The 69,927-nt window shown below is 39.9% G+C and overlaps 8 protein-coding genes across 12 annotated transcripts in view; 4 read left to right on the top strand and 4 right to left on the bottom strand.

The window, feature by feature from the left end:
• LOC102295614 (BAH and coiled-coil domain-containing protein 1) overlaps window positions 1-6,682 on the bottom strand; it is a 62,134-nt gene extending 55,452 nt beyond the window's left edge. The window contains 2 exon segments of the mRNA XM_042226372.1: window positions 3,099-3,422; window positions 6,389-6,682. Coding sequence (XP_042082306.1) covers window positions 3,099-3,270 — 172 coding nt within the window. The 5' untranslated portion in view covers window positions 3,271-3,422; window positions 6,389-6,682.
• Window positions 6,683-28,874: 22,192 nt separating this feature from the next.
• Window positions 28,875-33,601, bottom strand: LOC102307572 (protein FAM104A). The gene is made up of 3 exons (XM_005936159.3): window positions 33,019-33,601; window positions 32,462-32,579; window positions 28,875-30,939 (listed from the first exon to the last, which is right to left on the bottom strand). The coding sequence occupies exons 1-3, from the start codon at window positions 33,033-33,035 to the stop codon at window positions 30,727-30,729; spliced, it is 348 nt and encodes a 115-aa protein (XP_005936221.1). The 5' UTR covers window positions 33,036-33,601; the 3' UTR covers window positions 28,875-30,726.
• Window positions 33,602-34,369: 768 nt separating this feature from the next.
• hid1a (HID1 domain containing a) lies at window positions 34,370-44,018 on the top strand. Of its 2 annotated transcripts, none has more exons than XM_042226376.1 (19): window positions 34,370-34,539; window positions 35,283-35,432; window positions 36,314-36,484; window positions 37,176-37,319; window positions 37,989-38,095; window positions 38,226-38,342; window positions 39,312-39,519; window positions 39,608-39,664; window positions 39,759-39,899; window positions 39,992-40,082; window positions 40,174-40,325; window positions 40,427-40,505; window positions 40,615-40,779; window positions 40,930-41,157; window positions 42,481-42,632; window positions 42,713-42,799; window positions 42,891-42,982; window positions 43,091-43,249; window positions 43,342-44,018. In XM_042226376.1, the coding sequence occupies exons 1-19, from the start codon at window positions 34,474-34,476 to the stop codon at window positions 43,403-43,405; spliced, it is 2,430 nt and encodes an 809-aa protein (XP_042082310.1). In that variant the 5' UTR covers window positions 34,370-34,473; the 3' UTR covers window positions 43,406-44,018. The 2 variants fall into 2 exon arrangements, with proteins under 2 accessions (XP_042082310.1, XP_005936213.1); XM_005936151.3 differs by having other exon boundaries at window positions 34,371-34,539; window positions 37,176-37,292.
• Window positions 44,019-44,107: 89 nt separating this feature from the next.
• Window positions 44,108-47,344, bottom strand: otop2 (otopetrin 2). Of its 2 annotated transcripts, none has more exons than XM_005936153.3 (7): window positions 47,113-47,344; window positions 46,116-46,516; window positions 45,882-46,018; window positions 45,739-45,797; window positions 45,533-45,657; window positions 44,669-45,450; window positions 44,108-44,571 (listed from the first exon to the last, which is right to left on the bottom strand). In XM_005936153.3, the coding sequence occupies exons 2-7, from the start codon at window positions 46,510-46,512 to the stop codon at window positions 44,401-44,403; spliced, it is 1,671 nt and encodes a 556-aa protein (XP_005936215.1). In that variant the 5' UTR covers window positions 46,513-46,516; window positions 47,113-47,344; the 3' UTR covers window positions 44,108-44,400. The 2 variants fall into 2 exon arrangements, with proteins under 2 accessions (XP_005936215.1, XP_042082311.1); XM_042226377.1 differs by having other exon boundaries at window positions 45,924-46,018.
• Window positions 46,900-49,988, top strand: amn (amnion associated transmembrane protein). The gene is made up of 2 exons (XM_014338036.2): window positions 46,900-46,909; window positions 47,805-49,988. The coding sequence occupies exons 1-2, from the start codon at window positions 46,900-46,902 to the stop codon at window positions 49,409-49,411; spliced, it is 1,617 nt and encodes a 538-aa protein (XP_014193522.2). The 3' UTR covers window positions 49,412-49,988.
• A 1,379-nt stretch (window positions 49,989-51,367) lies between these two features.
• ush1ga (Usher syndrome 1Ga (autosomal recessive)) lies at window positions 51,368-61,476 on the bottom strand. 3 transcript variants are annotated; one of them, XM_005936156.3, is made up of 5 exons: window positions 60,989-61,476; window positions 57,638-58,091; window positions 55,597-56,393; window positions 54,995-55,046; window positions 51,368-54,868 (listed from the first exon to the last, which is right to left on the bottom strand). In XM_005936156.3, the coding sequence occupies exons 1-4, from the start codon at window positions 61,150-61,152 to the stop codon at window positions 55,043-55,045; spliced, it is 1,419 nt and encodes a 472-aa protein (XP_005936218.1). In that variant the 5' UTR covers window positions 61,153-61,476; the 3' UTR covers window positions 51,368-54,868; window positions 54,995-55,042. The 3 variants fall into 3 exon arrangements, with proteins under 3 accessions (XP_005936218.1, XP_005936217.1, XP_005936220.1); XM_005936155.3 differs by having other exon boundaries at window positions 51,368-55,046; XM_005936158.2 differs by lacking the exons at window positions 51,368-54,868; window positions 54,995-55,046 and having other exon boundaries at window positions 55,593-56,393.
• Window positions 61,477-63,546: 2,070 nt separating this feature from the next.
• Window positions 63,547-66,920, top strand: LOC102294994 (proton channel OTOP2). The gene is made up of 6 exons (XM_005936199.3): window positions 63,547-64,419; window positions 64,511-64,647; window positions 64,741-64,799; window positions 65,339-65,481; window positions 65,569-66,410; window positions 66,493-66,920. Exons 1-6 carry the CDS (start codon window positions 63,984-63,986, stop codon window positions 66,661-66,663), a joined length of 1,788 nt encoding a protein of 595 aa, XP_005936261.2. The 5' UTR covers window positions 63,547-63,983; the 3' UTR covers window positions 66,664-66,920.
• A 1,617-nt stretch (window positions 66,921-68,537) lies between these two features.
• The window catches only part of zgc:112148 (uncharacterized protein LOC550424 homolog), a 3,364-nt gene continuing 1,974 nt past the window's right edge, over window positions 68,538-69,927 (top strand). Inside the window, exons 1-4 of the mRNA XM_005936150.3 lie at window positions 68,538-68,633; window positions 68,783-68,850; window positions 68,943-69,087; window positions 69,572-69,661. Of these exons, the coding sequence (XP_005936212.1) occupies window positions 68,622-68,633; window positions 68,783-68,850; window positions 68,943-69,087; window positions 69,572-69,661 (315 nt within the window). The 5' untranslated portion in view covers window positions 68,538-68,621. The remainder of the gene's footprint in view (window positions 68,634-68,782; window positions 68,851-68,942; window positions 69,088-69,571; window positions 69,662-69,927) is intronic.

Raw genomic sequence — 69,927 nt, 5'->3', positions numbered from 1 at the left:
CTACTGGCTCTAAGTAACATGGTTCAGTGGACAAGAGGGTAGAAGTGTGCATGTGGCATGCCGAAAACCCCCCCAAAAACAAAGGAATTTTTTCCCAGAAAAAAAATTCAAAATTCCAAAAGCCTGTTAGGAACAATGCAAGAGGAGAATGCTGCAACTGCCATCGCTCTTTTTTAGCAGCAATGGGTGAAGGGAGCGCTCGCAATAAATACCTCCGCAACGTCAGAGGAACCCTTTCAAGGAGCCACATCAGAAACCCGCCTTTGAATGCATTTTTACATCAACCCTGAAATATTCATGCTCTTTGTAAAGTATTCATGTGAACCAGTGTGCAAGTTAGTCCCCAGGGGTAAAGTGAAGAGAAACTGAACACACTCCGCAAACAACACGCTCAGTTGTGCTAATGTTGCCAGCATACAGGACACTTGAAGGGACACTAATGACCTGCCCTGTCAAGATGAACAAACTGGAACCAGTTTGGTTCGACACCCTACAAGCATTTAACCAATCTTACATAGTAAGATTTGATTTAATGTTTTGGGGAAACTGGAAAAAAAATCTATATGAAAATAATTAAATTGCAAAATAATGTTGTTCTTTCTAAAAAAGAATTCAGAATAAGTACAAATCTTTTTTTCTTTTTCCTTTTACAACACGAGTTTACATCTAAATTGTGTTTTAATGAACTTTCTATCCAGGTGCTGGTATTAAAAGCTAGTTCTGCCACCAAATATTTCTTTTTTTTTAAATGTCTAAAAAAATGCAACATGCGGTCTTGACAGAAATAATCCAATATTTTTACAAGCTGCTATTATATATATATATATATATATATATAAAATTATGCTTCATGTCTCATCCACATATCTGCATCATTGCATGCCTGACATTTACAAATATTATTGAAACAATGAATCAAATGCTGGACGTCAGCAGAGCACAATAACAAAGTCATCCTAGTGGAGGCTAGAGAAGATTTGGAAATTATGTCAAATTATTTTTATGTTAATTCAATCAAACACTTGAAATGTAAAGAATAAAATCATTTTGCAGATCACGAGGATATTAGATCGCGCCGCTGTCACGCCCATGCGCTACTGACAAGACTGAGGAGAACAATAAACCACCTGTGTTGCTCATTGAACAGTGATGACATTTGGAAGGTTAGGCCTTCGTGTGTGTAGCACAATACTACGAAAGGTACACCAAATATGGTTGGGGGGCAGGCGGTGGAGGGGTGCACCTGTGCTCTGTAGCCAGCACTGAGCCTTCGTGCTCTCAAGCAAAACATCTGTAAGAATGAATGGTAAGAAAATAAAAAAATAAAAATGAAAGACATATGGATGCAGGCACTGTGTGTGTGTGTGTGTGTGTGTGTGTGTGTGTGTGTGTGTGTGTCACTACTGCCAAAAGCACACATGAATGATGAGAGATGAATTGTGAACGGCACCCATGAATTCTCCTGAATGACTAATTATGCCTCATGTTTAGTAGGATTTTTGCAAATGAATGCAGAATTTGGTTAGGATCTGGTTAACTTACTACAACCCTGCCCTGCTGTAGCAGAACACTTTATTAGAAAATCCCAAACACAAATAAACAAACAAGTATAGGAAATAACAATTCAGATTTTTTTTTTTTAATTAATAATAATTATCGTCAGGGATGACATGCATGCTGAATTTTCACCACCGACACTGAGCGGGTTGTTACACTTTTAGCGGCTTGGGCATATAAAATAACTTTAAAGGGTTTAAATATTTAAATATGCCTTTTTGCTTGCCAGTAACCCAAGACTGCTCAGCTGCATCATAAACATGTGTTTTTAGGGGTTGCATTTACATATTTTCAAAGAAGATTCTTTCAAAAGTGGAGCTGTTTGATGCAATCAATACGCCTCTGTTTTGACTTATCTTATTTAAATCTCTTTTGTTTTACATGGGTGGACAAACTAAAAAGGGCCAACACGCATTTTGTGATCCAGTCCATTAAAACAGATGTGCAATATAATTATATTATCCTTTTTTTCCTGTCTGAACTGAATTCTTGCCATTATATATTTAATTAAATCCAGAATAATGTGTGAAGAGAATTTAAAAAAAAAAACTGAATGTGGGCACAAAAAGTGATCACAAATCAAGTAAATGTGTAAAGAGGAGCACTTTCAAGGTTTTGTGGGGTGGAGGGACTGTGCATCATTTTCTTTTATTGTCCTTTAAAAAAAAACAAAAACAAAAACAAACATATGAGCTGTTGGAGTTAATTCTGCAGGGTTGTAAATTTTGGACTCTTCTGTGCAGACACAAATGTGCATACTTCCGTTTGTAAAACATTCACATTTGGGTTCACATGAAACCCAAGTCACTTGCTAAACCTGATGCATTCACTGTGAACACATTTGCACCCCGACACTTCAAAGCCCAATATAGAAGGAGGATTAGTATTGCTTTCCTTCCTATAACCTTCATACGCCATAACCCATGCAGACCTGCTCATCCATCCATCCATCCATTCCGTGCTTATGGCTCTGGGTATGGCCAAGGGTTTTGGTTAAGCGATGGCATCATTGTGACACTTTACAATTTAACGTGAAGTGACAAAATCTCATTTTAAATTCAGCTCGCGAGCCAGCAGGAAATCAGTGTCGTTGTGCTCTGTCCAGCTTCCTACGTGCAAACTAAAACAGCTCTTAAACACATGGCATTTACCCATCTTATCAAGTGACTATTTGTTTAACAAAGATGTCGTCATTACCTTTGAGATAAATGTTGATTCAGCTTAATCACAATTTCTGGTTTAAGGCCTTGTGTAAATCAAATCTCTCTTGATTTATTAGCTTATATTTGCATAGCGGATTCCTGTAAACAGTCACACCTGAGCAGCCCATAATTTATAACAGAAACCCCCCTCTATTATTCTCTTTTGTGCAAAAATAATCAGCTTGGTACGACTCCATATACATGCCCGACACCGTCTTGTATTCGGGCTGATAAATGCACAGCTGGCTTTATGGCACAACAACATGAGAAAGAAAAAAAAGAAAAAGAAAAACAGTATTGCTGTGTGGGAGACACACACACATTATACGTTTGACTAACCTGAGTGGGGGGCCATTGGTATGTGTGAGGGGTAGTATTTCCCCGGCGGGAAGTGGCCGGCATGCTGCACAGAGCTGTGGCCCGAGGGAGCGATCCGAGAGGCGGCTCGGTGCACCAAGGCGCCCCGCTCAGAAAGGAGGTGCGCCGGAGCAGCGAAATCCCGTCCTTCCATTCCGAAGAATGTTTAGTAATCCGAAATCCGGATAGGGCAGGTCAGGAAAATCAAATGCAACCCATATAATAATCCTTTCCCTCGTATCTATGTGTTGCATTCAGTCGATCGCAGGCTTCTCCAGCCAAAAACGTAGCCCCCGATCATCTTTTCTGTCAGTGGAGAAATTCAGAGACATGTTCAGTAAATGGAAAAAATGGAAAGCTCATTTAAGATAAGCCTAACACGATGCAAAACATTACTGCAGTCTAGTACTATAAAATAAATGGGAGAAAACACATCATTAGTACCGCTTCATTTATTTCTGCTCAAATATCCTTCCTGTCACACTAAGGATATATATTTAAAATATTGCTAATAAAAAAATAAACCTTACGACTTAAAACTGACTACAGAAAATAAGACATGGCAGATACAAACGACCACCGAGGCGCCCGAAAGCCCACTGAGCCGGGTTCAGCTCCGGCTCTATTGATCAGCCTGGGATACAGGCCTAAATATGGAGGGGAGTACTTCAGATTTCACAGACACGTCGAGCAGGGTGACACATTTTAGGTTTCTATATGTTCAGTGTTGTATGCAAAGCATTACAATGCTCAGATTACGTCGAGCCTAAACATTTTATTCAACATCCACGTCAGCAGTCACCAGATGTCACCATCTCTAAAAGCACAATGACATGCAATATAATGATTTAGATCAACTGTGATTTCTGCGGCAATCTGACAATCCCCCCTACTCCCGCTTTGTAGTTTTGATAGGGAGAGGAAACGTGTCGTCCTGTTTCGGAGGGTTAAAAATGATGGAAGCCTACTCAGCCTATCTCAAGGTGAACAACGCTGCCTGCCTTCTCTAGCTCGTCCTATTGTCTCGGGTTGATGCATGGCGTTTTTTGTGCCTCTGTAATCTCCATCCACCTCTCATTACGCATGGCACCGTTTTGCTCTATAACGATATTAAGTGGCATAAATCGCGAATATATCATGCAGCATTTTCAAGCTACAAAAATCCCAGTTCTTAATAAATATGACAATAAAATAAACTATTTGAAGAGGAAGTCTGAGCTGTCAGTTCGCAGAGTTTCGACACAAATCGTAAGAATTGTATTGAAAATATTAATAGTAATAATAATAAATAATAATATACTTAGAATACAGCCTTATAACAGAGATGCATCAGCTCCTGAAAGGCATGTGTGCGTCCCCCCCCCTCTCTTTCTACCTCTCTCCCTGAGTGTGTGTGTGAGCGAGTGTGTGCACGTGCGCGCGTCTGCGCGTGAGTATATGTGTGTGCGCATGTGAATAACTGCACTCTCACTGTCTTCGTCTGCCTTGACCTATTTCAGGTCAGGTAATCAAATGGAGTAGTAAATACATTACAGGCTACATCCTCTGCCATGCCACAAAAATAGAAATATTTAGTCTGGATGGGAAAGTGGCCCATTCTCAAAATGAAAATAAACTGTATTTTACTGTAAAAAAAAAAAAAAAAAAGGGAAAAAATATATATATTACGAATTTTAACAGGTCTCCCAAAAGGGGAAAGCTTATATTGTGCTTCAGTACTGGCTGTTGGTGGGGGGGGGATTCAAAAACAACTCTAGTAATTTCCAAAATATAAGTGAAAGATTCATTTTATATTATAGATTCTCCATCTGAGGTCATCAATAGCTTTTACAAATGGATTGCCAAGATAATAATCTATATCTGTTTCATAAATGTAATAACTAAAATAAAATGTAATTAAATTAAAACTATTTTTTTTTACAACGTCCAATAGAGAGCAGGCATATTATCATTTAAGCTATTTCATTCTCAGCACCATTATCTCCCCATGTTGCCAGTTACAGCCTCCAATCCAATGCCACACCAACAACAATAAAATCGCTCCATTCGCAGGTCCTTGGGAAGAAGAAAAAAATCGTATTGACCGAGCCTTCCTGAGGTAATGTGTGAGCTTGCATGTGAATCCTCAACGCGAAAACGTGAAATAAGCCCTGCTATAGCATTCATGATAGCAGAAGATTGCGTTCTTGGGCTGCAAAGCGATCCAAGGTGAATGGCCGCCCGTCAGGAGGACTGCCTTTGTTTCCACACTGAGAAAGTGCTTTGCAGTCGGCCATTACCTTCCCCTCGCCATGCTGCTACGTTCAGCCTTCCCTGTATGCCAACAGACCTGTAAGAATAACACTACTGAGCATTTACCAGCTTTCTAAATATTCCGAAAGTATACGCACGGGCATGTAATTGCTGCCGTGTAATCGCATGTGGTTATTTGTTGTTGTTGTTTTTTATTTTAGCCTAAAATTTGCGAAATCGTGCATCAAACAATCGTTCGAATAACGGGAGAAAAAAAATCAAAGGATCGACCACCATAATACAATTGATTAAGCAAATGTCAATTACATTTGTAAGATCGAGTCGACGGCAGGAAAGCAGATAGTTAATCAAATCACGCGGTATAGGTCGGATAGTGCTGCGAGACAAGCGGCCCTCCGCGACTGAGCTGGCCGGCAAGGAGTGCACATCGGCCGGGGTGTGTGAAGACATTCCTCCCGTTCTCTTTGTATGCAAATTTTCCGCTAGGAATTTATAAGTCTGGCAGCCATAATATAGACACACCAATAGGTAAAGCACAGTATTCTAAACTATTAATCAAACGATATTATTTTTTATTTTATTATTATTATTTAAATAGCTGAAATTAAAATTAATCAAAAAATAATTAAACTAAAATATAAAAACATAAAATATAATACAGCTAAGCTTCTTGATAATAAAAAAGAGCTGTAAAGTCGTTAATTAGTAGTCATTTTATAATATTACATTGCATAATAATAATAATAATAATAATAATAATAATAGGCCCTTGATTATGTCATGTAAATGTAAATGTAGGGTATAAAATTACAATTTATTCCTCGGAAGATACAGCTCATCCTGTTTTGTTATTTTAGAAATTATAACAAGGCACTCTATAATGCACAGCATGCCACATACAGCCTGGCATTTTTTTTAATCTGCATTTTTACTACACCATCTGTCATTTTACGAGGAAACAGGCCCTGGTATGTTTTATTAAAAGTAAAGAAAATCAGGTATATAAAATTACTACTTACTGGTATGTTAAATCCTTGCATAACCATAAATTATAAAATCACAAAATTCAAGGAGGAAAGGTGCAAGGCCAAGTGCGACGCCCATTTAAATCAAAATCTGAAATAAACCATGTGGCTAGAGTGTAATCCTACAGTAGACTATTTCCATCTGAGGCTGTGCAGTAGCCTGCTGGTTCACTCTATGGAAGCAGTGCGACCGGGGCTTCCGGCCTGGCTGGATTGCGGCTCGGATCTCCGAGCAGCGGTTTCTCTCCCGGTGCAACTGCGTACCTCGCGTCTCGAGGGCAGGGTAAACACATCCTTCCATTGGTCGGATGCCTGCATGTTAATGAGCTCGTGCCGCCCGCCCGCGGACAGGGTGGTTTCCGATTGGCTGGCAGCAGAGACCAATGGTGTGGTGACTGGCAGTGATAAAAGGAGTGAAAAGCGCCAGATTTAAAAGCACTGGATGCACAAATCGCTACAATAGAGCGCAGTGCACCACGAGCACAGCTTTTAATCTATCGCAGATAAAACTAAGATAGAGAACGGCTTGATGATAGTATAAAATCAAGAATTAAACGGCACATATCACATTCATGTGCATTTAATTATTTATAGCAGTGCACCAAAGTATTCTAAGGAAGAGACACTAATAAAAAAAAGAGTCGTTTTAACCATTTACCAAAATTCTAAAGCCACAAATGAGCAATAATCCACATAAAAGCATAAACACTTAACATACGTGTGTGTGTGTGTGTGTGTGTGTGTGTGTGTGTGTGTGTGTGTGTGTGTGTGTGTAAACAAGAGAGAGAGAGAGAGAGAGAGAGAGAGAAAGAAGAAAAAAGAGTACTCTGTAGAGCATGGATGTCATATACATATACATCCTACTTTGATGTGAATTGGGCTGGGCCAGTGAAAATGAAGGATATACGTGTTCATTGCTCAGACTGTCTTGTAATTGTACATTTAGAACACAAAGCTTTCTTTCATTCATAGAAAACGTCCTTTTACTTTGGTCTAGTGTGGATGGCAGTGGGGGTTGGGGGTCTTAATCAATAATCAAACCTATAAAAATACAGTTAAACGTTCCAAATTTTTGCACAACTTTCTAAAGCTGTACAGGGAGCCGGATTGGAGTCTTTGCAGAGCTAAATCTGATCCTCAGGCCTTATGTTTGACACCCCCTATTGAAGATGTTAAATTTAATTGTTTTTGTTTTTTTAATTACTTATTTAAAGCTAAACAAGGGATCTTTGCCTACAAACCATCTGAGCAGTCTTTTCATCGCTAGAATATATAGTGTTTAAATAATCAATAAAATAATACCGTTTTTATTCACAAATGCAGTTTTGAAAACAAAACATTGCAACACCAAGTACAAGCAGACTACTTATAGATTATAGATTAATAGCCCATATCTTTTAAAATGTTGTTAGCAATTCAAGGCGTTCATCCATGGGGATACATATAAACACGTGTACTTCTACTTTTCCCCTTCTTTACAGCCATTACAGCATTTCTGACCAATGCTCGCAAGACGAATTTATCTTATCTCCATGCGGAATCATGGAGATAAGATATATTCCCCAATTTTATCCACGCAGTGCTATTACTATGGATTGGTTACTGCATTATTTTAAATGTTTACAAATGAATCCCCTATTGTATGCTTGCTTCTGATTGGCTGGCACGAGGACAGAGCATTGTCAGTCACAGAATGTAAACAAGACTCTGATTGGCTGTTGGCCAGTCCGCATTGGGCTGTCCGGGAGGGAAAAAAAGGCAATAACTGGCCCTGCAGTTTCAAGGCGTCCCGGGTTAGATGATGAAAGGGGGGATAAGAAGGAACGGTTTTAAGGCGCCCCAAAGGCGGACCCCTATTGGCCCTGAAGCCATATGAGTCAAGCGTGAATCAAAGGGAATACTGCAGAGAGGGGGAAATTATGTGTTGGATATTTAAAATAATGGAGGTTAGTTTTCGTGTAAATGCCGACTAGCGATGCCGGGGCTTTATGAAAAGTAATGAAAACAAGTGAAACGAGCCACGAAACGATTCGGGTTATAGGCTGCACGTGAGGGCGCTGGAAAAGGGGGGTAAAAGAAAAAAAAAGACCCCCCCCCCCAAAAAAAAAGAAAAAAAGCAAAAAACAAACAAACAGAAAAAAAGCTCCGGTTGTGGATCACCCCGCCGAGGTCCGCTTTAATGGAGAAGAAAACCTGCATGGAGTCTTTCAGCGCTTTAAAGTGTGGCTGCATGAGGTTTGTCGTAGTCCGGTCAACGTGCTCCTGCTGCTGCTGCTGATGATATAAAAATGGGGGGAAATCCAGCGTGATTTGTTTGCAGGAAATTTACTTGGAGTTAATCGGATGATCGCGTCGCATGCTGTTTGTCTGGCTTTCGGTAAATTCAGATCGGGGTGTAAAATACGAGAGCGAGGCGAGATAGCGGATGGATATGTGGAGAGGCTGGAGAGACGATCGTGAATTTGGTGCAGCCAAAATATTTGACTTTTTTTTTTTAAACGACGGTCCTGCATGTCCCTTGTTACTATTCCAGCAATAGCTTGTTGACTCAAGGATTTACTGAAAATACTCTTGATCCTGCCTGCCTCGCTGCAAATGTGGGTTGAAATATTACTGAAGACGTGTTTTATTTTATTTATTTATTTTTTAATGTGGTATTTATTTTGAATAATAAAAAAGCGAACTGCCCTAGTTTATTTTTTTCTTATTTGGCAATGTATGGATGATGACTAATAACTGTAATTATTCTTTTATTAATTGGAATTTTTTTAATGTGTGTGTGCGGTTTTAAAAAGGTAGACTTAAGGGAATTTAGGGACAGCTATTCAAGGCAAAAATAAAGGTTTATGGTAAATTATGTGTGCGCGCGTGTGTGTGTTAGACATCCATCTAAGAATCTTATTTTTAAATGGATAGCCAAAAAAAGAAAAAGAAAAGAAAAAGCGAGTAATTTATATATTTTTGAGCAAAAAGAAAATCCCAGGCTGGTTTGGTGTCACTTCACTTCAGAGAGCCTGTATACCTCAGCCCTCAATTGTTAAAAATCAAAATATGCCCTACGTTAAGATGGACTTGGCTAATGCATTTCCCCCCCTTTCTTTCTTCTTTCGAGTTGTGTGTGCACTGCCCTGTGTGAGATTTCACAAACGCTCGGCCACATTGCTTGAATACTAACTTGTATTTTAGCAGAAGGTGCTGGAATTTCATCTCATCATGAGCCCTTCTCAAGTGAGTGCGTGCAATGCGAAATATTCAAAAGGGTGCTTAGTTGCACACAGGAGCACACACGCTAATACGCGCGTGTGCACGCACGCCCACACACAACAGACATAGTGATAATTAATGCGGAGTGAGAGATTTCTGCAGAAAAAAAAGAGAGCGAGAGAGAGAGACCGTTTTTACGACGGGGATTGTCCTTGATCAATGAAGCATTAATGATTGACAGTCTGTAGCCTCCCACCCACATCTATACACGGATAAAGGGCCCTTGGATATTAGGGAAAGGGGAAAAATGTCCATATGATTTTAGTTCCACAATAAAATACCCAGCAATATTCCAAGCAGCCGTACATCCGGGGTATTTTGAGCGTTATATGGATTCCACGTTTAGAGAATATCTGTACCAGGTAAATTTGGCGAAGGGGGAAAAAAAGAAAGCAAGAAAACTTTACATGAATCAGAGATTAAAAGTCATCTAGGCAATTTTAATCCAATTTTCTTACAATTTAGACACATATTCCAAAATCGTAGTGTATTGAGTTTAACCTAAAACAATGAGATTCATCCCTGAATGAATTTATTACTGGGGGTCGCTTTCATGTTTCTACTTTGGCCAAGTTAAGCCTTTAAACAGCATGTAGCCTGAAATAATACAGAGATGGTTGACAACAAATGACCTATGACCTATGAGTGTGTGTGTGTGGGGCCGTGTGTGTATCTGCATACTTGTGTGCTTGTAAGGTGCTAGTGCTAATAACTGTGAATTGTAGTGGCATATGGCAAAACCAGAAGCCTACTAGGACTGGACTCTATTTAAAACCGCCCTCTATGTGGTCCTGTCTTCACTTCAAGGAGAGAACTCTGGTTTTACCACACTAATAAAAAATATAGATGTTATTCTTGCAAAAAAACAAAAGGACATGCTCATTTCCATCATATTACCTATGATTGTAAACAAAAGCTTACTGAAGGTGTCTACAGCCAATGCACAGAATGTACATCCACAAACCTCCACGCAGACACACACTTATCCATCAGCTGTAGATCAAATGTCTGTGTTTGGCAAAGAAGTATATTTTGACTGCTTTAAAAATAATAAGTACAAATTTAAAAATGAAGCTTTTCAGTCAAATTATCGCAGAGCTAAAAGTCTCAAGGTTTTAAATGACGCAGGTCAATTGTTTGTTTAAATGCAAGATCTAATCTTTTTCTCTCCAAGTTAGCGCTCTGTTGCGTTTGCCCTTCTTTACCTTTAGGTTCACTGAGCCTCATGTCATATTTTAAAATCCTCATTACCTCAGTGAGGATTATAGTGGAGCAGCGATTGTTTCGCCTGTAGCCCTGCAGGCCCACAATAGAAATGATAATATGTGAAAAGTGCATAACCAGTTGTTAGTACAATTCCATGCTTCTGCGGTAACATGAAGGAAATGCACTCAAAGGCTAAGTGAGTGTTCGTGCTCATGTATGTGCTGAAAAAAAAATAAACATACTGAATTGTTGCAAGTAATGAATTCAACTGACAGGATGCTCTTTTGGTCATGTGAGCAAAATGGCTGTTGTTACCAAAAAGCTCTTGTCTGGGAAAAGAAAAGAGGGTTTGTGTGTTGGGTGACTAATTTCCACCCCAGCTGCAGGTTGGACAACATTGCATAAGCGTCACATGACCAAACTGGGCAACGATCACGACAATCAGTTCGGGGGGTCCCAGACGAGCCTGGTGTCTCCCCAGACCCTGGTCTGTCTGTGGCAAATCAGCTCAGCTATTTGGGTTTCCGCTTTTCATTCAGGAGCACACACAGACACACTCAAACACACAACTCACTGTGTATTCCCTCCCCCTCACAACACCATGAATCCTTGTTAGGACTGGTTTGTTAGGATATTTTGATTTCAATTGCCAGTTTCAATACCGCGGGATTTCTGCTGACAGTGAAATAGTTCAAATAAAGAATTCTTTTACTGCTTGCTTTGTAATGTCAGAGAGAAATTATGTGGCAAATCCTGCTTTAAGATGATTGCTAAAATCCTCTGCATGAGTTTTAAAATGACAAGAACCCAGATTGTCTTGAAAATTCAGTATAAAGAAAGGAGAGCAAAACATTTATGAGCAACATTTATGATAAATCCAGCTTTGGAAAGGAAAAAAAAAGTATGTCATAATATGATCAAGGTACCAGATAATAATTAGCAAAAGCTGTAAATGTGTTTGAACGGCAGATGCAAGGTACAAACGAGCCTCAAATAAATAATTACAAAAAAATACATTTTATTGCTCATGAAAATAGTAAAACAGCTCTGCTTCTGCAATGCTGTATTGTGACTTTACTGCAACACATGTAGCAGAGACTGCAGAGCAAAGCAAAAAAATGAAACCAGAGCATAACACTACACCGCTGCCGAATCAAGAAGATGCTGAGAGTGAGCAACCAGTTACTGATGAATGATCAATAGGGATTCAGTGACTCAAGCACAGCAAGCTGCGGGCCTGACTGAAACTATGTGGCTTTTAGTTAAAGGCACTGATGTCAGGACATGTTAAAATGCCATGACTTCCGATAACAAGCAGAACAATTGGAGTAAAACTAAGCATTCCTTCACAGCTATCTGATGCGGTGCATTGATTGTAAAGCAATAACAAGAATATAATAATAGTGGCCGGGTGTCTGCCTTTGATTTATTTTCCTTCTAAGCATCTCCCCTTCTTGTCCTGTGTCTCTGTGTCTCTTTGCAGACTACTATAAATCCAGCTCAGCCATCATTCCAACAAATGAGTTTATATGACATGTATATATTTTTGTGTGACGCATCCAATTAAAAATGTCCTCTGCAAGGCCTAAACCAGTTTTCCTGAATGCTATTGTGGTCTCCTATAGCAGATGGCCCTTCTGTCATATTAATTTCAAATCCCAATGGCCAACTGGGGTTCCAACATAAAAGTGAGCAGCTGTATTTCTGGCTAATACATGTCTTGAAAGATATGGGGGCCTTCTTTATGGATCTTCAAATATGCAGTTATGATTTCCTATTGCTCACCTGACAAGCCTGCAACGTCTGCCAAAGATAAAAGTTTAACAACGCCAGATCCACCACAGCAACGCTGGAGCGGAGAAAAGCAGAAAGGGCATCAGACACTGTCAGTTCAATAAGCAACATCTCCTCTAATATCATCAATAACCCTTCATTTTTAAGAAAGAGAAAGTTTGAATGTGGATTTATGAGCTGCCAGACCAGCAGAGTGACACAAAGCAACACACAAAGAGAAAAATTATCTTATTTTTTTCATGATCTCACTACAAGCTTTGGCCTCTTTTTTTAAAAGTTTGTGCTTTCACATTTTTCTGACCTGAGCACGAGCTAGAAAATCATTATCTATCTAAATAATTTTCCACTATATACTCAGGTGGGTTTAAATGTAAACCTTTTAGCATGATCATTTGTCTCTCTGTTTGTTTCTGTTTGTTTCTGTTTGTGCGATTGTGCATCAAGTGTACCCCTGATATGCATTTATTGCAAAAGATAGGGGTTAATATTGTTGTTCAGTTGAATATGACCAGGAAGCTATGTTCTTCATCCTCAAGAGGACATGACACATGGCCTAGGCCAGAGAATAGAATAATGTGTGGCAGAGTGAATGGCTGCACATGCTCATTAGTGTCATTAATCACTAGGGACAGAGATGCCTAATGATAGAGGGAGGAGGGACTTCACAAAGAGAGGGGAGAAAAGGATGTGACAGAGATGGAGGATTCCTCAAGAATATTAACATCTGGAAAATATAAGAAGATTTCACATTCATTTAAATGTATCTATTTTGAGCACTCCTGGGTCTGGCAACATCGCAGGGATTTCTTGAAACAAAAAGAACGATGTAATTAATACCAGGCTTAATTGTCACTCGAAATTGTCATATAATTCTCACTCAGAGTGTGAGAGCAAAGTGGGCTGTGCCTGTTCCCTTGTGAGGGGGGGAGATCTCTTTTGGGATCAAATGGGTGTGTGACATTTTCTCACAAACGTTTGATTGTGAACTGATGGATTTCTCTTATGGGGGTTCTGCTCAGCGCTTAGGCCTCCGTTACCCTGCGTCATATACGGCTAATGGGAATAACTGAGCCTTGAACCAGATCTCAGGGTGGAGAGTGTCGAGTGGAGCTGCTGGCTTCTCTGTAGCCTGCGCGGTGAGAGCAAGAGGCCGTGAGCTTGTCCATCCCTCTGCTGCAGCAGAGGCTCCGGGGATAGTTGTACACGGTGAGGGCAGACTGTTTGATCAGCACATATTTTTAATTGGCTCGAGGCACCCTGGAGTGTCAGCATTGCTATGGAGTAGACTCCTACCGCACCTTTTCTAATTAAAATCATTATAAATTCCAGGCGCATCATAAAGGATTAAATGAGACTTGTGTGTGTGTGTGTGTGTGTGTGTGTGAGTGTATGTTTTATCTAGTAGTGTGTCTCTGCACAGGCGCGTTGTCTCCTTGATAGCTAACATGTATAGCTTAATTGTTTTCTTCTTAGTAATAGTAAATGAGAGAGGGCTGGCTGTAATTCTGGTCCACTAATCAAATTACAAGAAAGGGTATCTCTCAATGTATTCACAATGAAATGCTGTGATGGAATATGTGTCAAATAAAAAAAGCCTTACTGGAGTGTTTACCTGCAGTTTTGTATCTTTTATTGAATATTCACATATGTCCTGCTGTGCATAGCAGACTTAACAGGAGCATTTTGTCTTATAAGAAATAATTGATGTGAGACAAACTGCGCAATTCCACAGAGAATCATTTCCGAAAGGCTTGGAAAACAAATGAGTTCAAGAAAACTTCAGTGGACGTTTTATTCCCCTGCTCATTTTGATGGGAACAACATACCTTGCCTGTCTTAATCTACAGATGATGACGATACTGTATTAAAGCCCAGCTGCTATACTGCGCTTTAGGGGAAAAAAAGAAGGAGTGGCTTCAGTCCGCTTGACAAAGGAGGCTTAAATCTCTTAAATATCTAGCACTGCCACTTTGCCCTGAGGGAGCATAGGAACAAGGGAGTGTTTCTTTGGTCTGATATTGGAAGCTAGAGTTCATGGGAGCAAAATGCAAGCAAAGACTATAGAAGAATTTGAGGAGCTGGCTCTTTTCAACAAAATATGCGCCTAAAGCCTTAACATATATCCTGAGATAAACTTCAAAATCACATGACAGAGAAAACTACTGTCATTCATATTGCAATAACCATGCCTGACCAACATTTACGATGAATATCTCAGTCATGAACAGTTATAAAAACCTCTGTGGCATTCAGCGACAATATGCAAGTGTTCGACAGAAGCTTTATGGAGAAGAGTTATGAAGATTTGGATTGATAATGGCTCTTTTGGAACACACAGTGGTTCTTTTGACATCAACAACCATAAAAATATAGAAACTTCTACAACTGTTAATGGATGGCATTTCACAGCAATGAATGACTGTACTATAGGTATGTAGACGCAACAATGGGTGACATGCAGACAGTCAAAGTTCACTTTAAGTCTTGTTTATGGGGAAGTAACTGCTAAAATGGTGGGGAACTGCATGGGTTTGAGTGACTGTATTGAAAAAGGATGAATGAATAAGAAGTATTTAGTGATTTTCTCAAGCTCCCTTTATGCAGTCACAGTTTGCAGAAAATACATTTTCTCAGTGTGGCTCATGACCAACAGGCTAAATTTAGACAAACGTGTTTTTGAGGATTCAACTTTGTAGAGAGAATATGAAAAAAAGAAAAGAAACGCAAAACGTCTTTTTGAGGCCTATTTTTGTGGAACTGGGTTTCTATTGATGCAAGGAGGACGGACAACTGAGAGACATGGCAGATGCAAGAAAGTGAAAAATGGATCGGAAAGACGACGGAGGGGTGGGGTGTCTCTTCAAACATTGCCGCTTCCTGTCCGGAAAAGTCCATTCATCATTTTCACGTCTTCATGTCGTGGCTTACTTTAGCAATAGCCAGAAGTGTGGCAATGATGACACCCAAGATTGATGAGGTGCAGGTGGGGGTGGCTAGCAGGGGTTTGGGTTGAGATGGTCAAACCAGATGCGGCAGGAGGTGGGGCTGGATGGACAGGGCAGGACCCGATGAAGGTCATGATGTTACCCATTGCTCCAATAACCGTATCTGTTTGCAGAACTACATGGATGTAGGCCATGCACAGCAGTCGTGCTATGAATTCTGATGTGTGTGGAAAAAGACACACAAATGCCAATTTCCACTCATATGCTTCCCTTCAGCATGCAGGGATACTTTAGCCATGATGTGCGCAATACATCAGCATTACAAACAAAAAAGTTATAGTCATTAAATTAAAAGAACAGCATTAGGAAATTCTCTTGATAGAAATAATGACACTAATCTTAACGTTTGCATGCTGCATGCAGTACACAAAACTACTGCTGGCAACTGGTGATACACAAACAACCTCTTATTTTCCCACACAAGTAAAAAAAAATCTTAATTATGCTTTGAATGAGAGACAGCATCAGTGTGCCTGTGTTTGAATAGATTGTCTTCTTGATAGCTAATATATATATATACTTTCCCCCCCAGTAATAATAGCTGTAATCCTGCTCCTGGTATTAGAGATGTTTATACTTTGAGGAGGGTGGGGTGGTCAAATGCAGATCTTTCACTCAGGAGATGAGGCCAATGTTGGGTTCACAACATTGGCCTCATTTTAGAGACTAAACTGTTTTTGTTATGGTTACCAGTATGATTTATTTCCTGAAAGAAAGTGAAAAAAAATTATCTTGTAAATAATATAATTATATATAACTATATATGCTCTCTCTGAAAAAAGGAAGGTTTGGGAGAAAATATAGTCATCCATCCCAAAATCCATCCCACAATAACTGAACTTCGCCCACTAAATGAACAATGAGCTGTGAGGTCAGTTGTTCATCCGTTATATTCGTCCATCTTCATCTGTCTATCCAGTTCAGGGTCATGGGGGAGGCTGGAGCCTATCCCAACTACCAAGATAGGCTATGTCCTGATACAGTGAGAATCACAAATGAACCAGACTGGATTTCAACCCAAGACCTTTATGCTGTGAGGCAACAGTGCTAACCACTGCACCACCGAGCTGCCTGGGAGAGAGAAAATATGTTTCACGCATAATTTTTTAAGACTGCAGTTCTATCTGGGAACAAGGCATGACTGTTAAATCTCCTTGATGACTACAGCGGTACACAGGTTAACATGTGTAAAATGAAGCATATTTTTTAATGTCTGGTCTTTAAGTTTAGCTTCTCTTCTAACTCTTCCTGAGATGAATTTAACGTTTTAACTTCTGACAGCTGGGATAAGCTCCAGCACACCCTCCCCACAACCATGAATTGGATTAGTGGGAAAAAGTAGATGGATGGAACTTTTGACTAACTACATTAAACATTTTTATGACCCATCCCTAAAACCAAGTGCACCCAGTGACAACACCAGCATGCCCCCAAATCTTTTTTTATACTAGTTTAAACACTGTAAAATGAAGCGAAAATAAAAAAGAGGAGCCTAACAAAAGCATTTCGTAGAATCCTGCACCTTAGCTGCAAATGGTTTGACCTCTTTTGAGTTCTGTTTGTCTTTAGATGCCTTAAGTTGCTTTAAAAACTCAAACCTGTTGATTGTTAAGTGGCATTAAAGGCTACAGCAAAGGTTTTTAATTATCCTTCAAACTACTGTAACATTTCAACTACCCCCTGAGGCCTTGTACATCTAAGATTGAATCTATATTCTATCCAACATCAAACCAGAAAAGATCTACCCGTACTTTAAGGATGAAAGATTCTTGGGTCTACAGAAGCAGTGATACATGAGTGGGTATTGCCAGACTCCCCCTTGTGGCAAAATAATACAACTGTAAACGACTACAGTCTGGCAGACAGGCAGGGACACTCAAAATTGTAAAGAGGCAACAGGACTCAAACTGAATTTAATTAGAGCCAAGGGTGATATCAAAATGTGTCCTCTCTTCCTTCACTCTCCATCTTTCACTCCGCAGCGTACCCCTGCTGGCACTCGGCGGACTCCAAAGAGTGTGGTTCTCCCAACTCAGTAGCTGATCAAAACCAGGTGGGAAGGCCTCCATGTGCTTTCCATTTGTGCAGGATGTAAATGGATTCAATTAGATCCAAATGCACAACCTGTCAGCCAGGGGGAAGTGGCAGACTTTCAAAGGCCATTAGATTATGGACAGGATTTGGAATAAAAACTTCACTGGCCGGGATTGAGCTATTAAATTGGTTGATGTGAAACTACTGAAGTGATTTGAGCTCGCATGCTGCTGACTGTGCACTGTTCATGTAGGTGCAAATTCTGTCACATACACCCATTCCTAAATTATCATTAGAAGAAGCCCCCACCCTTCAAGTTCTTTTTCCTTCTCTCGCTGTCGCTCCCCCTCTCTCATGCACAACCTCTCACACATGCGAGTGCAAACACACAAAGGGTATATGCATAAAGCAGTAATATGTTTTGAGACATATTGCCAGTGGCCTCACAATCTTGCCTGCATAACAAACAGGAGCTCTTACAGCTTTAAAGTCAAATGGCTCCATCAGTCATGGCTGTTAAGAAGCCCAGCCATAAAAATTAAAGACTTCCAGCAAACTGACCAACTGTAACACGTTTGCTTTTTTTTGATTGGCTGCAATGAAATGATGTCTACTGCACACATTTGCTAACACTCAACAGTCTGTTTAAAGGTGCAAAATATTGTAAAACATGGCGGATGGTATGTTCTCAAAAAAAAGAAGAAGCAATAACATAAGATTGGGAAGCCTTACAGAAAGGAATATTACAAGAGATGCAGATGCGTTAACTACAAACCAGCTTCACTTATCATGCATTGGAGTGGGGGAGGGGCAGTCAAAAACAAAGGATCTGCCAACCCGATAGAGGCAAAACATACTGTGGGAGAGACCGTTCAGTTGATGACCTATGATTTTAATGAAGAGAGAGCCTTTACTTCACTAGTCTGATACAGGAGTGAATCAATGAGACATTTCTAAGCCATTATTATCAATCACCATTGCTTAAGACAACCTAGTGAGCTCATTAGATAAAATGAACACCAGATTGATTGCAGAATGTGGCAAGTAAAAAGTAAGATGTAGAGTAGTGGGAGGTGATGGAAGAGAAAGGAAATGGGTCTCATGGATCTCTCCAGAAAAAAGAACTGGGGAGTGAAATTAAACGAGTAAGAGACAGGTCATGTGTCTTGAACTGTATTTGAGTTTCCACATTTTTATTCAGATCTAATTATTTGCGTCTTTTCAGTCTAGTTTAAAAACCGCACAGAACTTAGGTGTTTTTATTTTGTTTGGGGGTTTGATGCAGAGTTAGCCTCCGATGGCAAGATGTCATCAAACGGCGGTGACGAAATGACCACAAACCCTCGCTGCTTTAGAAATGATCTTGTGTCTCCCCACACACATCTAGCTGTACGTGTTCCACGCAGTTAATTACGAGTCACTTTGATAATATGTGGACATATTATTAAAGTGGGGGAGGAAAATGAAAAGGAAGGGGAAAAAATGAGGGGGACAGAAATGAGAAAAATAAAAGAACAAAAGGAAGAAAACAAAGAGAAGGAAACAATGCGTGTGAGAGTGTAAAGTATGTGATTTGAGCAGACATTTGTTCCCCTTGGGCGAGCGTAATAGACTGCTCTGTCTGAATAGGGGGAAGGTACGAGAGCCCCGCTGGTGTAGGATTTTGGCTGTTGTGTTGCTGCAGTGGATTGAAAAGTGAATATATGTAAAGGAGGGTCAGTATGAAAGCAGCAGAATCCCACTCTGTCTCCACCTAGGATGGAACAGATGGGCCCACAACTCCAGCTGTTGCCAGATGTGACTATAGAACCATCTGCATGAGCTATTACCATGTGTGTGTGTGTGTGTGTGTGTGTGTTAAAAAAAGAAGAAGAAGGGGGGAGGCATGCACAGAAAGTTGCAGCTTATATGAGTCAAACTGAGTAATGTCACTATTTTTGATGATTTGATCCTGACAATTTCTCTCTGCAATTATTCCCTCTAAGAATTATGGATGATCCAGATAGCCTCGAGGTGCACGTGGGCTGTTTTATGGGAGAGAAAAACAGCTAAATGTTTAATTACTGGAACATAGTTTGAAGTGTGTATATAAAAAAACAGATCATAAACTGTAGCTGTACAAACACAGTTTGATCTCCCCCATGTGACTGCTTCTATTCATCAGTTCAGTCATACTGACGCACGTACAGCATTCATAAAAGGCATGTTTCTTTCTATTTTAGCGCAATGGTACATGCACATCTTTTTTTTTTAACTATTGTACTGAAGTGTAAAAACAATACTTCAACTTCTCTTAGGGCCCCATAACATCATCCACTCGTTTAGCTGGAAATATCGAAGAAAAGAAATTGATGTGACTGAAAAACCAAAAACGAGATCAAAGACATAAAAAGCAGAAAGTCATCTTTTGTATGATCGTAGAATATAAAACCTGATGAGACATATAAAGCCATAAAGTGTTATGAGACCCCGGGAGATGGCAGATTAAAAAGTGCAAGGGCAATTTCCACCAATAAAGTTGGAGACAGCGGCTGCTCCACCGCTGTGCTCTGCTCCACCAGGCAAAGAGAATGGTCTGAATAGATTTCAGCAACCTTCATAAGGCCAGGACTAAATCCACTTCACAAACGGGAACAGAGAGCAAGCCAATCAATTAATGCCCCCCCCCCCAACAATAACGAACACAGACAGGTAGAAATGCTTTCAGAGCCGGTGCATGTTTGATGCTCGCTGGGTTCCAACGTCATGTGGCATTGAGCAGGAAAGTCAGGGTCTACTCTCTGCATGCGCATGGCTTCGTTCTTTGTGTGTGTACACGGGTCTGTGTTCTAATGTATTCCTGTGTGTATGTCTGTGTTGAAAAGCTCACTATTGAATGAGTACATTCAACAGAGCGCTGTGCTCTTTAAATGCCAATGAAAATAAAGAAAGGGAAATTGTAGGCACTCTGAAGCAACAGGGAAAAAACCAACAGAGCGAGACAGAGAAAGCAAAACCTTACCGCGCCAAGAGAGACTTCACAAGGTTTAGCAGCCCTCCACTCAAATATATAGGGGCCATAAATCCTCTACTTAATGTCTTTTGGGCTCGACTTTTTATGGGCAGTGACAGCGACAGTGAGTGACTTCTTTTTTTTTTTTTTATGTTAATCAACACAGCAAATTTCAACAGCCCTGCCTGGACAAACTCCAGCTTGTACTCTCTGAAAAACTCCAATTCTAGTAATGAAAGTCGACATTACGTTCTGCTGCACTACACAAGACATTCAGAGGGATGTAAAATATTATGTTTCCACTGAAGTTTCGCGGGAGTAAATCATTAAATAGAAACCGGACAGCTCATTGCATGATACTGCGCTGTTTTAAAGACCACACTTGAAGAAATAAAGGTATTATGTCTCTTTCTGGCATTCTTGGTAGATCCTATTCGAGTCCTAGGAATTTAATTTACTGCGACAATACACGTGCAACCTTACAGAAGAAGTTGCGCTTAAGTATCAGCTGTAAAATTTACTACTTAGGAATCAAAAGTAATAGTCATCTTTATGAAGAATGGCCCCTTCCGGAGCACTAAATTATTAATGCACAAAGCTGTAGGGAGGATTTTAATGTAGTTGTGCAAACTATTTCAAACAGTCTTAGACAGTCTGAACACCTATTATAATTTCAGGAAATGTGGGATTGTCAGAAAGAAGGGGTGCTGTTCACACACAGAACCCAACATTTTGTGAAATGTGCTTCTTCTTCTTTCTTTCTTTCTTTCTTTCTTTTTTTTGGTGTAGTATTAAATGTGAAAAATCAATATTGTCACATTTGTGTGAAAAATATGAAGCTAGACCTAACAACTTTGCTCAGGATGAAGATTCAAAGCAGGGTCAAATGGATAACCTGGCTGTGTTTAAAAGGAACAGAGTACACTTACTAGCACTATGGATTAACTTATTTTTGTTTGATCTATAGCAAAGTGAATATGTCAATATGTTTTAATCTCCTGCTGTTAAAAAAACAGTAAAATTGATGATATTTTTAACTGAATGGAATATTGAGCATAGAATACAATAATATTGTGAATGTCTGAGAGGTCCAGCTAAGAAAATCAAACATGCCGAGGCAATACTTCATAGACAGCTGGGCCTAGTCAGTGCCACTTGTCACACAACTGTCCATCCCTCTAAAAGTGCACAACTTTAAGCCTTAATACAATGTAAACAGCAGAGTTTGTTGTAAAACATTTTAACATGGGAGTCTGTGGAGATTAATCACAGACTTTCTACAGATGAACACAGCCACTGTGATGTCACCCACTGTTTTTAGACTTCCCTTTTTTTAAAGCCTTAACTTTAGCATTGTTTAGGGTTTTTTTGAAGCACCAAGATATCGGCTAATGTTAGCTAGCTGTACTCATAATCTGCATGGGTGCAAGGCAAATACATTCAGATCAGTTAATGAGTGCTTACATGCTAACAAAACACTAGAATTTCACTCACCACAACTGAAGATTGAACAGGTTGTAGACAATTATGCACCATCATTCACAGTGACATTTAGGCGTTTCAGCAATCATGTGCAGTGCCAAAAAATACTTTGTCCAAGGATTACTCACTGTTTTCTTTGATGAAAAAACACACAGCAAGCTATATTATGTATCAGATCATTCAATTAAAAATGCTCCAAAAGTCAGGTAGAGCATAAACACACAGTGGACAATTCAGTGGATTTTAGGCCGTTAGCTAGAGCAGGTATGTTAGAAAAGCTATCAATCAAGGGACCGTCCCCTTTAGTCCACAAATCAAAACATTCTCCAACCGAACAGCTGTTATGATGGAGGAAACTACTCATGTAGGCTAAAAACATATATTATACTTCTTCATGCTGTTAAAGTAACTAGTGAAAGTCAAGTGGCCATTAGAGGAACTGCAGTTTGGCTTGGCTTTTCAGTCCTGACATCACAGCAAAATTTAGAAATCTGAAATCAAGTCAGCTAGGGGAAAAGGTGCATTTCAAACTAAATTCCTGAATTACTTTGTATGCTAGCACAGACTGTGTATAAAAGACTGACACAGCCACCATCCTGCAACCCATTTGTTTTGGATTCCACATTTTAAAACCACTTGCACATTGGGTTCCTGCAGCCAGAATTGACCATACATGCTTTGTTACGTCCAAACACTTTATGGACATAACAAAGCATTTGAGTTATAAAATGAGTTACAACTTAACCACATTTCAGTTGCTGCTCGAGAACAACTCGCCTTTGGTGTAGAGTTTCAGTGTGTTGTATGACTCCCAGCATCCACATCCACCCATACATCCGACCTTCATTTGCCTGAAGTGAGTATCCTTTACAACCAAGATTCCCATCTCTGAATATCCACTTTCTTTAAACGTCTCACCTCCGGTTTGTAATGTAAGCTTTTTGTTTCAAATCTAGATTTGATTTTTGATTTTTTTTAAAGTCACAAGTATGTTTTTCCCACATTGGATTCACAGCCAAAGGAGGCGGTAGATGGTTTAGAGTGGCGGTCCCCAACCTTTTTTGCGCCACGGACCGGTTTATGCCCGACAATATTTTCATGGACCGGCCTGCGGATAAATACAACAAAATAAAACTAGTACAGGTCCCGAAAAAAAGAAAATTTATTCATAACACACGTGAAAAGACCAAGGAAAACCGAGTAAACGATAAAAACGATAACAAAATAATGCTGAAAACCGATAAAAACCCTGAAAACTATACATTTCACACCTGAGCCTCAACTCTCGCGGCCCGGTACCAAACGACTCACGGACCGGTACCGGACCGAGGCCCAGGGGTTGGGGACCGCAGGTTTAGAGACTCTTTTAAAAGCACTATATTTTCCCTTAAATTTCACTGGAATAAAGTCAAACATTGCAGAAATCGCCAAGAATAGCGCAAGTGAAGTCAGAGAGTTGAGAAAAAAATGCACTTTACTATATTTTAACTCTACCCATCCTTTTTTAGTATGATTCAGTTAACTCAAAGGTTATGACATGATTCTTATACTCTGAAATACTTTTCTTCATTCTTATGCATGTAATTAAAAGCTTTAAACATTCTCATATATGTGTATATTTTTTTGTGGGAACCCTTCGTTGTTTAATGGTTACTCATGTTTTTACACCCCCTCACCTTGTAACCAGTCCAGCACAGACAATCATGCCCCATCATTCACAATAACATTGAGGTGTTTCAACAATCATGAGTGTGCCCAAACAATGCTCTGTCCAAGGATTACTCGCTCTGTTTTCTTTGGGGAGTCAGTTTGTTTTTCTGTTTTGTCCATATATCCATGACTCCATATAAGCAAGCCCTGTGATGTCAGCCTTTTTTATCCATGTTTGTGGTTGCTCAGCGTCGGTCTTGATGGCTCATCAAGTTGTCATGGCCTTGCAGCTTTTACAGCATTCCTTTCTTTATGTCCAAGAGGCTTTTTCTTTTTTCTTCTTCTTTTTTTTAGTGCACACTAACTCTTCTGTAAAATAAACCCATGAATAGACCAAAAGCTTTGAGGTGCACTCAAGGCCAGGTACGCTGTGTTGATATTGGAGGAGCACTGTTTTCCCTCAGAGAGTGATGCCACTTTGGACCTGGCCTTCCTTTTCGGGGACCAGTGGGAGGTCAAAGTCTTTGAAAGTCTTTGCTGTGGGTTTTTTGTGTGTGTGAAAACAAAGGTCCTTGTGCTACATAGAAGAAAGCTGCATGGGATTGAAAAAAGAGCAAGAAGAGGAAAGTTTGGTCACTGTGGGCTTGGTTGCACACTCGGTAGAAGAGTGATCATCAGTGGCGAAAGGAGGTGGAGGGAGAGATGGTGACTGAGTGATTAACGGCCCACGAGATGTGATAGATGTCTTTAATAACGTCGGGCTGTTTTCTTAGTGTCCTCGAGGATTTGTTGTTATTAAGAAGCAGGTCTTATTATGATGACCACCTCTCTCGTAGTCTCCCACATCACGCTGGGCTTCGGTCCAGACAGTCAAAATAAACACTAGTCAAAAGCCCCGCCGCCCCGTACTTGCGCTGATGTGGCACTTGTTGATGGTGCCAGCATGTCTCAGTCCTGACCGAGGCATATGTGTTCTCACATCAGCAGTGAGGAAAAAACACAGAACATCGTATCACCTGTTGAATCAGCTGGAACCTGCAACCAGTGATCTAGCAACACTATATGACAGGGTAACTACCACGATGATGTTTAGGTAAGTGGTGTATAATGGTTTTCATAGGCATTTCCATTATTGGAAGGAGAAGAAGATAAAGGATCTCATTAGGAAATGCATGTTTGACCATGGGAGCCATAAGAAGTTGTGCTCATCACCGCTGGAAAACAAAATGAGAACATTTTATTGTACTTCCTTTTCTTCTCCAAATAAAAATCACAAACACTCTCTCCTTTAGTGTGTCTAAGTAGCTCCAAGCTCTATCACAGACATAGAGTTGGTGAAGGCCCATGTTTTATTAATTTGCAGATGAGCTCAGCTATTGATGGTGTTGGCCGCCCATGGGTTCAATTAGGATAATACAGGGAGAGGGGCAGATTATGGGCGGCTATTTAAGTGAGGGTATATCTCTTCCTGACAGTTATAGTCCAAATGCAACAAATTGCCCTTTGGTGGCTGCGAGCGGCGCCATATCGGTCCTCTGGTGATGAAACATGCCAGTGTGGCAGGTCAGCCGTGTTGAGACGACACCAGGCTGTGTGAGCCGCGTAGCTTGTCCTCTCTGAACTAACAACGCAGGCCTGAGTGCAGCCCATTTCCATTCAGTTAATAGGGTCCATTTAGAAAACAGCAGTCTATATGGTGGTGTGCTGAGTGCATGTTCTACCCAGCCAACCCTAAACAGTCCCACTTAGCATGACACTCTCTAAACTATTGCACTTATTCTTTGCAGAGCTCTCTGGGTTGAAAGCCCGCAAGTTTTGACAGCTCAACAGAGCAAAACGGAACCACGTAAACATCACATTTTACAAATACAAGACAGCGTGGGTGAATATTCTCCTAAGCATCCATAAAAGGAGGAACAGCTGCAGCATGCATGTGACACACAGAACTCTGGGATGAACGTTTATAGCGTCCGATTGGGGCCCAGACTCGGCTGTGCGATGAAAAGCTTAAACTGTACATTGCCCGTGGAATGTATTGTGTGAAATTGAATAGGGAGGCCATAAAGTGGACTGGAGACAGCGGCCCAAGCATGCAGAGCTGGTTATCTTCCTTGTCTGGTCAGTCCGGTCAAAGCTTTAAAACAGCTCTATAGATAGAGGCCGCACTGTGCTTTCTTTCGCTCAGGAAAATGACGACTGTGTCTCAGCTGCATTGGAGCTGCACGTTTAGGCTACAGTCACTGAGGTAATCCAGCCCTCCCGTCCACACCCGGACATCAGCATTTAGGAAAGTGAGCACTCACAGGAGCAGTGCAGGTCAGCTCATAAAGGAGAAGGAAGAAGATCCTTAGTTTTTGTTTTTACTTAAGAGCAAGTCGTTTTATCCTGAGTGCTGTGCTTTAGTAGCCATACATTCCGTATTTTAACGACCTCTATCCTCAGATGACTTTCCCTGCTATGTGTTGTTTTTTTCAGATATTGCAATATTTTTATTCTGGCAGTAAAATTATTGATCAAGGCCAAGTGTATAAAGAGAAAATACTCAACATTTCACAATCACCTGAAAATTTATTCATCTTGATTCCTGACCTGTACAGTACTTTATCATCCGGACCACTAATCCTTCCCTCTCCTTGTTTGCCTGCCCTGGCTTTCCTTGTTCCCATCCCCAGCCAGGCAGGGGCAATAGGGCACTGCTAATGTGCTCGGTGGGTCATTAATCCTTAGGATGGCCGTGGGCAGCAGAGCAGGCGAGCTTTGTTGTTTGATATCGGGCGAAATGGTGATGGGAGGCAAAGCAGATGTTTGTGTTGGCTGGAGAAGGAAAACACCATACTTGATGCCAACCCAATCACCATTTCATGCCAGGCAACAGCTGCCCAAATACATTTCAGCCAGAGTCTGGCAAACAGAGTCAAAGGTGACCAGAGCAGCTTAACACAGACTGTTTCTGTCTTTTCTCATGTTCTTTTAGTCCTTACACTTATACGTATAACTATATATACACCTGAATGTCCATTACTTGAGGGACTGCCCTGTGAACATTATTTAGAACAATGTTGGTTAGATTATTCCAGGAGCTTTGGTATCTGCAAATCTTGAAACTGAAGGTGAACCAGACACTGATGAATGTAAAACATGCACAGGTTTCTCTGTTTGCCTGCACTGTTGTGTGTAACTGGTGTTCACCGTGCATTCACCTTTAAAGCGAGATGGGAATCAGCCGAGAGGACACACAGAAAAGGAGCCATAGACTAACCCAGATTTTTAGCTGGCCATGGTAAAAATATAACAATGTATGCGCATACATAGTCCGCAGAACAAGGACAGCGCATTTAACTCTCTCCTGCTTCTCCACTCAACTGATGGGAGCCATTCATCATCGCCCACCTTCATATCTGTGTGCTGAAAGGAAAGGACTCTGTGTGTGTGTGTTTCTATGTAACAACTGATTAAAGATAAATATCTTCTATGTAGCTCACATGTCTTGATCCTGCTGTGGAGTTGTTTACTGTTTATGAGTTTCAGACTGCAATGAACACCGTTGTCTAGCTAACAGAGTGTGCTGCCCTCTGCTGCTGTTTGAGAACATCTGCCACTTCCACAGCACAGACTGGGATGCACACTCAACCCTACTGGGGTTGTTTTAATGGCAGGTTGGTGCAGGAGCAGCCTTTGGGCTTTTGCAAAACTTCATTGACACTTAATGTTAAATAAGATCAGAAAAGTTAGATTAATTCACAAATAAATACATAATTACATACTTGGTTAAAATAAAGACAGCCCTTGGCCAACTTTAGCTGTTGTACCTTTTACAGTTTATTACTTCATCATCTTAAAGAATCATTTTTGGAAGCAATATTGTATAATATCTTTAATAGGCTTCTTTCCTCCCTCATGAATATTGGAAAAAGAAATTAAATCTATTTATCTCTCTCTCTCATATAATATATATATATAGATATCTCTAGATAGATAGATATCTATCTATCTATCTATCTGTCCACAACAAAACACAAGAGGATATTCTGATATACTTCAGATGATGATGCTTAGATGAAAGGCTGTATGTTAGTTAAATCATGCACCTGCAGAAAGAGGTATATCTTTACAATGCGGGAACATTTCTAACCCATTTGTCATCTCTAATTTAGCAGAGGTGGAGTGGGTGAATCAAAGGAGGCAAGTAATGAGCACCCACAGTAGCCAGTACGGTAACCGTGGTTACATGTGGTGCATTAATGTATGTAATCTATTACTGTGTCTGTGACAAGGACACATAGCATGCTAATTAAAGAAACCTTTCATTGTGCTTCCCTTAGACACAGGTCATGTCTCATTAAAGATGGTCTCAGTGCATTCATTACTGGAGGAAAAAAAAAAGTGGATAGATAGGATACCTGTATGCATAGACTTTCCACAATGAGCAAACCTGACAGCATGAATAGCCAATAGAAAACATTCTTTCTCGCACTGAAAATTAAGAGTTGATATATTAACAACAAACCAAAAGACATCATTACTTTGGAAAGCATAAAACATTTGGTGACCAGAAGCAAAAAAAAGAAAGACAACTGTTGAAAAATCAATAAATTTTATTTATGAAATGAGAGGATATTCACAAAAGAATCATTGCCACATTAATATCATGTACATTACTAAATATATAATATAGAAAAAATATAAAATTGAACAAAAATAAACCACATCTTCAAAAGGCTTTCATTTCTGCCATGCCAGTTTAAAAATTAAAATAAAAGAAAAACAACAACTGAGATTAGTCCTGGGACAATGATTTAAATAAATCAATCCCAACAGGATGCTAGAAACCCACCTGGATGTTTGGTGCAGAGGGACACTCATGCAGCAATATCTGAATGGTAGTGCACAGGCAGAAAAAACTATCTGCTCTTTAGTGGCTCCAGTAATAATTGCAGTCCAAGCCTATGTTTTATTTTTTAAACCTAAAAGGCTGCACCGCAACTCTGTCTGGACAGAAACAACTAGCTGTCCCCCAAATGCACCATCCCCTGTACAATAAAGGAAAGAAAGAAAGAAAAAAAAAAAAAAAAAACAACAACTGAGAAAATAAGACATCTGGAAGGCTGTAGAGCTAATGGGTGTTATTACTGTTTGGATTTCTCTTTGTGGTCACGAGATAAAAAGGTAACATACTGGATCACTTTTCCATGGTCACAAAACACTAAAATTATCTTTACTTCGTCTCAGCTCAACTCACAATAATCAAAGTACTCTTGTGTTTTTGTTAGTCAGCTTTGTCCACTCAATTTTATACCAACCAGCCTCTATTGTCATTATTATAAGAAAAAAAAATACAGACAAATAAGAGCATTCCCACTGTCCCTTTTGATCGTTATTATATTCATTTGGAAATGGCTTCATCCAGTTGTTATTTAAAACAGTAACATTATAATTACATGCACCTTATTATAGATGATTCAGTCTGCATTAAGGGCTGAGTGATCGACCAATCTTATCAGATAACTTTCACAAAACTTGCAATACAGAAGTATATTATTTTAGGTCTAATTGGAATTAACTACCTTACCCTAGCTCCCATGTTGGCCAGGAGGCTATTCTCGTGGTTTTCATGTCATTTCCCTGCCTCTCCAGTACTTATCACGTTCCACAACTAGACTTAAACGCCATTGAATTGGACTTCAGTTAAAGATGTTGGTTCTTGTCCTGATCTGCACGTCTGCTGAGCTTTGCATTATGAAACATGTACAATTTCTGCGTCTGCTGCAGATTCTGGCTGAAGTGACCTTTCAGCTGATTTCTTACCGAGCCAGAAAAGAGCCTTCTTGGGATAACAGACTCACTGAAGGCAGCTGAAAGTTTCCCAGCTAGCAGAAAAAAGGAGGGGCTAGCTGGTTAGCAGTGCCTTGGCTTTCAAACTAAAATAACAAAGTACTGAATTTTAACAAACCAAAAAAAAAAAAAGAAAAGAAAAGAAAAAAAAAGTAAAAGCAAAAGCACTGGTCCATTTTTTTTTTCTTTTAAATTCAGTATCTTGTTATTATTAACATGAACTAACCAGAAGTGTGATTCAAGTGATCCACACATGGTAAATTTCAAAATCAGAAGTAAATTAAACTACATGAAAATGAACACAAGAATGCAATGGCACTGAAAATATTTTACCAGTCAAACTGTTGGAAATTCTCTGTAGTGGAGTGTTATCAATCCTTCAAAAATGTGACCTTCTCCGTGACCCAACTCTAACATGTTTGATTGAGATGCATTTACAAAACAGTAAATCAGGTATTTAAATAAGTAAAGGTTGAAAAGATCTTGTCCTTTGCCAAGTTAACACCCATGGTTTCTACAGCCCCCATAAAGTAGTCCCTGTCTGATTATGAAAGCAAATGAGCAGTCCAAGACAAGTGCAAATCCTCCCTGAGACTGGTCTATGTACTTACACAGACATCTGATTCAGCATTTTACAACCCCCATTCCCCTACTAGAAGCCTAAAGCAGTCACACTGACCAGCCTAAAATTGTGTATGGTGGCACCTTGACAGCTTGCTTTGTTCTCACACAACATTTAAGACAAAATACATGGATTCATCATCATCATCTAGTCACAATAAGGCTCCTAGAGAAGGACGTAAACCAGACTGGTCGGAAAATAAGTGGATCAAAAGAATGGTTGTTGATCACAGTTATTATTGCTAAAATGATTATCATTATGATTTATTTTAATGATGAACCATCCTCAGACACATGACCAGATGCTGGTCTCCATCCACACATCTATAGAGCTGTGACATACCACAGTGGAGATGGGTGGGGAAGAGCTGTGTGAAGTGACTCAGCATGTGATCCTCATACTCATCTCAGGGCATCAATCCTCTGGCGACAGACAGAGGGACGTTATGTCGTCATGTGTCTCTCAGGTGACCTCGGTTTTGAAGGCTCTGGAAGTGGGCATCCTTCAGGATGCGGTTGATATGCAGGTAGGACACTGGGTTCGTGGGCTCAAAAGAATTGCCCACACTAAGCGGACTGCAGGGGCCCTGAGCACACTGACTGACGCAGCTCCCAGCTGCACGTTCAGGACTGCTGATGCTGCTGCTGCTCTCACTGTTGGATGACTGAAATGCAGATATTAACATTACCATTAGAATGTTAGAATCCAGGGTCTGCACATCAACGTGGAATTTAATATCATCCAAAGTGAAACAGATACTACTTTAAATCTGCATCTAGTAAAATTCAAAGCTCCTGAATAAAAATAAAACTAAATACTACAAAGTTAAAATACCACATGTACACAGACTAATACAGGAAAACAGAGGGATATTTCAAACTAAGGAACAAGCAGTCATGATTTTACAACAGTTTCATCTGCACAGTGACATTATGGGTGCAAGTAAGTGTACTTGTTTTCTTTTATTGCAGATTTGGAAAACTGACATGTTTCAGGTCAAACCAATTTTAGCATTAGACAAAGATAACCTGAATGAATACAAAATGCATGTTTTAAATGATCTTTAATCTTAATATCTTTAATTGAAAGTTTTGGAAAATAAGGTTTGAGTTTCATTAGTACCAGCATAAAATTTAATTTGTACATCAACATCATATCCATCTACTCTCTACTGCTTATCTTTTTTTCAGGGTTGCAGGGGTGCTGGAGCCTATGCCAGCTGTTATAGGGCAAGAGGCAGGGTGCACCCTGGACAGGTTGCCAGTCTGTCGCAGGGCTAATACACACACACACACACACACACACACACACACTCATATCTATGGGCAATTTAGAGGTTCCAATTAACATATCCCTATTAACTGCATGTCTTTGGGCTGTGGGAGGAAGCCGGAGTACCCGGAGAGAACCCACACAAACACAGGGAGAACATGCAGACTCCACACAGAAAGACCCCGGCCTGATAGTGGAATTGAACCCAGGACATTCTTGCTGTGACGGAACAGTGCCAACCACTGTGCTGCCAACATTACATTAAAAGTCAAATATGGTAGGTAACGTTTAAGGGAGAAAGTCTGTTGATCAGTTTGTGCCATGAAGCTCAAACACATTAGTCAATGCAGTAGGACTTTTATCTAAAAACACACAAGAAAGTCCACCTTTGAATGGCTCAAGAAAACAAAAAAAAAATGGACAGCTTTGGACTGACCTAGTCAAATTCTAGACTCAAATCAGATTCGGATGCTTTGGGTTTGTCCTGAACTCGAAAAATGCTCAAAAACCTAGAGAGTGTAGCTGAATTAAAACAATTCTGTAAAAAAGAAAGGGCAAAAATTCATTCACAGTAATGTGAAGGACTCGTAGCCAGTTATCAAAAGCTAGACTGCAGTTCTTGGGTCAAAGGATGGCACAAGTAGTTATTAGGTTTACTTGTTCACATAGGGCCAGGTAGGTTTGGATAGCTTTTTCCCCTTAATAAATGAAACCATCATTTAAAAACTGCACTTTATATTCACACCAGTCATCTTTGTGTAATATCAAAATTTGCTTAATGACATGCAAAAAAATGAGAAATGCTTATTCTGCATTTCTACTCAGGTTTCTGTGAGTATCATGTTACCTTCCCTCTATAGTTTCTAAATGAACTGAATAACATGCTTAATGCAAGTTTCAGTTAACGCTTGTACCTCAGAGTCCCAGGCATCACGCCCTGGCTCAGGGGAGATGGGATGTGCTCTGGTCTGCCTTTTGGCTTGGGGCACCAGGTGGCCATTCTCCTCATCACCACCACTGTGCTGCCGTTTCCTGTTCAGGTAGAAAGCCAAAATAGGTAAAGATTAATTTGGCCTCACCAACTTATTAAAAACAAGTGTAAGCAACATATGAGACCTAATTCCTCAGTTAACTGTAGAGTAGACGAATTTAAAAGCAATGCCTTATCCCTGCTACAGTGTATACATGACGATTATTATGCAAAGTCACTGCAAGCTGCCATTGTTATATTCAAGACCAGCTAGCTCGGTATATTCTCAACGGTACTTCGAAGACACCATAGACCTACAGCACTACAGTTGTTAAAGTAATACAGTTGCTGTGACCAATTACGGTTGCTGGAATCATGCTTATTTTGTTAGCATATTCAACATTTTACGTGGGTCCTGCAACAAAGGCCACGGAAACGTCGAGCCAACTCTCGTTCAATCACTACTCAATCTACTCAATTGGAGTTATATTGTAAGCTCACCTGCTTTCAGTCAACATATGATAACACTTGAGCAACCTAAATGAGATTCTTCTTTTTATTTTCTTCTGAGCAGACAGGAGGAGCCGGTTGGCTGACGTTATTTGCTGGTTAACGGAGCTCGTTTCCTGTCTGTCGACGGCCTGTTAGTTTAGCTAACTTTGCCTGATTAGCTAATTACGCTCAATAACAATGCGATACAGTTTTCCATTTCAGTCACAGTGCCAAAGACACCAGTTAGAGTGATAAACCACACAAAAAAATCGACGTGGCGTTAATTGACGACAAAAAAAGATCAGGCGTTGACGAGCTAGGTAGTTAACAAGCCTGTCCTAACGCGCTTTATCATTGGTTCAAAGCTAATGCTAACGTCACCGCAAGCTAACGAGAATCCTCTTATCATATGTTAGCTAACTACAGCACGCAGTACAATTTTTACTCCCTTTCGGAACTATTGCGCTCTTAAATCGAAATAAAATTACTAGCGTTCAAACTCAACCTAGCCAACGATACTTGCAACTGATAACACGCACAACCAACCGCAACTGTTGTGTTTACATGGCACCGCGCCTGCGCAAAGACCAATTATGGTGCCTTTAAAGACCAATAGGAAAAAACGAACCCTAACTCACATGGCTTTGTTTTTTTGGGAGAACAAAGCATATATATACCAATATAGACGTGAAGGTTAATAACAAGGGCAACAGAAATAAGCAACAGAAAATAAAGCTAACTTGTGTAATGCATGCTTTTCCTTTTTCATAAGTAAAAATATGAGGTGGCTTGGGACTGAAAGGAAGAACGCCTAAAGGTAACAGTATTCTAGCAATTATAGTGTGAAATTTGTACATTCGCTTTAGAAGCAAGTTTTTGGTTCGATGTCAGTCAAATGCACAAATCTCTTGCGTCTTGTTCCCGGATTCTGTGGTAACCGAAAGTAACAAAGCATTCAGAGACTTACGTTCTACACAAGAACTGACAAACAGCACATTAACCCTGAAAATGTACTGATCAAGTCAACCCCATTTATACCACATTAATTTCCCCATAGGATGTCGCCATTTGCAAACACATTTATTGTCATAATGTTTGTCTTGAGGGCTGAGACTATTAAATAGAAACAAGTCAACAAAGCAGTAAGCTGAAGTCTATTTCCACATATACCTTCTTATGGATATTTTATACTGAAGAGTAGACGTGCAGATTAGGTTGCCATGTATTATATTGTATTTTCTGTTGTATGGCAGATAGAAGGCTTAAAACAAAATATCCACTCTGAAGTAAGTGGCTGGCACATTTTCAACCCGGAAGTTGCAGTCTGTAGTGCAGCCTGCTTGCCCAGTCAGCCAATAGAGTGAAAAATTGTCTCCGCCAATGACTCAAGCGAAGGACGGAGGTGAGATTATCAGGGATTGTCAGTAGCGGCGGTCCTTCTGTGTATAAAGGCAAATAACCGCAATGGGCAGCACCGACTCTAAATTGAACTTCAGGAAGGCAGTGATCCAGCTCACGACCAAAACACAGGTGGGTTACGAGCAGTTTATATGTATATTCTATCCAACTAAATAAATCGTTAAAAGACAGAGCCAGTGGGCGCACCGAAGAGCATCGTCGACGAGATGAAGGGATAACGCTTGCGACGCAGGAGCAAAAGAAAACATATATAAATAAAAATAAACTAATCTCGTGTTGCATGCAGCCTTTTCGGGTCACGTCTGTTTATTATTTTGCAGATTATAAATATTTATCACCTGAATGTAACGCGGCAAACAGGCCTGTGTCGTATTTTTATTAAACTGTCACAGAATCTGTTTTGTGAGTCACCGTAATTTGTTTGTGTTTGTTTGTTTGTTTGTTTGTTTGTTTTTTGCTTGTTTGGTTTTTCAATGCTGTACGCGTTCAGTTCAGATGATTATACATTATGGCGTACAGCAAAATCAAAGGTGATGACGTAGGTCTGGACTACGTTTGCAGATGCGGCAGGTGGACTGTGCCGTCAGTGTCACAGATACTGTTTGCGCTGCTGCTAGAACAAGCAATTGTGTTGGCATTGCCATGAGCTCTGATTATGTATAAAATACATGAAAGGATAAGCGTGTAGATCTTTGTATGAAGGTAAAGGTCTCAGATGCGATTTTAATGCTGTGCAGCGCAAGATCAAGGCTGTTGTAAATAAAATAAAATAAAATAAAATAAGACGTCTGGCCGAGGTTAAATGCTCAGTTTTGCTTCAAAGGGAACTGAAATGTGCACATATTTTTCTCCAGCCAGTGGAAGCCACAGACGATGCCTTCTGGGATCAGTTCTGGGCAGACACCACCACCACGGTCCAGGATGTTTTTGCACTGGTGCCAGCTGCAGAGATAAGAGCTGTTCGAGAGGAGTCCCCCTCAAATTTAGCGACCCTTTGTTATAAAGTAAGCATTAAATAAACTCTCGGCGCATTTTGTGTTACATAATGGAATTCTGTTGTTTGGAAACTGCTTTATTTTGACTGCAGAGCCCTGCACAGGCTCTTAGATGTCTGAATAAATGAGTCAGCTCCCCTTCCTTTTCCCGTTGCTTCCCGTCTCTAGCCACCAGCTTCCGTTTTGAAGCTGCCTGTCAGAAACAAACACAGTGGGGCTCACAGCATAATTAAATGAAGAGGTGGGGATGAGAGCCCTTGAAAGCTGAGCAGGTTCAAAGGGGTTCTTGCTTATTTTTAGCTTGCTTATCTGCAGCGTGTATTTGATTAAATTTAGATAATAAATCACCAAGTAAATTTTTGTTTTTGGTCCAAAAATTGCAGATACAGAGATTAAGTATGCTTGTCTGTTTGTTGGTAAGACTGCTGGTGCTTAACATGGTGCCATGTTTCCTAACAAACAAATGAGCATGACTCTTGATAACTGCTATAATATCTTTATGTCCTCAAACTAAAAGTTGATTGGAAATTATTATAATCATAGATTAAAATCTATGATTATGGATGGATAGCTGTTTTCCTCATGGTGACATTCTGGTTTGGAAAGAATTCAGTGTTAAAATAATTATATTATTTCAAAAAAATGTTCTAAAACACTATAGATCCTTGATGTGTGGTGAGGTGTGCTGTGTGGGTCATGCTTCATTAACTAAACAAGTTCTAGCACCAGTGTAGCTGAAGCATATTCACTGTTTTTAAATTGAATTAAAACACAATATCAAACTGAATTAAATGATCAGTGCCATATATCAGTACAGAAGATGTAGATACTAGATATTATGTTCCATACTAAATATAATCACCCACTTACAATGTTTCTGGATTCTTCAGGCCGTGGAGAAGCTTGTCCAGGGAGCAGAGTCTGGTTGTCCCTCTGAGAAAGAAAAGCAGGTAGTCCTCAATTGCTGTCGCATCCTGACCCGCATCCTTCCCTACATCTTTGAGGACCAGGACTGGAGAGGATTTTTCTGGTCCACAGTGCCTGGTGCTGGGCGGGCTGGGGTGAGTTGGCATGGGAAAAGGAAGATCAGTTTGTCACAGATTAACATTGTGTATCCATGGTTGTATGGAAGAAAATCGAGGCACACACTGGAGAGGTCACCAGTCTATCACAGTGCTCACAAGGCTGGATCAGGAGTTAAGAAAATAGATAGCTAGATAAAAATATTCATAAATATACTCATCACATTCAGCGGGTTTTTAAATCACTTGTAACACTAAATACTGCTTTTGTTTGTTTCTAAAAAATATGACAGAGTGTCAACAAGCTTCTCAGAAGCTTTCTTATTTTACTTATATAAAGATGGATTCACCTAATAAATTAGTTGCAATGTTCCCTCTAAGCTGAGCGCGTGAGCAATCGCGCACTGCTGACACGGTCTCCCCACACAGAAAATCACACACACAAAAAGAAAAAAAATCCAGCCTGAATTGGAATTAAAGTAAATACATGTATTTATTTTATTTCGCTGATTTTCTGTGCGCGGAGACTGTGTCAGCAGTGCGCGATTGCTCATGCACTCAGCTTATAGGGAACAGTGGTTATAAGCCCTGTGCTTTCCCAAGTGGGAATGCTTTATTCCAGTGAACCTAAATTCCCTCATTCCAGATATAAAAAGGTGTATTCTCTTCCTTTTCTTTAAAAAAAATGTAAATATTTTTGAAGGATTCCACTTTTTCCACATTTTTTCAGACAGACGAGCTGGATGATGATGAAGGAGCTCGACCACTGGCCGAGTCGCTGCTCCTGGCTATCGCTGACCTCCTCTTCTGCCCTGACTTCACTGTGCATAGTCACAAGAGGGGCCCTGTGAGTAACAGCTGTCCTTCTGACACGGTACAGTCCAGTGTCATTAATTTGTCATCCTACCTCCATCCAGCAAAAGAAGTTACTGCTGACAGAATAGTGCAGCACAAACATTTATTCCTTGACCTTAGTCTCTAACATTGTTCCAGACGTTAGACATATTTCTTCAGGCACTGTTTCCTTCTTCCTGATCAAAGATTTCCAAACTAACCTGCCACTCAAGTTTGACCGAAGCACAGAGCTAGGTTCTGGTGACTGATACTTTCTCAGCGACAAAGGAAGAATTCTCCATGAGTATGAAAAGAATGTTGCTCAGTCTGTAACTTTGAACTCCCCATTGCTGTTCATGTAATCATTTCAGTGCTAAGGTAGATGTCAGAAAAGTCTGTTATGGCAACTAAAGTGAAATTATCTTTTATATAAAAAGTGACAGCAACAGCAAATTATACCTACCCACAATCTGGATGGCAATGGCAGAATATTAGAATTCATATACCAGAGATCAGGTTTCATAAGCTATTTCTTACCAGGAGTTAACAATGTTTGACAATGTCAATCTTCCCATTATCTACAATTGAGTCTAAGTCACTGAATAAATTACTTTGCAAATCTAAGACCAGGAAATGTAGCTATAAAGCTATTTGACTGGATTTTTTTTTGTGTGTGTGTACGTCTGTGTGTGTGTGTGACTTTATCCAGGACTCAGTAGAGAGCATGCAGTCTATAGACAGCTGTGAATACATTTGGGAGGCAGGGGTGGGATTTGCACAGTCGCCCCCTCTAAACTACATCCATGATCTGAATAGGTGAGTTGGCCTCAAGTGTGTAAAATCTCATGTGTGGTAAAATCTAAAATGTAATCTTATTTTTGTGTGTGTGATTTACTTTTCTTTTTTCTTTTTTGTCTTTTCTGTCTTTTCAATCTCCATCCTTCAGGACAGAACTGTTGAGATTATTACTGACCTGCTTCTCCGAGGCCATGTACCTCCCTCCTTCATCAGACAACACTATCCTCAATCCTTGGGTGACATTTTTCTGCTCAACAGAAAACAGGTAATGGAAAAATAAAAGCACATGCACACATACAGCAATGATTTTAAAAAAAGAAAGAAAGAAGGAGAAGTACACAAATTTTAAAATCCAATTCTAAAGTTTTACTCACAGGACACGTTAAAAAAAAAAGGCCCTTAGCATATCTCAAAATGAGGTAAATACAACCTCAGATGAACTATGACATATGACAGCATATGACTATTTACCATGTCTCTCTCTCACACACACACACACACACACACACACACACACACACACACACATAAATATAGTGATGTACGCAAAAGGAGCCAAATGCAGACTATAGAGGCCAATCTTGCTAAATAATAATGACTTTTCTTCTAGTGGAGTATAAGTCAATACAAATAAAAAGCAGAAAATCGACCACTGAAACCAAGGAACCATAACAAACAGATCGGACTGAACAGGCTGAGAACACAGACGGCCTGGCAAAGGACAAAGGAAGATAGTGATTATAAATACACAGAGGGGTGATTGGTGCAGTGAGGAGGAACCTGGGACACACAGCTGAACTAAATCAGAATAACAAGTAAAATTAAAACATGACACTAGGGGACAAATGACAGAATAAAGCAGGAAATAACAAGACAGAAAAGCACCTACCACAGAGGCTAAGAGCTGACAGCAGGACACAAAGAACACAGAGGGGGTAAAAGAAACCGAAGACTTAAGGAACTAAATATTAACAAACTACCATGAGAAGAAACCAAAAAAGCCTGAGAGTATAAACATAAAGAAACCAACCAAGAATAAGTGCTGAAAGTAAAATAATACAACACTCAAACTCAGTCACAAAAACCCCCCAGTGTTCGTGACATAAACCTTGCTATATCACCATGGTGATGTGTCATGGTTCAGTTATCTCTTAGATGTAAATAAAATTGCAAAAAATAAAAGATGGATTGCATGACATTTAGTGACATTGTCACCATCTTTGTTTGTTCCTAGACATGCTCTGCCTCTATTCACGTCTCTCCTGAATGTGGTGTGCGCTTATGACCCGGTGGGTTATGGCATCCCGTACAACCACCTGCTCTTCTCTGACTACCGGGAGCAGCTGGTGGAGCAGGCGGTACAGATCCTCATTGTGACACTGGAGCATGATGGAGGGATTCCCCACCCCCCTGCCTCTCCATCCAGCATAGAGGAACAAGAGGTAACTTGAAGACTGTGACGAAGACACTTGATGGCTTTATTGCATTTAATTAATGTTATTCAAATCTTTCTGAATTTGTTCGGCTCAGTCTACAGGACCAGAAAACCTGTTTGTGAATTATTTGTCAAGGATTCACAGAGAGGAGGTATGCATATCAGTGTTTCTTAAAAATCCTCCAATGTCATTACTTTAAAGACTGTATTGTGAAAATCTGTATCTTTGTGGTCTCCCAATGGTAGGACTTTGATTTTGTACTGAAAGGCCTGGCTCGTTTGCTGACCAACCCTTTGACCCAGACTTACCTGCCTAACTCCACCAAGAAGATCCAGTTCCACCAGGAGCTTCTGGTGCTTTTCTGGAAACTTTGCGACTTCAATAAGGTTAGAACAAAGATAAAGGCTTCTTTGGGGAGGCGATGCATTAAAAGGTGCTTTCATTTGACGTCACAATCTACTTTGTGTTCCCACTGCAGAAGTTCCTGTTCTTTGTCCTGAAGAGCAGCGATGTGTTAGATATCCTGGTTCCTATACTCTATTATTTGAATGACGCAAGAGCAGACCAGTGTGAGTCTCCTCAGTTGCTTCACTGCACACGACAAACCTCTACTAGAAGCATGCATTTAACAATTTCTGGTGTGATTTGTCTTTTCTGCAGCACGTGTTGGACTTATGCACATTGGTGTGTTCATTTTGCTGTTGCTGAGTGGTGAGAGAAACTTTGGCGTGCGCTTGAATAAGCCCTATTCTCTCCATGTGCCTATGGACATCCCGGTGTTCACAGGGACTCATGCTGACCTCCTTATAGTGGTAAGACACACCTGCTGCTGTGCTGAAATGGGAGTTTTCTTGATAGCTAACTAATTCAAATACAGTGAAGTTTTACAGCTGTGGCTCTGTTTGGTTTCTAGGTGTTTCACAAGATAATCACAACAGGCCACCAGCGTCTCCAGCCTCTCTTTGACTGCCTACTAACCATCATTGTAAATGGTAAATACGCATTTGATTTCAGATTTTGTTTTCAACATAACCACGCCATGACAATTAGTTGTTACAGTTTTTATTTCACACCCTTTTAATACTCCTGCTTATCCTTCAGTTTCCCCTTACTTGAAGAGCCTGTCAATGGTAGCAGCTAATAAACTGCTCCACCTGCTGGAGGCCTTTTCCACCACCTGGTTCCTGTTCTCTGCAGCTCAGAACCATCACCTGGTTTTTTTCCTTCTCGAGGCTTTCAACAACATTATCCAGTACCAGTTTGATGGTAAGAGAAAGCTGGAGACATTCAAGGCATAGATAGATAGATAGATAGATAGATAGATAGATAGATAGATAGATAGATAGATAGATAGATATCTAGTTCTTTTGTTGTGAGATACATTATTTTCACAAGTGTCCATGTTTCTCTCCCCAGGAAACTGCAACCTGGTTTATGCCATAATTCGCAAGCGTAATGTGTTCCATCAGCTGGCTAACCTGCCCTCTGACCCCAGTTCCATCCAGAAGGCTTTGCAAAGGAAGAAGAAGTCGCCCGACGTCATTTCCCGCACCAGCTCCCAAGAGACTGTATCCATGGAGGGCTCACACCCTGCAGTGCCAGCAGAGCCCGGTACACTAAAGGCCAGCCTGGTTGCTATGCCAGGTAATGACTCTACGTGTTGTTTGTACGGTAATGTTGTAATTTCAAAACAATCTATTCACTGTGTGGTAGTCACAGCGCACATAACATATATCTTCGCCGGACACATTTTTCCTTCAGAAGTCTTTTCATTTTTCATGGCACAGATTCAAAAACGGTGAGGAAAACATTCCTCTGAGATTTTGATCCATATTGACATGACACCACACAGTTACTGCACATTTATGGGCTGTAAATTCATGATGAGAATCTCCTGTTCCACCACATTGCAAAGGTGCTCTATAGGTCTACGATCTGGTGACTGTGGAGGCCATTCAAATACAGTCAACTCATTATCTTCTTCAAAAAACAGACATAATTTGAGATTCGTCACATGGAGCGTTATCCTTATATAGGTATGTTATAAACGTATACGTCCCTTTATACGTTATAAAGGGACTGATATGGTCATTAACAATACTCAAGTCCTCTGTGGGGTTTAAATAATACTCAGTTGGTAATAAGGGGCCCAAAATGTGCCAAGTGTTCATGTTGTTCACACCAAATTTTGTCTCTACTATCTGACTGTAGCAGCAGAAATTGAGACTTAGCAGACCTGGAAGAGTTTTTCCACCAGCCTGTGTGAACTGTAGCTTCAGTTTCCTGTTCTTAGCTGACAGGGGTGGCACCTGGTGTGCTTTTTGTCGCTGTAGCCTATCTGCTTCAAGGTTCAATATTTTGTGTGTTCAGAGATGCTCTTCTGTGTATCTTGATTATAAGAAGTGGAATTACTGTTGTCTTCCTATAAGCTGAAAGCGGTCTGGCCATCCTCTTCTGACATCAACAAGACATTTCACCCAGAGAACTGCTGCTCATTCCATATTTTCTTATTTTTAGACCATTCTCTGTAAATCTTACTCAGACCAACACATCTGGTACCAGCAACCATTTCATGTTCAGTCACTTAAACTACCCTTCTTCCCCATTCTGATGCTCGGTTGGAATTTCAGCAGGCTGCTTTGACCATGTCTACATGCCTAGATACATTGAGTTGCTGCCATGTTATTAGCTCATTAGATGCAAGCTGCTGAACATCTATAACTAATAAAGTGTCATGTATTTCATGTACATATGCACATCATGCACATGAAAATGACTGCCTTAGAACTAGCAGATTGAATTCATATGTCTTTAATTTAGTCTCTATGCATTTTTTAGTTACAACACAAAATTAGTTGGTGTTGCATTTAATTTTTTGGTAAGACTATAAAAGTAAAGTAATGTCGCCAGACACATCTGTAACGTATTCACTAATGTCCTGTGATTTATGATGCTGGTTTCCTGTAGGTATTGATAAACTGACAGAGAAGTCCCAAGTATCAGAGGATGGCACCATGGTGTCAGTTCCAAAGACAGACTCCCCAAACGCTGTCCACCCAGACCAAAGTGCAGTCACTGGGACCAGCGACACGGAGTCTAACTCAGGCAGGGACAATGAAGTAAGTGCCTTTTTATGGGGTGTATTGGTTTGCTCCAGTGGAAAGAGGATATTTCTAAATGCATTTATTCACACTATTAGGATGTTTTCTACACTGAAGCAGAAATGGAGAGAAGACGTTTGTCAAGTGCATCGTCAACGTCCTTTTGGGCTCCCACACCAGACTGGGTTTGCTCTCAGCCTCTCATTCAGTTTTTGTTAGATGTTGGATATTTAGAGGAATGAGAAGTCAATTTAGATTTGCTCGCTTTTATCCCAGGTCCTCTCTTGGAAATGTAAGCTACCCCTGCAGACCATCATGAGACTTCTACAGGTGCTGGTGCCTCAGGTGGAGAAAATCTGCATCGACAAGTATGCAAACACTTCGCTTAGCTTTGATCGGACTGCAAAAAGCATATTCTAACTGTTTTGATATATTACTAAAAATGCTGTAAACGTCTACTGTGTCTTTCATTGCAGAGGTCTAACAGATGAATCAGAGATCCTAAAGTTTCTACAGCATGGCACATTAGTGGGCCTGCTGCCGGTTCCTCACCCCATCCTCATTAGGAAATATCAGGCCAATGCAGGCACTGCCATGTGGTTTCGCACCTACATGTGGGGCGTCGTTTATTTGCGGTAAGTTAGGCATTTTAGGTGAGAATTATGGACACTGATATCCTCAAAAGCAAATTAAAACGAATCCATTATTTTCTTTTTTTCTGTTTCAGCAATGTTGATCCTCCGATCTGGTATGACACTGATGTCCGACTATTTGAGATCCAGAGGATGTAGACTGTCAATGAAAATGAATCTAGGGTTCTTCATCCCTTCAGTATCTGCTGGTTTTGTGGGAAACCTCATTGTGTTGAAACTATCCTTGTGAACCTGTTGCTTGCTTCTGACACCACCAAACTACAGGGGAGTCATTCAGATGAGTGGAGTAGAAATTTCTCTCTATATTAAGATAGAAAGTGTTTGAATTATCACTAGTGTCCATAAACAACTGTGTTTGTACATTTCTTCAAACCTTAAGACCGCAGAATGTTTGTCAAAGCACTGAGATGACTGGAGTGTTTGGTAAGGGCTGAGGCAAATTTTAGCAGTATAAAAGTGAAAGAGGGAACATTGTTTAACTTTCAAAGACGTGTAACATATCCTGTATAGCTCAAAGTTATCATTCCAATATTATTTGTTGTACTTGAAATGCTTTAAAGTGAACTTGCACCTTTTTTAGTTGTCGTTTGTGGTTGAAGTTTATGTGATTATATTTTGAGACAGATTGTATGTTTTCATGTATATGACAAGGTTTCATTTTTGAGAAATGCTTATAATGTTCTATGCTGAAATTGTATTTTCCTTAAAGTGTCCTGAAAAAAAAATATAATATATAATATGTATCTGCAAATTCTGCATTGGTCACATTATGTATGACAGTGCTGTAAAGCAAAATCTGAAATTTCAGGTGTGTAAACGGTTCATAAAGTAGCAGTAGTTCTGCACAAAGTCCAATTCTGCCATCTGTAAAAGCGCCACCTTCACATGTTAACCACTAGGTGGCATCATGCTCCTGTTCGTCACTTAATCTGCAAAAGGTTTGATATATGAACACATTTGCATCGCCACATATCAAATCCCTGCACTGAATCCTTCTATAGGGAAAACTGAAAACACAAAGACATTTTTAAAATTTATTTATTAAAGGTAGTTAAATAACATGTTAAATGTTTTGATACATAAAATTGTTCACTTTTTATACACCTAAATCAAAATAATGATTACGAGATTAGTCAATCTCTTAGATAAACTTCAAAGAGACTGGCCACAGCGTGCATGCGATAGAAGATTCCAAAAGGAAGTCCAATATTCACAATTGCGTTCCACATTGTGTAATTGTAAAAGTATATCTCAGCGGAGTGGTCGAACTGGGGACGAGCCCCAAATGCAGGCATGATCCATAGCTGTCAATATAGAAAAAGGGAATTAGACACATTTTGACAGAAAACACTGGTAGTTGTTACAACTGTAGATAGTCCAATAAGCACAAATACAACTTACAATTATGTTTGCCAGGAGCAAAAAGGCACACACTTCCCTCAGAACTCTCCTTTTCCAACTTGGCTTTTTAGAAATTGAGTATCTTGATATTTGACCCTCCACGTCATTGGCCATTTCAGCGTGGTCTTGAAAAGCACGGGCATTTGCCGGCATTACATTGATGGGCTCCCGATGGAGGCCTTCAATGATGAAATAGTTCTGAAGGCCAATTTCAACCACCAATACCACAGCCCAGGCCAGGTTGAGCACATTTAGGTAACCCTGGGCTCCCGTCGCCACTGTAGCCACAAGGCTGAAATAGCTAATGATGAATTGCCCCAAAGAGGATGCCACCAGTAGCCCCACGTCCAGGCTGCGAGTGGGGTTTTTGTCTGATACATATTCCCTGCGGTCCAGTCTGTAAATAATGCAGCCAATCATAGTGGAGAGGGACATCAAGCTAACAATCACTATGTTCATAATGAAATGAATCAGCAGGGCCTTATTTCGTTTATCCTTGTCTTCTTTGAGTATGTTAATCTTGTACAGTACAAATGTAACAAGTCCTGCCACCACCAGGAGTAGTCCTGCTACAGGCCCTACGAAAACATCTTTCACATAGAAGTTAAATTTGTAGTGCTTGTGATGCTCAACAATTCTGCCCACGTTTTTCCACATTATGTAGGTCATGGCAGAAGCAAAGAGGCTGTATTCTATGTTGAAAGGGTACAGGTAGTAGAAGGCCTCTTTGAAGGTCTCACATGCCATATGACTGCATGTGCACTTCTTGGCACCGTAGTTGGCTGGAACAGAAAGAGCAACCATCAGTTATTTTCCTCGTAAACACTGACCTTCGTCTAAAAGCAGGAAGCTACGGCTCAATACCTCTGTACAACTTGTGCGAGACACTTATATTCAGATGAGTTATCTCAGTTTGGTGAATCGACTCCTCAGTCACTGCTGCCATCCACACCACCAGGTTAGTTGAAAGTGTAAGAGTAAGCCCACATCTGAAGAGGGAAAAAAGATAAGGAATGTTATATACTCTGAAATGAGTGAACGGAGGTGATGAAATGTATAAAAGAATCTACCGTGTTAAGCTGGTGTGTAGCTGCACGCAGTCCCTTGAATGAAACCACAGGAAGTAGGTCTAAAAGAGACAACTTTTAAAAGTTTTACCAATGCAGCATGCAAGAGCGCGTATATTCTTACAATTTTCATAACATGCAACAACCTGGAAAAATAAAAACACAGCTTGCACAATGGGGTAGGCTACTTTAACAGGAGAATCACAGTGAAGGTAGCCCACATAAGTGGCAATCTTGAAGATGTCCATGAGGAAACTAAGGAGGCCGAACAGCACAAGCCCAGCTGCAACATATTAAAAAAAAAAAAAAAAATAATTAGGGGTTTAAGCTGAAATGAGCAATCAGAAACAGAGCCAGAAAGCACTGCTCGGACTTCTCACCCTTGAGCCACACAGGCCCAGCATGGCGATCTTTAAATAAGACTGCACGATCCTTTCGGGAGGTGACGACCATGTAAAACAGCATCCACAACATAGTAAGGACGAGGAGGGTGATGAGGAAGATTTGCCGGTGCACTGGTGTTATGGCCACAACATTGAAGGCGCTGCTGCTGACCAGAGCACAGCCAAGCATCAGGATGTTGATGCAAATTATCCCAGACAGGAGCCATTCACCACCTTGGGGGGTCCTTTCTTTAACTACTTCCACATCGTGTCCACTTTCACTAGCACCATCCACAGTGGGAGGATGGGGAGGACTGGGCAAATGCTGGATGCTGTCCACTTGTGTCACAGTTCCACCATTTGATGGATGAGCCGTCATAACAACGTTTGGCATTTTCCTACAAAAGATCATGTGCTTTAGCTTAAGTGAAGCTGTAATTATCCCATATCTTTACAGGTTAACCGCTGAGAAATACAAGATTTTATTATGAGCCTACTAAAGAAAATAAGCGGGGAAGGACTATAAAAGCGCACTCAAGAGTACTAAAACACCACATGAGTCTTTTAGTATGGAAAACAACGATATTTCAGCTTTAGCTACAGGATTAATATTATTTACATCCACCACTATTTTAAATGTGATTGTCCAAAGAGAGAGAGAGAGAGAGAGAGAGAGAGAGAGAGAGAGAGAGAGAGAGAGAGAAAAGAAAGACAGAAAGAAAAGTGAATCTTTGAAAACTGATCTACAGCGTTCGTGTTGGACTTTCAAACTAGTGTCAAGATGCCAGAGGGTGCATGTTGCTTTCGGGTTAAAGTTTATCTAAACTGAACACTGAGTTGGAAAACACGGCATAGCCTAAGTGGATCAGCGCTCTAGTCTGCGCAGGTCAGATTGCACAGAAAGCCTCTGCAGTGCTCACGTAAACGACTAAAAACAGGTGCAATTAGTTTTGGCTGATTGTTTAATCTCTCACCGCACCCAAAGGAGACTTACACCACATATTTTGGTGTTTTTCCCCAATCGTCACTTGTGCTGGTCAGGTCCTGTTTCGTATTTGGTCGTTATTCCATAAACAACGAACTCTACTAGCTCGTGACACTGGCGCACGTCAGGAACTGCCTGAAGGGAAATCCAAGTGCGACGGGTACTTGAGTCTGTTTACTATGCAGATTCTCGCAGCTTCCAAGAAGGAGCTATTTTGGTCGTGCGGACTGTAAGTGTAGTCCTGTTGACCTTAGACATTTGAAAATTCAAGAAGTAAACTTGATGGCTTTCCTTCGAATGCAAAATAAACAATGTAAATGATATGGACTTTGATGCATTCATATTAAGCATCTGAATGGATTTATGTGCATATAAATGCTCATTACTCACTGAAAATGAATTAGATGATGGTTAATCATTAAGGTGCGTATCTGATGCTGGTAGCAGTCAAATTAATTATGTTTGACACACACACACACACACACACACACACACACACACACACACAATATATATATATATATATATATATATATAATTTAGACCAGAAGCTAAATTATTGCATCGATCAGAGAATTAGCATTACTGACGAAGCAGAATTATCGCCACATTTGATTGCATTGGACTTAATGTAATTCAGTGAGTATACAAATAGCAGTGTCAGTGGCAATATAAACCTAAATAATTCATTTCTACTTTAGTTCTAAGCAGAAATGCATTGAAGGGAAAATGCAGTGGTAAGGATGTTTTGGTATTATCAATAAAACCGGTCTGTTGTAGCAGAAAATGTAAATGTTTTACCTGCTTGAGCAGGCTGATTTGGTTTAGTGCCCTTAGTAAGCTGTGTGCACTCGTGTTAGTCACAAGATTTGAAACAAAGGTCACGCAATATTCTTTTAGGCTGTCACAATTACCCAGGATGCTGAAAATACCAGACATGCTCTTGCTCTTCTGTCTTGTTGGGGTAGCAAATGCCCTATATAAACAGTGGATTCCTGATACAAACTATGAGAATAAGACCAACTGGGACAAAGGCGATATTCCTTGTGGCAATGACATAGTTCAGTTTTCGGCTCAAAGAAAAGTGTCTGTGTTTGTGGAGACCACTCATGCTGTGCTGGAGATGAGGTTGCCAGTTGATGGGGAGTTCATCCTGAATTCAGGAGCTGGATTTTATGCTGTCACCGGGCAGGACCCAGGCTGTGGAACGGGTGTCACGACGGAGTTTAAAGATTCAGAGTCATTTCAGTGGTACGATCCAACTCTGTGGCAGGCAGCTGCAACTCTGAATGACCTAGAGCAAGGAAACTTCCTATTCTCTGTCCACGAGGAGAGCGTCCCCTGCCATTACGATGATGTTGTTTTTAAAGCCCTCTCCTCCTTCAGAGTGGACACCAGCTCTAGTCATTCTAGCATCACTGTCAAATCTGTGTCTGTGCTGGGGGATACATTTACTACCCAGTCTGAGTTCTCCCAGTATCTCAGCTCAAGTTTGGGCAAACTGCAGTTTCATGGATCCTCTGCTGTTGCTGTCGGGAACCCAGCCTGTGAGGATCCCTCTGGTTGTGACTGTGGGAATTCTGTACACCATCAGCAGATCTGTAGCACAGTAACGTGTGACTCTCCAAACTGTAAGAACCCTCTTCGCCCAACTGGACACTGTTGTGATGTGTGTGGTGCCATTGTTACCCTCCTTTTTGATGACGGTTTTAACCTTCAGACTTACAGGGAACGAATCCGTCACCTTTTTCTTGCCCTGCCACAATACCAGTCCATTGAGCTGGGGATGTCCAAAGTCTTAAAGCCACAGCGGCTGATGGGGATAATCAGTCTTGGTACGTTATCTGAAATCCAGATAGTAATACTGGATGGAGAGCAGGGAATACAGTCAGCAGCTTTGGCCCAGGACATAATGAAGGATGCTCGTTCTCATGGCTCTAATTTGGGAATCTCCGGAGTTGAAGTTCAGACCTCTTCTGAGGAAACTGGAGATAGTGCAGGGTTGGCAGTTGGAGTTGTTTTTGGAGTTTTACTGCTGATTACACTCATTATCTTGGGTGTCTTGGTTCATAAGGGGGTTGTTCAAATGCCAACACTGAACAGATTCAAAAATAGCAATAACATGCCAGATCTCGGTGGACCTCTCGACCATGGGTTTGATAATCCTATGTTTGACCAGCCCACTATGATGCCTGACATTCCTAGTCTATATGGGACTGGAGTTAGTAATTCAATCTCCATGACTCAGACAGCTGTACACTTTGTAAACCCAGCTTATGATGAGAGTGAAACAGATTTCACTGCCTAAAGATGAACATATGTTAGCATTTAATGACAGTACTTTTGTTTCAAATTGAATGATTTTAAATCCCACAAATTAAAGTATATAGTTGTATAGTTTTACCACCACTGAACAATGCAAATAACCTAGGCAACAGGCACTAAATCTTCGAATAACCAAATAAATCTGTAACGCAAATAAAAGAATTGCTGGCAGACAATTGTGTGTTTTCCTCTTCATTCGCATCATATTTAAGAGCAATAAAGTTTCAAAAAGCTGCAGTAAATCCTTAACACTTCATGTGCTGCATAGCTTTCTCCATGGTGCGCATTTACAACCACTATTCAATTTAAACTTCGATGTTATCTATTGTGGGGGTGAAAAAGCTCTTTATACAATATCTTTACAAAGCTTGTTATGTAACATCAATAAATAGTCATAATAGACCATTTCTTTTCTTTTACAAGCTCACAGTGGAGGCAGCTCATAATCTGTTAGCATATACATCATTCTGCATTGACCAGAGCAAAGGTTCAGTGAAGTCGGCCATGAATTTATGGAGCAGCTTGGCAGGACCAGTAACATTATGAAATGAAACTGAGCCTTGGTGATAGGCAACATATTAACCAATCCTGCTAATATCAGTAGTTTCCAAGATGGGCTCCACACCAGTATGCCAGGCAGAAAAACATCCGCTGTTCTTTCCCACGCACCAGGAAAAATTGTTCCCGGTGATGCAGCTGCTACTTTACTCTCCCTTTCGATCGATACTCTTGTGTGCGACAACCTTTCTCACTCAGCTCTGCTTCAATATAGTGTTTTCCCAAGTAAAGGCTCTGTAAATTCATGGCTTGGCATGAGTATTCAAAGTCGGGATGTTCCGGGTATCTGTGCTGCCATGGGCTGATGTTGGTCAGGTGTCTCGGTCAAAGGTCAAACTTCTGGAGTCTTAAAAAAAAAAGGGGGAAATAGACAATGTGGAAATAAAAATAAGATATGACAAGCGGTGGGTGGGTGATGTATTGAAGGGTTATTTGCATTTTAAGAAGTCCTCTCTGGTGTCAGGGTTAGGCAGGGTAGAAAGATGAGGGACTGACACGGATGATTTAGTACCATTAATTTGACATAGAGGTTTTTCTCATGATTGTTTACACTATATTGAATTTCAGCTCTGTGTGGCAGTACTACAGCAGTGCTCTGAGCTAAATGCTAATGTTAGCATGCAAAATTTGCACACAACACAAAGTAAACTGTGTTTGTTTTATGCTTAATCCAGAAACAATAAACCACTTTAGTTTACATTTTCCAAGCATGATGTCGAAAAATAAAGAAAAAAATGGGTCATTAACGTCACCCTAAGAAAAACACGAACGCCTGCGATGTAAGACTTTTCATTCAAAGGGAAAAATATGAAACTTGCAGTGTTGCTGAATAAATTCATTATCAAAGTAGTCATGATAGTCTGGATCAGACACTGTAGACACAGAAGACACTGATACACACCAAGTGTCATCCCTAGTGTCATGAATGTAACCCCCCCCCCCCAAAAAAAAAAAACCCAAACAAACAAAACAAAAAACACGCTGTAAGATACACTGAACAATTCGTATGAGGCCTTTTCCAGTATTAGGCGTGGAACCACCTTGGAAACGACTGATATTACCAGGATTGGTTTATATCTTGACTTTCACCGAGGCTCAAATAACCAAATATGAGGTGTGGAACAAAACCCATGTTGTGAGTGAAACTCACCACTTTTGCAAATCATGCTCAGCTTTCCACTGCAGGAGGAAAAAAAATCAGGTTGTACAGTTCCTGTGTAATATCAGTTACTATTTGGGTGTAAAAAGATTCGATGATCCATGCAGTTCATTTTCACATTAGGTAGACATACAGCAGTCATTCCTTTTTTCCACTCTGAGTACCCTTGTAACAAACCAATTTAATTTAATTTAATTATATTTGAATATGAAAGGACTTTATATTGCAAGGTAAGACCTTTATGGAAATTGTTATTTTCATAAAAAGAAAATAGCAATTTGATTGTGAGTGGCAGTGGGAACAAAAAACAAACCAAAAACCCTTATACAGAAGAATCCTCTGTACAAACCAGGGTCAGGAGGGTCACCTTCTGCTTTGACTGCTTTAGGTGATGGGATAGTAAAGAGAAAAGATGAAAGAGAGGCAACAAACCATGTAAGAATTATGACTTGGCAGGTTGGTGTGGGCAGTCACTGCAGATCAGGAACATGCAGGTCTGGAATCAGAGAAACCCGCAGCTTACATAGAGAGAAGAGGGCAAGCAGAAGACACGTGTACACAAACAAAAGAAACATATATCAGGTAACCGATGCATTGTTTATTGTCATTGCTTTTTTTCTCTCTTTGCTTTTGCCTCACCATAGTTAGTTAAGGTAGATTGCTGACCTATGTGCGGTTCTGCAGGTTTTTCCCTCCACACTTCTGTCATTGTTGAAAAATGCCATGATGTGAAATTTCTTTGGTTTATCAAAAAAAACAACATCAAAAGAAACATTGTACTTCTTCTGTATAAATATCCCAAAAGTTGAAATTCCTGTTCTTTGTATACTGTAAACACATTCGTTTCCAAAATAAAGTCTTTGTCTTAAAATGCCACACTATTACAATAGGCTGTGATGCCAAAAAGGTTTCACACCCACTTGACTATATGTAATTCCTCTACTTATAATACAATAACCTGAATGTTTCATATGTTTTCTACCTGTAGGAAGTCAATATCAGACTTTCTCCTGGACACTTTGTTTATTTCAGTCAATGTTCTCATCACCTATGCTCTCTTTTGCCCCAGGTGTGCTTGAATGCCTTCAGTCTGTCTATGGGCCTGTTTTTTGTTCTCCTTAAGGCACTTCCACTGCCCCTTTTCTGGCCTTCTCCACAGCTCTCTGCAGCCTAGGGAACAACTGTTTAATGATAACACAAACCTGAAGGAAACTGGACAAAATCATAATGCAACTAGATGAATGAATAAATCATGCAGTCAATGCTCTGCGGTGTTTCAACTGCCTTATCAACTCCTGAGGCACTCTCACTAATCTCCCTCAGTTCCTTTGGTGCTCAGTCTACAAAAAAAAAAGCACAAAAAATAACACATGCTACATCTACTGACTAAGTGAGCCCCAGATTGTAAGTAAAAGATTGCAAAACCATTGTATTCCAAATGAGTTTTACTCCTTTTTTAGGAACATTTTTCCCCTGTAAATAAATTATATTGTGTTGTATCTTTGAGACCTCAATTCGTGCTTCTCTCTCTCGCAGTCCAGACAATTGAATCAGTCCTCCATCAGGAAGAAATAGTTGAGAGGAAGCTTATGAACCTCAAAATGAGATGTCGTGGAGTGGATCCACTAAGTGATGATTTTGAAATTTGGCTTTTTCCTGCTCTGAGATGGCTCTCACAGTAGGGAATAGGGCAAGTCAGGCAGAATTTTAGGGCTTTACTCGGGCTGTCAATGCAGGAATCACATACCATGTCTTGTAGCAGAAGCATGTTGGACATCTCAACTGTGCAATCTTCCAGTTTGTTTTTGATGTTAACATTGTGTTTATTGCCCTTCAAACTCTCCACTGTATTACCGCTAAGAGTTGCCATGTGTTGTTCTTCGAAACTTGACCCATCTGATCTTTGAGACTGCTTTTGAGCCTAGGGACTGAACATCCTTCCTAGTTCTCAATTACAGACTCCAAAACTGACAATTTAATTAAATTTCAGTAAAACTAATATTATCATACACCAATATCATTTACAGATGACATTTGAGCCATTTTTAAAATTAGTTTTATCCACTGAGACAACTTCCTCATTTCCTGTCATGTAGCACAGACGGAACAATGATATTCGGGATCAGCAATCGTGTACTATCACTAGTGATACAACAATGGCGTTTTCACACCTATACTTCGTTAACTCTGGTCAGAATCAGTTGATGTGTTTGTAAACTTGTAGCTTTTTCCTGTTGTTTGGTTTATTTTTTCACACAGAGAAAAATCTAAGTGAACTCCAAGCAAATCAAATTGTGTCAGTTTGTTCAGTTTACCCATTGTCCAGATGCAACAAAAGTAGATACAAGAACAATTTGCTATGTTCTGGACTAATGGAGAACATGGAGAATTTATGTTCTTCTCATGGCTAGTTGCTAGCTCATACAGATCTTAGCACTTCTATAGTACTTTGCCGCACTGACAATACAAAGTATATGTGGCTATTGGATGATTTTTAGCTCAAATTTGTAATGTACACTGGGTAACTGGTTCATATTGAGGTCGAATAACATTCATACCATAAATGAACAGCTCTGGAGTCTGTTTGGAACGATACAGAAACCACCTTCTTCAAAGCGGCCTTGATGTGGTCAGTGTCAGTCTCTGTTTTGGTCTGCAAATGAGTGCGATTACTGTGTTCACACCTGCACATATAAACAGCACCAAATGGAAAAATGAACCAGAATTCAATTTACATGGATTAAGCACTGCCGCTGTGAAAACACTTTATGTGTGTCTTTCAAATACAGACACACACAATTATCTTAGAAGAAGCTTCAAATGCAAACTGTAAACAGGAGATGACTAAAGCAGGATGTTTAGTGATCAGTCAAAGCTATCTCACTAATGAATGGGCATTCCCAGAAAAATGACATCACACATGAACTCAATCTCACTCATTAGAGCTAATGCTCTGCATTATGTAACTGAGGTTTTTTCTGCAATCAGTGTCACTCTGAGTTCAGATGAAATGTTATATAGCAAGAAGAAGTAGTGCATGCACACACCCTTTAAACAAATTACATCATTAAAAACATTTTTAATAAGAGTAAATTCAACCTACATTTGTTTACAAAAGTTCAGATAGTAAACATTAAAGTGCTACTGAGCAAAGGTACATTAATATAAAGCACTCAGAGTAAACAAAAACAACAAAAACGCAATTTCATGATCCCACTTTAGTCTAATTCTACAGAGACATGTTACAGTGTAGTATGCACTTATTAAAAAAATACTGTGGTATTAGATTTTACATCACAAGTGTAATAACAACAAAGGATTGGCCTTCACTACCAGTGGGCTACTCTAGACCTGACGTGGCTGTCTGTATGTAAACATATACAGAGACAAAATATACAAATACAAGTAAATGTTACTTCAGTTACAAATAGTTATTAAAAATGCTGTTACAGCTTAAATCACACTAGTGTATTTCTAACAACATACGCTTTTCAGCAAATGCACAGGCACAAGCAATGCAGGCACATGAGGTCCAGGTTCACCCCGAGGGGGTTAAAAGGTTCAGGGGACACAGACCCCACAATCATCTCTCTGTTAACTGTGCCAAACGGCATACAATGTGCACAGTGCTACACTCAGATAAGGGTCTTTCAGTTTGTGAAACCATGCAGCACGGGGAACTCCAATAAACCAAACAGAGATATTTTCAGTGATCATCCTGAGCTAAAAAGACAGTAAAGGAATCCTGTTAAGGATTTATCTCATGCTTGATATATTCATCATGACAGTGTCCTTTTGGGTTTAACATCCAGCCCATATGTGACATTTACTTTGCAATGCTCCACTAACCTTTAAGGCCGGATAAGCACACAGCAGGATGGGTGACCACATCTTTCGTTATCTGTAGAACAGAAAGAAAAATAATGAATGTTTGTAAAATGAAAGATTCTCTGAAGAGCTATAACAATAAGACAACAAAAAAAGTCCAGAAACACAGTTTTGTCTTTGTGTTCTGGCATGTGACCTAATACCCTAAAAGATTGATTTTGATTATTTCAGCTATACTTTTTTTCTATATCCAGCTCTTCAGTTTTAGTGATGATAGCAAAATGCAGACCAGACAAGCATTTTTTCAGGATGGGATGTTTTTGACTGGCAGTCATCTGACCTTCGTCACAACTAGGTATGTGCTTCACTAATAAAGACCAAACATTAGGGAGGAAAAGAAATATCTAAGATTCATCAAGACTAATGCAGTAGCTGATCTATTAAAGTACTAGAACAACAGCAATAGCTACAAATAGAGTTAGAAATTAGCAATAGCTCTACACTATATGTGCAGCACATCAGTTCCATGTTCCATAGTGTTTCATATCTGAACTATGTTAAACTGCATTGTCCCTTTTAAAAAAATATAAACTAAAATTGAAACAAAAAATCTCAACACTCACAATTCTGTGTCCTCGATGTAGTCAGGCTCAACTAAAGTCTCTCGTCGTCTCTTACAGGCATCTAAGATCTTTTTCCTTGGTCCTAAGGGTATATGGATGCTCTTAAGGTCATGATCGGAGCACAGTAACAGCGCTGCAAGGTCAATCTTCTCCCTTTTGAAGATGGAGAAAAAGTCGTTCATGCTCTGGGTGGCGAGGAAGACCTCCAAAGGGCTTGTATCAGGCTCATCATCATCATCCAGCCCTAGTTCAACTTCTTCCCAAGGCAGTTCTTCAACATTTCTCTCCTGTAGGCTGCGTGCACTGCCAATGCTGTCTTCATCTAGACTTGGGTATTGCTGCAATCGACTGCGTAAACGCACATTATTGCTTGAACGGGCCACACTGGCTGCATCGTGACTTCTAAGGTCAAACATTCCTCCGCTCACATAGTTCCTCCTAAACACCATGGTGCCAAGACCGGGTCGGTTGAACAGGGAATCGTGTCCAGAATCAGTGCTGATCTCAGAATAGTCCACATCTAGTCCATGGAGGTCTGGCTCACTCATGGCACGTGAAATGGCATCGTCATTGTCTCTGGGAAACATGTCGCGAACATTGCGCCGGGCACGATCCTTTGGGTTGACATAAGTCCCTTGTTTGACAAACATGACATCATTACCCAATTGAAGTCCAGAGAGGGAGCGCACACTTTTCCTACCATCTTCGTAGATTTTAAAGGTGCCATCTCCTTGTTTTTTCTTCTCCAGCTTCTTCTGGATCTTTGTCTTCCCTCGGCTTGTGGCATGGAGAGTTGCCTGATAGGATAGTAAGCATGCAGCAATGAGGCGCACATCAGAAATGAAAGACTTCCATCTTAAAAGCTTTTTCAGATTTGAGACAAATATTCTTAAATTTTGTGTCTATCTTGCATTAGTAGTAACACATTTTAATTGATTTATTTAGTGTAGATATTTTTCACACTGTTGCCATCCTTTCTTGGTATATGTGTTTTGAATTCTTGGATGTGCTTCCATGCAAATTGAAATACACTGTCATTGTATTTACTACTGATAGCTTTCCCCAAAGCAATACATTAATTTTACTTATATGTCTTGACATCTTTGAATGGATTATCATGAACTTTTGCACAGTTTCACCAATCCATCCATAAGTAATCCATCTAGATCAGGGGTGGGCAATTCCAGGCCTCGAGGGCCGGTGTCCTGCAGGTTTTAGATCTCTACTTGGGTCAAAACACCTGAATCACATGATTAGTTCGTTACCAGGCCTCTGGAGAACTGCAGGAGATGTTGAGGAGCTAATTTAGCCATTTAAATCATGTTGGTTCAAGGACACATCTAAAACCTGCAGGGACACCGGCCCTAGAAGCCTGGAGTTGCCCACCCCTGATCTACTGTTAAGACTTAAAGTTAGGGATGTGGCAGCTTAACAGACAGGTGGGTTAGCTAGCTGTCTGGTTTTCTTCACCTGTGTTGTTGCTGCTTTTTGAAGGTTTTTCATGAAAAAATCTGAAGACAACATTTTGGCGGTACAGACGAACCAAGAAGTTTGTCATTTTTTTTTCAAGGTACTCTAGAATTTTATCAGTTTGTCACCAATTAGTAGGCATGCGCATTGTACCTGTCCAGTTTAAAGTGGCAGCTAACCAAGCTTGCTACATATTTTTTAGCACACTATCCTGTTCATATACAATCATTTCTGGCTACAAAGCACCAACGTGGCAGGAGTCAAAATGCTCACGATGAGGAATCAAAAAGCAGAAGACTTCATGGTGGTTACATCCAACTTTTACATACAGTTTATAGTCTTTCACCACTTGAAGTGGCTTATGCCTTATAAAGTGTAACATATTTTGTCTGTGGCTAAACAGGTATAGCAGCAGTTCAAGCCAGTGGCAAGGAAAGGCCTGGAAAAGCATGAAAAAATATAGAGTTGAGAACTCTATATCCTTACTCTTTTCAGGCTTTGCAATTAAGAGAAGAAGCTCTTTCTAGGTGGCAATAATCCAAAACAAAAAAACAAATTACAAACAACAAACCTGGGAATATGGCACACTGACAGTGGCTGTGTTTAAGTTGAGCAGCTTGTGGCTAAGAGAGCTGCTCGTGTAGCTGGAGAAACTCATGACATCTGATGCAGACGTCTCAGAAACTTCCTTGTAAAACTTTCTCTCCATACGTTTGTGGTGCTTCTTCTGCATCTTCATGCATTCTTTGATTCGCTGTTCAGCATCACGAAACGCCCGATCCTTCAGCTTGCTGACCAGCTTGGGATTAAGGCTTGTCTGCTTGGCAGCGATGGAATCCAGGTAGCGGACACAATCCATGTGATTCTTCGTGGCAGCCATGTCCAAAGGTGTGTGGTAGTCATTATCCAAGCACCATATGTTGGCACCAAAAGATACCAGGAAGAAAAGGCAGTTGAGGTGACCATTGGCAGCTGCCAGGTGGAGCGGCGTGTTCCCCCATATGTCACACTTGTCTGGGTTTCCCCTGAAGGTCACAAGAAAAGTGTAGACACATTTAGAAAGTAATTTATTGACTATTTGGACATTCTTATTCAAAATATGTCAATGTCAATTCAGTGTCATTTTTATACATTTAAAAGCAGCAAAGTTGACCAAAGTGCTTCACAAGTTAATGAAAAAGAGAAAAAAAAAGACATGAGATGAAGTAAAACACAATATATTTAATTAATTTAATATTAAAAAAAATGAGGTAGAGGATTCTTTCTTTCCGACTAGTGTTCAGATATCTCACTTGTGAGTAATCATGTGATTTTTGACCGTGATTTCACCACTGAACTGCCAATTACGGGATGTTAAATGGACCTCTTTTAATCATTTAAACCTTAAGAACTACATTAAGTTTCAGCAAATAACTGTTGATCTTCTGTAGTTTTGATCAATTGAAAAATGGATCAATTCTTTTTTTCACAGTTGAAGCACCATAATTAAATGAATCCTTTAAAAGAAACAATTGCCCTTCACTGACATTCCACGACCTTAGGGTTACCTCTATCTGTGTTGTAATGTTGCTGTCAGTCTGTAATATGACCACAAGCTTGCTGGTGCCACAGCTACACTACCTGTATCTTATTACAGGAAACTGTAAAAAGAATGAGCGCGTGAATGGCAATGTCACACTAAAGTCCACAGAACAAAACACATTGTTACAGCTGAGTTAGATTACTTTGAGGGCAAATTTTCCTTTTTTTTGCCCCTGCACATTTCCTACCCCACCACAGGTCGATTACGCACATTAGAGCTCATTATCATCATTTTTTACAAACTAGCATCCCATGAAGAAACTTTCTGGTAACTGTTCAAAAACAGCATGTATTCATAATGCACAACTTATGTGTGCCCAGTACACCTAAACCGAGGTAAATTTATTTTAGGCTATTATTTCTGTGGATTTTTTAAAAAGTATACAGTCTTTTGCTGGCATCACTCTTCCTGTATTTACATTCTTATTGAACTGTCTTGTATCTTATCCATTTCCTCCAATACAGCCACATACAGAGTGCTGAGACCAAGGACATGAAACTACTGTTGAAGTGAAGCTGTATTATTGATGGCTGCTGTTGCACAGTTTTCATTGGGAATGTATGTACAAAGTCCGCCATAGCTTAATTTAGCAAATCACACCACCTTTATGGACAGTAATAGATTTAAATATGCAGCTTTAAAAACAAGCATTATTTGAGTTCATGTGAAGAGTGACTTTTGTCAGTTTGCATGAGTGAGTGTAAACACCAACCACCCAGAAAGTAACAATAAAACAGAGATTAAACAAAGGCATCATTATTGCCCTTTTGTGCTGTAAAACACTGAAACGACATTATCTTTTCAACTCGGGTGAAAAGATAAATTGAAATTAGATATTCAGGTTGCACGTTGAGATAAAATACTTAGAACCTTCTACAATCTCTATACTCTATATACCATACAGTAGCTGCAGTAAGGGGCCATCTAACTTCATAGGTTTATGTATGTAATTTATACCTGTCCTTGTAAAGTCGATGATTACAGTAGAGCTCACATTTTCCTCATCTGCTCTTTATGACATTATGGGCTGTTTGCTTCTTTACTCCCTGTGACAGTTTGATGTTACTGCATCTGTAATATACTTGCCAAATACGGCAGAGGAGGCATCTTTCCCATGAAGCATGTCAGGCAGCATTAAACTTATCTTATATAATGGGGTCTCTTGGGGTTGAATTATTGGAGGATTTGATGTTTAATTTTAGCATCACATGTCAATCAGTAGTTTATATGTGCGCTTATTCGCAGAGGTGCTTAGCCGCTATCACCAGATGATATGTCTGGTCTGCTGTTGAGAACGTTTCAGAAACACTCTAAATTCATAATGGCCCCATTTGGGAGGATTTGGGGGGGGGATGCAAAACAGGTCAAGTAGATGTAATGATAAATGGGCTGTTCCATGTGAACACCAATCACATTTGTAGATTTTGCTCAATACGGACACGGAAAAGATGCAACAACTCCCTAATATGATCTAATTTGCTATTAATTCGATAATTATTTTTCTATCACTGGAATTACATTTTCAAAATATTACGGAGGGAATAGAGCAAACTGTCCAAGACAAACTCTGTTTTAAGGAACTTGCATCATCTTATCATCATGGAATCATGCGCGTCTGTTATAGGACAAAATAGATTTCTTTCTACATGTAATTCTCTGATTCTGTACTAGCATGAAATAACATCTCCACATCATGAGATGACTTTGAGCAGTGTCATGAGCTGAGCTTTTAAAATTTATGGTAGAGTGCTTCATTTGAACATGACACATAACACACGCTGTTATTTGAAATTCAAAGCTGTGTGTGACCTGAAAATAGATGGATAATAAGGGTTAAAGTGGCATCACAATGTTGGATGTTGAACCTCAGCCAAAATTCCACAGAAACAACGCCACTGTCTAAATTATCTGTTTAAAGAGGTTTTGTTCTTATCAAACAAAGATTTAAAGTCTAAATTAGAATATTAAGATCCCCCCCATCTGAAGACATAAGGTTCATTCAGATTTTGTGGATTTCTGATATTTCTCTGCTACTACGCTATAAATATATTCATATTAAAAGGCAGCCTCTATATTTTTAAGACCTGGCCTAACAGCATATCTACGTGGCTATTTTCTGTTGGTGAGACTGAAATTAGGTTACAGTAAAGAAAAACATTGTTTTAGTGTTATTTCAGTGCCTGTTAAAAGTCTTGTAATAAGTGTAAACATTTTATGGTTGTGCTACAAAAACGCCCGTAGTTTAAGCAGCCATGTCAATTTCTGCAGAAACATACGGGCTTATGCGTCATGTTTATGGCCCTTTATCATTTTGCGCACAGTCTCATAAATCATACTCACCCCCTCGACACAATCAGTCGCAGAGCTTCCAGGTTGCCGTGATAAGCTGCCCATAACGTCGGTGTCATGCCATCCTCATCCGGCGCGTTGAGATCCTTCCGAGTTGCCTCTTTAAGTAGGTCCAGGTAGCCATCCCGGGCCGCCTTATGGTATCTGTCATTCATGGTGCACAATTAAGTCACCCAGCTCGACCCCATTCCGACGCGTCAATATTGCTACCATCGTCTTTTTCGTGTGGGTACACAATGGTAGCTGAGCGGCTAAGGGGGCAGTTTACCCCCCTTTTCACTCAGAACCATTTGGTCAGATCAGACAGACCGCAGTGAAGAACGCGTCGGCGGTATCCAAGGACGCGCTGCAGTACAGTGCTTCCGGTGGCCGAAAGGTCCCAATTCGCCCAAACAGATATACAGCTGATATATTATTTATTTTTAAAGTGACATTCAACATGTCAGGGAACAAGACATGAAACACGCTTTACTCTACTAAAAAAAAAAAAAAAAAATAGCTGCCCTGGTTCTTTAATGTATTGTGATATTTGAAAATGCTATTAATATTTCTTTAAGTTTTCTTTATTATTATTTTTTTATTTTTCAAATTGAGTAATAAATCTTATTACATCTACTAGCTTTAAAAAATAAATAAAATAATTACACTAAACTACATTAAAGTTGGAAACAAATAAATTATTGACCTCATAGCAGTTGGAACACAGGGGACAAAGATTTAGTTGATTTGTTAATACTGTTTAACCTTTTGAATAAAGTATTATTCATGCTTTAAACCTTATGCTTCGAAGAAAAAAAGCAAGGCACACAAAGAATTATTTCATTAGGACAAAGGAGTGTTTCAAGAAAGAAGCACCTCAAATCTCAGCCCCACCCGAATGAAAAGAGCAATGCTGCCTCATACGTTTGTAAGTTCTCAGTCACGCTACTCAGATGAAACTTCGTTGAGGACACAGATCTCGATCATGTGCAACATCTGCCACAATTTATACGATAAAATAGATGGTAGATCACTTTATATCATGGGTAAAATTTGTGGCTGTTCATCACTTTGCACACGCATTCGCATAAATCCTTACCAACCCATTGCCACAATCGCCTGATAACACAACTGATAACACAGACCATAAAATTAGTGTCATGCCATCCGTATCCGGAAGAGATCCTTAAAAGTTGCTTCCTTTAGCAGGTCCAGGAAATCATTCCAGCAGCTTCGTGGTACCCGTCATTCATGGTGCAGAAGTGGCAGTCTGAACGTGTAGAAGCACACAGTGACACAGAGTAGATATCAGTGCTTCTGATGGTCGAGGTGGTCTGAAACTGAGATGACATCTTTGGGGCTCTAAAAAGAAAAAAAAAATCCAACCCGAAACGGAAACATTTCCTGATGTTTTTATTAATTTTTTTACACCACATTCCATCTGGTTAGGAAACAAAGACAAAACGTGCTTCACTCTGCTAAATGTGCCATTTTGGATCTTTAAAATAAATATCAATATAAAAAATATTTTAACATCTCTTCGACTTCTCGTTATTCTTTTCAACTCATTTTTCATGGTGTGTGATAAATCTCAATCCAATGTAATCGACTTCATTCAAATTGGAAAAAATCAGAGATATGAGAGGCATCATTATGACGTGGACACAGAAGACAAGAAGTGTCACTGTCCTTTTGAATCAACTATTGTTCTCACTTTAAATCTCCAGTTAGAAAAATGCATGGCACACAAAGAATGATTTCATTAGTACAAAGGATTGCTGCAAAAAAGTACCTCAAATCTCAGCCCCACCCCACTGCAAAGCGTAAAACTGCAGCATAAGTATGCACGTTCTCAGTAAGACTACTCAGACTACTTGGAACTTCCATGACAAAATAGAGATGATAAAATAGACAGGTAGATCGCTTATTTAAACGGATTAAAAAATGGAAACAACTTGAAGCACTGAATTAAAAAAAGATATTCTCTTAATACAACCTACACCCATTTAGACATCAATGGATTATTGCTGCCTTACAGTCGGTTCAAATAAATGTATAACAATAGGATCACAGAAAAAAAGAGGTAACATAAAACCTCGAAAGCATTAAAGCAAAAATTTGTTTCATACCATTTGTTTTTTTTTTCTACTCTGTTTGTTGTGGCCATGCTAGTAAAACTTCCATGACACCCATAGCGTACCTTGCATAACAATAAAATGTACTGTATAATATCAAAACACAGCTGTTTATGAGAAAATAAACCAGTTCCTTTTTTTTTAGTTTCTTTAGAATTTGTGAGAAAACAAGTCTTATTCTTGGAAACATCCTTTGAACTTTACAGAAACATTAAGTCCAAAACACACTCTGTTTGGAGTACTTTTTGCTCGTAGCAGATTTATTGATATTTATGACACTTTGTAGATCATACTACTGTGTTTTCTTGGGCATATAAATGCAGTGACTGTCTAGACTGCTCATAGGATCTTGTTGAGACAGGTAGGCTTACAGGTATCCAGTAACTTTTCACTATTTTTAGCTCATGTCCTGATTTTCGTAAAATCAGGACAGGAGCTTGATTTTTCTCTCTGATAAGCGCCATTTTTTAAAAAATAATATTATACAATTCTTTCACCTGCTCTGTTGTAATTCTTTATTTAGAAGGCATGGGATGCTGTTGGTGAATTCAAGAGAAAAGCACAGCTGATCTAGTTATATTTTAACTGCAGGAGATATTTTTTCTGATTTTGAACACATTACACATTATTGTACACACTATGTGTAGTAGAAGTGTGGAAATAGAATTTTGTTTGTTGATTTAAAAATTTGTTTTGTTTTAGATAAAAAGAAAAAGACCAAATTGTGCTGATTTGGCATTCGGAGAAAAGTTTCTTTTGCGCAGGATCACTCTACTAATAGCAACCAAGACTGGGTGTGGCTGTTAAACCTGTCTTGTCTTATATAGAAACAAATCCAGCAGAGAACTCACCTGTGAGCAGAGAGAGTAGCCATGTCTATCAGCTCTTGCTATGAGTTTAACTGTTTGACCACAGGAAATCAATGTGAACCCTGCAGAATGATGGCCCAGGACAAGGAAACAGAGGAGGTCCACCAGTCAAACAACATAAATTCACCTTGTCAGGAGGGAAGCAAGGATGAACCCGAACTGAAGATCTCTTCTGCAGAAGTTGGGAAGGAAAAAAGCCAAAGTTGGGGATGGATGGGATCTGGGATCATATGTGTAAACATTTTGATCCTGGGCAGTGTCTTGGTCACCGGGAGTACTTATGAAGATATAAATATCAAAGCCCCTCACCTGCAGATTTTCCTCATCATCATCCTCCTGCTTACCTCCATGTGGATGATTTATTACAGCATCTACACAGCCAGGATTAAAAATGCTGTCAATTACAAGGATGCCCACGCTGGGCCAACATGGCTCAGGGGTGAGTAAATGTTCAGTTCAGTTTAAGTATTATTAGGTAGTTTTACGATTTTTCATCCGTTCTACATCTTCTTTCTTTTTTGCTCCTCCAGGAGGACTTGTGCTGTTTGCAGTCCTCAGCATTATCATGGATATTTTCAAGATTGCCAGCTATGTTGGATACCTCCACTGTGGTTCTGCAGTTAAAGTTGCATTTCCCGTGGTGCAAATTGTTTTCATATTTGTGCAGGTAGAAATGAATAATAAAATGCTCCTTACTACATTTAATCTGGTCTTGATGGTTGCAAAATAATTATTGAATAATTGTAAAATCAATTTGTAGACATACTTCTTGTGGGTCCATTCCAAAGACTGCGTGCAGCTACAAAAGAACATTTCTTGGTAGGTAATTAAGATATTTTCTACCCCTTTCTTCATCATGGTACTTCCGGGTGGTATCTATTTCGATACAGGGAAAGTAACCTAGTTACTGTAAAATCTCTTGTCCAAGAAGCTGTGAAAAATATCAGAGTAACTTTATACTGGAAATGCTGCAGCCACCAATTATGCTTTTCACTGTCTATGATTCCCAGACCTTCTGAAGGTCTCTTTTTAAAAGGAGGCTATAACCAGTAGTTACCATCTGTATTAAAAGGTGTAGAAAAAGTTCATGTGAATTGTTTTGGTTAAAAAATTATTTAAAAAAACCTCAAAGGAAGTTCATTTCCTATAACAGTGAAGTAAGAGAACCAGTTTATATTTAAAATTTAGATTTGAAACTCTTTGCTTTAAAAGGAATTTCCATGCTGATTAATCAGGATTTAGCTTGAAACTATAACAATAACCTGAAACATTACACTCATAGGTATTATCTGATATGTTTTATGTTGGACTATCTAATCCTTGTTTTATTTTACCTTCTTTTTATCCCTCAATATTAGTTGTGGGCTGATGCTCACCCTCTCCACAAATCTGGTTTTGTGGATGACTGCAGTTGCTGAGGAGTCTGTTCACCAAACGTTAGTTCCCACCAATCTGGACAACATCACTAAACTCACTGGGCGAAGTTTGTACATCAGTAGAGGTAATTAAAGCAGTTTTTAAAAAAATGTACTAGATAAAAGAGTCGGTATGAAACCACAACATAATTCTTTGGTTTCATGTTTTGCAGCAAGTTATGGAGACCGTGAGTGTAAGTGCAGCCACTCTTCATGTAGCATCTTCAAGGTTGCCTACTACTACTTGTACCCTTTCAATATCGAGTACAGCCTCTTTGCATCTGCTATGGCCTACATCATGTGGAAAAACGTGGGTCGATTAGTAGGTGAACATGGCCACGCCAAAATCAAATTCCGTCTTAACGGCATATATATCGGTCCTACTTTTGGAATCCTGTTAGTGATCGCAGGGCTGGTGACCTTCATTGTATATGAAATGGAAATGAAAAATGAAGATGCAAAAACCAAAGAAGAAGCATTGATGATGCACTTTGTCATGAATATAGTCATAGTGAGCCTCATGTCTATTGTGACTGTGCTCGGCATGATGATTTACAGGGTTGATGACCGCGGACACGTGTCAGAAAAAAGTCCCACACGCAACTTGGATGTGGGGTTGCTGGTCGGAGCCTCACTGGGACAGTTCGTCATAAGTTATTTCAGTATCATAGCCATGATTTCAACAGGAGTCAAAGACCCCCTGAATAGGCTCGATCTGTCCTTTGCCATAATTATGGTGATCCAGCTTGGCCTGCAGAACTTTTTCATCATTGAAGGTCTGCATCGGCTGCCTTTTCACGAAGTGAAGGAACCATCTGTGATTGTAAATCCTTATGTGGTGGAACCCGGCAATGACATGAACAACCACGAAGGCTCAAACACGAACACAGAGACAAGCCCTGATATGCCAGAAGATAACCTGCAAGGCGACAAGATACAGTACAAATACAAACCGTTGTGGAAGCGACAAGTGTTGAAGGAGGTCTGCATGTTTTTGCTCATGGGAAACATCATTGTGAGTACCTCGTCTCTCGCTGCCTTAAATATGGTTTTTAAAAACTCACTAAATATTAAGGCTCTCTTATTTTTTTTAACAGTTGTGGATCATGCCTGCATTCGGTGCTCGTCCTCAGTTTGACCACACCACTGAAACTGAATTCTACAAATTCAACGTATGGGCTCCTGTTGTAAACGTGGGACTTCCTTTTGGCATCTTTTACCGAATGCATTCGGTTGCCAACCTTTTTGAGGTGTTTCTGATATCATAACATGGAAGCGTGCAACTTGTACAGCTGACTGGGTGGACACTTAAACCATTTATAACCTGTGGTTTGTTCCAATGATTTTTCTTTACAAATTTCGGTCAAAACTAACTAATGAATACAGCCACTAAGATGTATCTGATTATTTTTTATATGAAAATGCACATGTATTTATAATGTTTTCAGAACTGTTTTTGTTTCTGATGTTGTATTAACTGATTTACACTTCAGGCATGTAAGCACAAAATAAATGCATGCACAAAAAGAAAGAAAAAAAAAGAGTTGTTGTTGTTGTTATTATTAATTCAAGTTTACAATATAAAAGTCAAAGTAATTATTATTATTTCAGTTTCTCATTTACCCCCCCCCCCCCTTATTTATTGTAAACTAAATAGTATTGGCTTTTTAATTTAACATTAAATGTATTTTTTTCTGACTGTACTCACCAAACCATCCATCCATTCGCTTCCGCTTATCCTTTCAGGGTTGGGGGCGCGCTGGAGCTGGATCCCACCTGTCATAACTATAACCACAAGCAGCCAACACTGTAGTGGTGTATTATTTTGAAATCACCATTGAAAATTAGGGCTGTTCGATATAACAATATATATCGGATGACGATATAAAAACGTCTATCTTTCATTTTACGCTATGTTTGTTTCGTGGTGTCGCAAAATAAACTGTTTACGGAAATATTTTTTCATGGTTTTGATGGTCACTGTAGTGGCTATATTAATTTCTTAAAGTTCTCTTTTCTCTTATATTAATATAACCACACTACGGACGGACAAGCGCCTGTTTTTATGCGTTGTGGTTAGCAACAACGACGGTAACACCATCGCGTGTCCGCTTGTTTATGTTCCACATAAACCTTTCACAATAAAGCTCAAGATCCTGTTGAGACTTTTCAAAATAAACTGAATCACGTGAAAGAGCAGATTATTTACGGATGAGAAGTAAAAAAGAGCCGCCAGGTGCTAAAAAATAAACCTTAGACTCAAACGTTAGAACAGGCTTTTCCCCGCAGCACGCCGTGTAATAAATACTCACAAAGAAAACGGCGGCCTTTACAACTTATGTCTAAAAATGTATAGTTTCATGCATCTGGTTAAAACACTCGACTCCAGCTACATGACGCGCAGCTGGAAACACTTCCGCAAGTCGAGCTGCCCGAGATTCACAGAATTTACAGAAAATGTTACATTTTTGTGATTTATATCGTTATCGGATGATAGATTCTTATATCGGGATATGAGATTTTGGTCATATCGCACAGCCCTATTGAAAACAGTGAAGACCTTACAATAAACACGACTATAGTCAGATCTGCTTTGCCCACGTCTTTTCCTGTATAGCTTAAGAAAAAAAAACGAATGAAAAAAATCATCTCCCAAACACCACACACACAAACGAAAAGAATCGGTCAGAAATGTTCACATTTCTAACTTCACTAGCGATTTAAATGGTGCTATAAATACAGAACTTTTTATGTCGAATCACTGGCTGCATTAGTTTTGGGGGGTTTACGCCCTTCTGTTTGAAGACTATAGATAGATTATCGATGCCATAATAATTGAAAAAATACATCCCAGCGTTACCTTTGTACTGGCCCAGTGACTGTAAAGGGAGTTGTGACGACTCACCTGCTCTGACACGCGCCGGTGTTGTACTGTAATGACCAATTAGCTTTCGCCTCTCGAGTTCCTTGCCCTTACTGCCCTTTTTAAAAATTACAAAACAAATAAGTTAAAACGCAACAAAGAAAACGCTTTCCCAGAGCCCGTACAGCAGGTAGGCTACTTATTAATACAACAAGCTTAAAACATAAACGGATAATCTACGTATTTGGGAGTGTTGTTCTTACCTTTGTGTCTGGCAAATTCAAAGCCACACCTTCGCGGGGTCCTTAGCACACGGGTTTGTTTACTACACGTCACCAGGAAGTAGAGCTTTCTGGTGCCAAAATGCAGAGACAGGTGATCGAGCTTAAATTTGAGTTGTATCAGTATTTAGAAGAGATTGTTTTTTGAAATAGGCGTTTTAGACTGTTTAATATTTATCAAATAAGAGTAAAGCGCCGTAGCAGGTACTTTTCTCGGTGTGTTTAACTTTGTTCTGGTTTCAGGACACTCAGGATGCCCCTCTTTTTGGAGAAGAGGATGAGAATAACCAGAGAAAAAGGTCCAAAATGAGGTAAGATGTTGCACTTAATGTGTGTGTGTGTGTTTTTTTTTTAGCCCAAACCCCCTTAACCACGAACTAAATTCTCCATTTGGGGGTTTCAGACATCCTCTGGTGTCTTTTTTCCATCTCTTCTTCCGAACAAGTGCCATCTTGGTTTATCTCTTCTGTGACATTCTCAGCGGTCGCTTTGTTGTCTGCATGGTCACCATCATACTTCTGCTATCATGTGACTTCTGGACTGTCAAGGTGGGTAACGTTTCACCACAGGGCTAAATGCAGTTATATAAGTAGCTGCCACGCATATTTTTTTATTTTTTTTTATAAGGGAATAGATCGTGCCTCAAGAGTTGGCAGTTCATCTTGTAATTGGAAGGTTGCCGGTTCGAGCCCTGGCTCCGACAGTCTCAGTCGTTGTGTCCTTGGGCAAGACACTTCACCCGTTGCCTACTGGTGGTGGCGCCAGTGTCCGGCAGCCTCGCCTCTGTCAGTGCGCCCCAGGATGGCTGTGGCTACAATGTAGCTTGCCATCACCAGTGTGTGAATGTGTGGATGACTGGATGTGTAAAGCGCTTTGGGGTCCTTAAGGACTAGTAAAGCGCTATACAAATACAGGCCATTTACCATTTACCACTGCATTGAGATTTTTTATCTTTTTACTTTATCATTTATTAGAAAAAAATTACTAAATGCATCTGGAAAAGATTATGACATCTTACCTTGTGGGTTTTAGAATGTATCCGGCAGATTGTTGGTGGGTCTTCGATGGTGGAATCAAGTGGATGAAAATGGGAAGAGCCACTGGGTGTTTGAGTCAAAGAAGGCAAGTAGGAACTAATCAGCTTTGAATGGGTCTAAGGAGCTTGGAAAGAAAAGAATCTGATCTTCTCTAAGTTTCTTTAAGATGTTTCACCTCTCATCCGAGAAGCTTCTTCTGTTCTAAGAACAGAAGAGAGAGTCACAAGTTTTTAAGCTTAAAAATCTGTGACTCTCCACCAAAGCAGAAGAAGCTTGTTGAATGGTTTTCAGGGGTTTTATTGATTTTTAGCATTATTTTTGGATCGTTTTTATCATTAACCCGGTTTCCCT

This window comes from Haplochromis burtoni, unplaced genomic scaffold (assembly GCF_018398535.1).
Source record: "Haplochromis burtoni strain Fernald_Lab_line unplaced genomic scaffold, NCSU_Asbu1 Contig_209, whole genome shotgun sequence".
NCBI classification, from domain to species: domain Eukaryota; kingdom Metazoa; phylum Chordata; class Actinopteri; order Cichliformes; family Cichlidae; genus Haplochromis; species Haplochromis burtoni.
This window is presented reverse-complemented; position numbering and strand designations above follow the sequence as displayed.

Excerpts from the sequence above, each read along its gene's own strand:
- ush1ga (XM_005936155.3), bottom strand. The coding sequence starts at position 61,152 with ATGAATGACAGATACCATAAGGCGGCCCGGGATGGCTACCTGGACCTA. Across the intron at positions 58,092-60,988 it reads CGACTGATTGTGTCGAGGGG|GGGAAACCCAGACAAGTGTG; the intron begins GTGAGTATGATT and ends TGTGACCTTCAG. Across the intron at positions 56,394-57,637 it reads TCAGTGTGCCATATTCCCAG|GCAACTCTCCATGCCACAAG; the intron begins GTTTGTTGTTTG and ends CTATCCTATCAG.
- hid1a (XM_042226376.1), top strand. The coding sequence starts at position 34,474 with ATGGGCAGCACCGACTCTAAATTGAACTTCAGGAAGGCAGTGATCCAG. Across the intron at positions 37,320-37,988 it reads ACAGCTGTCCTTCTGACACG|GACTCAGTAGAGAGCATGCA; the intron begins GTACAGTCCAGT and ends GACTTTATCCAG. Across the intron at positions 42,800-42,890 it reads GGGCTCCCACACCAGACTGG|GTCCTCTCTTGGAAATGTAA; the intron begins GTTTGCTCTCAG and ends CTTTTATCCCAG.
- LOC102294994 (XM_005936199.3), top strand. The coding sequence starts at position 63,984 with ATGTCTATCAGCTCTTGCTATGAGTTTAACTGTTTGACCACAGGAAAT. Across the intron at positions 64,648-64,740 it reads TTGTTTTCATATTTGTGCAG|ACATACTTCTTGTGGGTCCA; the intron begins GTAGAAATGAAT and ends ATCAATTTGTAG. Across the intron at positions 65,482-65,568 it reads AAGTTTGTACATCAGTAGAG|CAAGTTATGGAGACCGTGAG; the intron begins GTAATTAAAGCA and ends CATGTTTTGCAG.
- LOC102307572 (XM_005936159.3), bottom strand. Across the intron at positions 30,940-32,461 it reads GTGATGCCTGGGACTCTGAG|TCATCCAACAGTGAGAGCAG; the intron begins GTACAAGCGTTA and ends TCTGCATTTCAG.
- otop2 (XM_005936153.3), bottom strand. The coding sequence starts at position 46,512 with ATGCCAAACGTTGTTATGACGGCTCATCCATCAAATGGTGGAACTGTG. Across the intron at positions 45,798-45,881 it reads CTGTGTTTTTATTTTTCCAG|ACCTACTTCCTGTGGTTTCA; the intron begins GTTGTTGCATGT and ends TGTCTCTTTTAG. Across the intron at positions 45,658-45,738 it reads CTACACACCAGCTTAACACG|ATGTGGGCTTACTCTTACAC; the intron begins GTAGATTCTTTT and ends TTCCCTCTTCAG.